The sequence below is a fragment of the Carettochelys insculpta genome, chromosome 3, assembly GCF_033958435.1.
Source record: "Carettochelys insculpta isolate YL-2023 chromosome 3, ASM3395843v1, whole genome shotgun sequence".
Classification (NCBI taxonomy): domain Eukaryota; kingdom Metazoa; phylum Chordata; order Testudines; family Carettochelyidae; genus Carettochelys; species Carettochelys insculpta.
Genome location: NC_134139.1, coordinates 188641702 through 188712396, shown reverse-complemented (window position 1 = coordinate 188712396; position 70695 = coordinate 188641702). Strand labels below are relative to the sequence as shown.

The 70695-nt window shown below is 47.4% G+C and overlaps 3 protein-coding genes across 4 annotated transcripts; all 3 read left to right on the top strand.

The window, feature by feature from the left end:
* The first annotated feature begins 12137 nt into the window (after positions 1 to 12137).
* Positions 12138 to 62883, top strand: LOC142011583 (uncharacterized). Of its 2 annotated transcripts, XM_074991316.1 has the most exons (10): positions 12138 to 13078; positions 21974 to 22033; positions 31756 to 31849; positions 32615 to 32683; positions 37146 to 37382; positions 41141 to 41215; positions 43947 to 44045; positions 51531 to 51637; positions 58910 to 59033; positions 59958 to 62883. In XM_074991316.1, the coding sequence occupies exons 1-10, from the start codon at positions 12737 to 12739 to the stop codon at positions 60011 to 60013; spliced, it is 1263 nt and encodes a 420-aa protein (XP_074847417.1). In that variant the 5' UTR covers positions 12138 to 12736; the 3' UTR covers positions 60014 to 62883. The 2 variants fall into 2 exon arrangements, with proteins under 2 accessions (XP_074847417.1, XP_074847418.1); XM_074991317.1 differs by lacking the exon at positions 21974 to 22033.
* On the top strand, positions 22110 to 24323 carry LOC142010117 (uncharacterized). Its single transcript, XM_074988382.1, has 3 exons — positions 22110 to 22129; positions 22854 to 23218; positions 23559 to 24323. The coding sequence occupies exons 1-3, from the start codon at positions 22110 to 22112 to the stop codon at positions 24128 to 24130; spliced, it is 957 nt and encodes a 318-aa protein (XP_074844483.1). The 3' UTR covers positions 24131 to 24323.
* LOC142011584 (uncharacterized) lies at positions 52204 to 54032 on the top strand. The gene is made up of 2 exons (XM_074991318.1): positions 52204 to 52955; positions 53203 to 54032. Exons 1-2 carry the CDS (start codon positions 52548 to 52550, stop codon positions 53389 to 53391), a joined length of 597 nt encoding a protein of 198 aa, XP_074847419.1. The 5' UTR covers positions 52204 to 52547; the 3' UTR covers positions 53392 to 54032.
* Positions 62884 to 70695: the final 7812 nt, after the last annotated feature.

Below are 70695 nucleotides of genomic sequence, written 5' to 3'. Positions count from 1 at the left end.
AACCTGGCAGTTTGGGATGGTATTGCCTTCCCCTGCCTACCATGGGGACCAGGATTGGGCCCTTTGAGCTGAAGAGCCTTGTGCTAAAGGAGATTATTTTAGGACAGATGGGAGAAAATTGGCTGAGTGGTTTTGGAGTTTAAGTCTTTGTTCTTCTTCACTTGCAAGCCTTTGACATCAGCGTTGTGTCTGTCAGTTCCCATGTAGTTCTTCCTGATTCACACCAGCACTTCTGGAGAGAATCAGGCCCTGTAATTTTAATAGTAGAGTCTGTTCTAAACAGTCTCAGATGTGCTAGTTCTCATTAAAAATGAAAGGAAAGCTTGTTCCTTGTCTTCACTTACATAAGACTTTCACAACAGCTGCGTTGTTAATCAGACCTGCAGTTCTTGTTTCAGCTCTGGTCTCTCTGGGGTATATCCTAGTGTCTGTCAACCACAGAAAGAGATTTAAAATGCTAAGTAATTACCACAAACAAGATTTGTTTGCTGTGTCAGCCTGAAAGCTGCCCAGTTACCTCTCTACCACAAATATCCAGTACCATAAGGTTGTAAAAAACGCCATTGGCTTCCCTAAGTGCCTCGTTGGATCAATAGTTAGTAGGGCTGGGGAAAAAAAATCCAATTTTATTTCTGCAAAAAAAGTTAACCAGAACCACTTTGCTTCACACTTTGTGCTGAAATTTTGGATTTTTTGTGGTGAAATTTTAAAATTAAAATTTCAGTTAGAAACAATTTCAACTTTTTTTATTTTACCAAAACATGAAAATTTCAATTAGAAACATCAAATATTTATTCATGTTGAATATATTCATAAAAATAAAAAACGCTGTCAAAAATCAAACCATTGTATGAAACATTTTTCACTGAAATTTGCATTAAAAACAAAATAGCAAAAAAAAGAAAAACTCACAAAGCTCTAGTAACTGATTCTGAATGCATACACAATAATGTTCAAATACTTCCTGATTGTTGGGTGTGGAATGTTGCTCCATATTTAACTGGGAAAATGATTATATTAAATTTGCAACAAGCCTGAGGTACTATCTATGGATTCTTGACTTTCATCTACAAACTTTTCTGGCAATCAATGAGTTTCTCTTAGACTCTCAGGATACGTAAGATTATACCATAATTCAAAAGGTCGTCTTCCCCACATTAGTCAAAGGTTTCAGATTCCACATATGACATCAATGATAATTTTTGTACTTAATAGGCCACTTCCTGAAGCTGGAACCTCCACTGTTAAATAACTAACAAGTACCGACCAAACTCAGCAATGCAGTTAGATATGTGCTTATTTTTTGTCAATGAGATTATTCACATGCTTACGATGTAACATGTGATTAAGTGTTTTGAGGAACTGGAGCCTAGTTTAGTAAGTTTACAAATTGATAACTTCACTCCTGTTTGCTGGACTTTTATTGCAAGCTTGTCTTTACCCCTCATTCCTCCTCTAAATCATCTTTATTTCATATTTATTTTGCAGGAGTGCCATAAGCCTCAGTAAAAACAACCAGGAGTCCTGTGGCAGCTCATAGACTAAAATTTCGTGGAGCAAAAGTTTTCCTAGGCAAAAACTCACTTCCTCAGATGCATCTCCAAAAAATATTACTATCCAAAAAATCTGTTAGGCTATAAAGTGCCACAGGACTTCTTGTTGTGTTTGCTGATAGAGATTAATGCAGCTACCTCTCTGATACAATCCTCAATGAGGCTCCACAGAAACACACTGCACCAGCAACCGTACAAACACGTATGGCACCATGGTTGCTGCCACAAAGACCTTGCAATAGTGTTCTTTTCCTCCCTTTTTCATTTTTAGGAGGTAGCAGTCCAATTCAGAATAGTACAGCTAAGGGAAGACTTTTTTTTTTTGTTGGTGGGGGGAGGCTGCCGTTCATAGAGTGACTCCATTGGAATGAAAGGGAGTTTTGCCAGGGCCATTTGGACCCTAATCTTGCAAAGAGTGATGCAAACACTTGATTTCACTCACTGGCTACGTCTACACGTGCACCCTACATCGAAGTAGCTTATTTCGATGTTGCGACATCGAAATAGGCTATTTCGATGAATAACGTCTACACGTCCTCCAGGGCCGGCAACGTCGATGTTCAACTTTGACGTTGAGCAGCCCGACATCGAAATAGGTGCAGTGAGGGAACGTCTACACGTCAAAGTAGCACACATCGAAATAGGGATGCCAGGCACAGCTGCAGACAGGGTCAACGGGCGGACTAGCGCTTCCGGGGCAACAGCTAGCCGCTCCCTTAAAGGGCCCCTCCCACATACACTCAGCCTGCACAGCACGCGGTCTGACGAGCCATATAGGCACACAGACCCCGAGCGCCGCAGTCATGGACCCCCAGCAGCAGCAGCAGCAGCAGCAGCAGCAGCAGCAGCTAGAGGTCCACCCAGCCCTCCCGGCAGGAACAGGGCTTGCCCTGGCTTTTGTCATGTTGGGGGCAGCTGAGCACCTTCTTGCCCCAGGGGAGGACATGCCCCCAGGGCAGCAGGGCTCAGCCCCTCCCCCTGCAGCACCCCGCTCCACCCCCCGCCTCACACGCCGGCGGCTGTGGAGCTACCCCACCAGCACCGACTGGTGGGAGCGGCTGGTGCTTGGGGAGTGGGACGACGACCACTGGGTCCGCCACTTCAGGATGACCCGACAGACATTCCTGGAGCTGTGCCAGTGGCTCAGCCCCGCACTCAGGCACCGGGACACTGCCATGCGGCGTGCCCTCCCAGTGGAGAAACGGGTCGGCATCGCTGTCTGGAAGCTGGCCACTCCGGACAGCTACCGATCCATGGGGCAGCAGTTTGGCGTCGGAAAGGCCACCGTCGGGGCTGTCTTCATGGAGGTAAGAGAACCCACAGGGGGAGGCCAGGCCAGGGCAGGGGGGCCAGAGCAGAGCAGGGGGGCCAGGGCAGGGCAGGGCAGGGCAGGGGGGGCCAGGGCAGGGCAGGGAAGGGTAGGGGAGCCAGGGCAGGGCAGGGCAGGGCAGGGCAGAGCAGGGCAGGGGGGCCAGGGCAGGGCAGGGCAGGGTAGGGGAGCCAGGGCAGGGCAGGGCAGGGCAGGGCAGGGCAGGGGGGCCAGGGCAGGGGAGCCAGGGCAGGGGGGCCAGGGCAGGGCAGGCTAGGGGGGCCAGGGCAGAGCAGGGCAGGGGGGCCAGGGCAGGGCAGGGCAGGGCCATGCACACCCTGCTCACCCCTCATTGGGGCTGTCCCATGTGCTTTCTCTGCAGGTCGTGCGTGCCATCAACTCCATGCTCCTGCACAGGCTCGTGAGGCTGGGGGACCCACGTGCCACTGTGGCCGCCTTTGCCACCCTGGGATTCCCCAACTGCTTCGGGGCTCTGGATGGGACTCACATCCCCATCCGCGCCCCGGACCACAGTGGAGGCCGATACCTCAACCGGAAGGGCTACCATTCAGTCATCCTGCAGGCCTTGGTGGACAGCCGGGGACGGTTCCAGGACCTTTACGTGGGCTGGCCTGGCAGCACCCACGATGCCCGGGTGTTCCGCAACTCGGGCCTGTGCCGCCGGCTGGAGGCGGGGACCTACATCCCCCAGCGGGAGATCCCTCTGGGGGACACCACCATGCCCTTCTGCATCATCGCGGATGCGGCCTACCTCCTCCGGCCGTGGCTCATGCGCCCCTACACGGGCCACCTCTCCGCCAGCCAGGAGCGCTTCAACGAGCGCCTGAACCGTGCGCGCCAGGTGGTGGAGCGCTCATTTGGCCGCCTCAAGGGACGATGGCGATGTCTCCTCACCCGCCTGGATGCCAGCCCCAACAACATCCCCCAGATTGTGGGTGCCTGCTGCGCCCTGCACAACCTCGTGGAGAGCAAGGGGGAGAGCTTTCTTCAGGGCTGGGCCGCCGAGGCCGGCAGGGCACACCTCCAGCCACCTGCTGCCCCCAGTCGGCAGGTGGACCCAGAGGGGACCCGGGTCCGGGAGGCCCTGCGGGCCCACTTCGACGACCAGGCCGCGGGGTGAACTGTGCCCAGGCCCCCTACTGCCCGCCCCTTCCTCCCCCCGCACTCCTGCCCCAACGCCCACACCATGGAGCACCCCACCGCCCCCCCCCACTTGTCCAGGAGAAATGACAGCACGAACTTGTCGGTGAATGTAAATGTTTTTTTTGTCCTCACGAATTTTTTTTTTTTTTTAAATAAAAAAATATATATATGTGAGACAGAAACCAAAAAGGAGGGACAAACATTCAACAAAACCAAGATGGGCACAAATAAAACTAGGTACAACAATAAAAATGAAAGCACTGTGCGCCATAAAAAGAAAAACAAAAAGCAGGGAGGAGAACGGGGAGAACTATGTACAGGGGGGGACGGGGCAAACAGGGGAAACACCCACACCACCCACCCAGTCCCCAAAGTCTGTCCAACAAGGGGGGGGGCCACGTCCTGGGCCCGTCGCCCCTACAGCCCAGCAGTGGGCGTGGCCAGCCGGGAGCTCCGCCGGGCCTGCAGTCTGGTGCGCGGCTGGGTGGGAGCGGGCTCCACCGGAAGGTAGCGGCGCCGGCGAGTCTCAGGTGGCTCCAGGGGTCCCTCGGCGCGGTGGCCCTCGCGGGGAGGTGGTGGGGCGACGGCGGACGGCCCGGCGACGGCTGGAGCAGCCGGTGGTGGGGCTGCAGGAGCGGGCATGGCGGGCGGTGGTGCGGCCGGCGCGGCATGGGGGGCCAGGGAATCAATCAGCCGATTGATGGTATCCAGAAAGGCCCCCCATGCCTCTCTGCACCAGGCCAGCACCTGCTCCTGCAGCCAGAGGTGCTGCTCCGAGACCTCCAGCTGCCGGCGGAGGATGGCCAGCAGCTGGGGGTCTGTGGCCGCCGCCGGTAGCAGGCACGGGGTCCGCCGTCTGGCCCTCCGCGGGGCCGGTGGCTCCTCGGCCGAGGGGCTGCCCTGGAGCGAGGGTCCCGGAGGGGTCTCCGGGACGACCGATGCCTCGCCGGCGCTCTCTTCCTGTCCTTCGGATGGTGCAGGTGCAGGTGCAGGACACAGGAGAGGAGGGGGGAAAGAAGAATGGAGACAGGCGTTAGTGTGGGCCCCGAGCCGTGGCCTTTGTCCCCCCAGCCCTGTGCTGCAGGTTCCCCATCCCCGTCCCCGGGAGATGCTGCTGTGATGGATGGGGTTCAGGGGTCCCCCTGCCCTGCAGCCCGTCCCCTGGTGGGAGCGACTCTCACTTCACCCCGCAGGGTCTGAGAGCAGGAGAGGTTTCTTAGGCCACAGATGGCCAGTTTCTGGCAGGAGTGACAGCACCAGCTGTTGGAAGAGACAGTCCTTCCAACCCGTCGTGGGGAGAAGACCCCAAGGGGGGCCCCTCGGGGATGCAGCTTTCCCCCTCCTCTGGCTGGCTGCCTACCAGCTCTCCCTTCCCCTAGCCTCTACCTGTGGCCCCCGCCCTCGCCCCCCAATTCCAAGCCAGCTCGGCTCCTCCCTCCTGTTTGTTCAGGGCAGAGGTGTCACCTGCCAGCTGTAGCGCCAGGATCCTCCTTTGGCCCTGGGAGCTCCTCGGCTCGGGTGGCTCATATGTAGCCTGAGTCTCCCTTTGGCACTCCCCCCACTCCATCGCATGCTGCTGCTGCGGGGTGTCCCACCCCCTCCTCCCAGGGGCCCCTCGAGGTTCCGCTCCCCCCTGGCCCGGGGATGGGGCATGGCACTGTCATGCAGGGTGGCGGGGGGCAGGGGCTGATGGCTGCAGTGCTGTGAGGGCCATGGCCCTCGTGTCCTTGGGGCCATGGCCATGTGAGCGTGTGGGGGGCCCTGGACACATCTCTGTTCCCCCCGCCCCTCAAGCCCCGGGGTGTCCACCAGAGAGGGGTACCTACCTGTGGGTCCGCTCCCACGGTCCAGAGATCCCCGGGGGTTGGAGGCCCTGCTGCTGCTCCGGGATGGCAGGAGGAGGATCTGCAGGCTGGAATCGGTGGAGGAGGAGCCCCCCTCCTCCTCCTCCTCCTCCTCCTGCCGCGATGTCCCGGGGATGGCCTCCGGGGGGGGCCCCCGGGGTGCGGGGCTTACCTCCGGGGCGGAGCCCGGCTGCAGGGCCTGCTGGGGCTCGTCAGCCGAGGTGTCAAGGGTGGCCGGAGGGGAGGAGGTGTGCCGGGAGCCCAGGATGTCCCTGAGCTCCCTGTAAAAGGGGCAAGTGATGGGGGCGGCCCCAGATCGGCTGGCCGCATCCCAGGCCCGGGCGTAACCCTGCCCCAGCTCCTTGTCCTTACTCCGGACATGGTCCGGAGTGCGGGCAGGGTGACCCCGGGCAGCCAGGCCGTCGGCCAGCCGAGCGAACGCATCCGCGTTCCGCTTCTTGCTCCCCATTACCTGGAGCACCTCCTGCTCGCTCCAGAGCCCCAGCAGGTCCCGCATCTCGGCCTCCGTCCAAGAGGGGCCCCGCTGCCGCTTTCCAGACTGCGTGGCCCTCTGGCTGCCCTGGCTGCTGTGGCTCCTCTTGGGGGGGTCCCCTGGGGGCGCTGGGGGGGCTGCCGGGCAGCCATGGCTGCTGTCAGGGGCTGAGGGCTGTGCAGGCTCGCCGCCGCGTGTGCAGGCAGGAGCCTGCACGTTGCCTCAGCCTCCTGCAGTCAGGGCGGGGGAGGGGACCTTTAAGGGGCCGCTCCACGCGGCCACCAGTGAGCTGCGGGGCTGGAGGGAGCGTCTCTCAACCCCCCAGCTGATGGCCGCCATGGAGGACCCGTCAATTTCGACGTTGCGGGACGCGGATCGTCTACACTGTCCCTACTTCGACGTTGAACGTCGAAGTAGGGCGCTATTCCTATCTCCTCATGAGGTTAGCGACTTCGACGTCTCGCCGCCTAACGTCGAAGTTAACTTCGAAATAGCGCCCGACGCGTGTAGACGTGACGGGCGCTATTTCGAAGTTAGTGCCGCTACTTCGAAGTAGCGTGCACGTGTAGACGCAGCTACTGTGTGTAGTGCCACAGGGACCAATGGAACAACTAGAATATGTAAAGCTATGCAATGTGTAATTCTTGGTAGGACAGTAAGAGAGAGATAGCCGTGCTAATCTATATACTATCAAAACAAAAAAGCAGTCCAGCAGCACTTTAAAGACGAACAAAATAATTTATTAGGTGATGAGCTTTCGTAGGACAGACCCACTTCTTCAGACCATAGCCATACCAGAACAGACTCAATATTTAAGGCGCAGAGAACCAAAAGTAGTAATCAAGGTTGACAAATCAGAAAAATATGATTAAGGTGAGCAAATCAGAGAGCAGAGGGGCATAAGGGGAGGGGAGAAAGACAAGACGTGACTTCCCCGCTCCCCTTCTGCCCCTCTGCTCTCTGATCAGCTATAGCTTGGTTCCCCAGACATCTGTGAATAACAGCTTTAGGAGGGGGCACTATTGGTGCAAGTGTTTTCAAAGATCTTTGACTAGACTGGTGCATTCTGCTAACATCCTGAGTTGTGCTGTAGGGACGTGATACAACATATATTATTTCACCCTGTTTTGTGTGGCTAAAGCCTGTGATCCACCCTACTGAAGTCTGATAGACAAAACCTCTCAAACTATGGCTGTGTCTACACTTGCATTACTCTTTTGAAAGAGAAATGCAAATGAGGGAAATAAAAAATGCAAATAAAGCACTGATTTACACATCTTGTGCTTCATTTGCATAATTTCTTTTCAGAAGAGATTCTTTTGAAAGAAAGAAAGCAGTGTAGATGGGGCTCTATTGAAAATAATCCCCATCTTTGAAAGAACCCGTCTTCCTATTTTGTTTCAGGAAGCAGGGTTCTTTTGAAGTTCGGCTTTACTTTCAAAAGAGCCCTGTCTACACGGCTTTTTTTCTTTCGAAACAATCTCTTCTAAAAAGGGATCATGCAACTGAAGCATGAGATATGTAAATCAGTGCCTCATTTGCTTTTTCAATTTCCTTCATTTGCATTCCTCTTCAGAAAGATGAATGCAAGTGTAGGCGCAGCCTGTGAGTGTTTCTCTGTATTTAGTGCCTATTTCTTTCTGTTGTGTTAGTACTGCTTGGCAGTTGCTTCCTTCTTTGCAAGCTATGACACTGTAGGTATGGTGTGGGACAGTCATGGGGGAAGCGTCCTTCAGTGGCCACATTATTTTATAATTCTGTTAGCAGAATATTTGAAAAAAAGTTCTTCATCTCTGAGGTGAATATTAATTGCACCTACAAGCTTTGTAAACGCTTGGATGCTATTGCATTTTATTAACCAAGAACACTGTAATAGAAAAGCAGTCAAGTAGCACTTTAAAGACTAACAAAATAATTTATTTGGTGAGCTTTCGTGGGACAGACCCACTTCTTCAGATCATAGCCATAGCAAAACAGACTCAATATTTAAGGCACAGAGAACCAAAAACAGTAATCAAGGTGGACAAATCAGGAAAAAAAAATGATCACGGTGAGCAAATCAGAGAGTAGAGGGGCAGAAGGGCGGGAGTCTATGGTCTGAAGAAGTGGGTCTGTCCCACGAAAGCTCACCTAATAAATTATTTTGTTAGTCTTTAAAGTGCTACTTGACTGCTTTTTTGTTTTGATAGTATATAGACCAGCACAGCTTTCTCTCTGTTACTATAATAGAAGTAACATAAAATAAAGAGGACAGTGTGGAATGAACCAAAGCAATATGAATCACAAGTGAGAAAATCTGGCTGCTGGCTATAGACATCAGCAGGGTTAAAACTGGGGTACAGGAGTGTGGTGTAGGCCCCAATTCAGGGTTTAGGCCCAGCACTCAAATTTGAGATGGAACATTACTGAGCCATAAACATGTCTGCTCTCAGGTTCAACTTCCTTAATTCCTTCAGACTCAGTCTTTTCAGTTCCCATTTTGTAAGAATGTCATTGCGCCAGTGTGCACCCACCCTGGAAACAACCATGCTGTGTCTACACTTGCATTCCTCTTTCAAAAGAGGTAGGCAAATGAGGGAAATCAAAAATGCAAATGAAGTGTGGATTTGCATACCTGGCACCTCATTTGCATATCCATATTTTGGAATAGCCCTTCCGAAAGAAGAAAACCCGTGTAGACGCTACTCTTTTGAAAGTAAACCCTATCTTCAAAAGAATCTTTCTTCCCTTTTTTCATGGGAAGAAGGATTCTTTCAAAGATGGGGTTTACTTTCAAAAGAGCAGTATCTACACTGCTTTCTTCTTTCAAAAGAAGCTATTTTGAAATGAGGTGCGAAGTATGCAAATCCACACCTCATTTGCATTTTCAATTTCCTCATTTGCATACATCTTTCAAAAGAGGAATGCAGGTGTAGACACAGTCCTGAGATATAACATACTGTTAGGTTCCAAAAACTAGAAGTCTCACCAGGGACCCAGACCTCAGGGGTGTCCAGATCTCCCCCTGCTGGAGTCATGTCCACTACAGCCTCTGATGGGATGAAAACAGGGACTGGGACTTTCTGCAATAGTAGGTTCATAAGCGTACCAAAAGCCTTTTAACTCCTAACTGTGTTGCTCTGCACATGATTTCTAACCTATCATTCTGTAGTAGCAATATCTTAGTGGCATTAATAAAGCATCCCTAGCCGCTAGAGACTGAGTCAAAGCAAATCCAGAACCCTGTAAGTTTACAAGGTTATTCTGTGTTTTGAAGGAGAGACGGTATACTAAGGTACGTCTATACTTACGGGAAGATCGACTCATTCAGGGTTCTTGCAGGGTTCAACTCAATCAACTCGTTCAGGGTTCCAGAGTTCTTCACGCCTTGTGGGATGTGCTAAATCGAACCATTAAGGGCTCTATAGTCAACCCTGGTGTGATGGAGTGGGGGGAGTGCATGTGTGAGACTCAGGCTGGATGTGTGTGAGACAAGCAGAGCAGCTCCCAGCGGCTAAGGATGACCCTGGGGCTATAACCTAGGCTGGCAGGTAACACCTCTGCCCTGAACAAAGAGGAGGGAGGAGCCAAAGAGGGTTTTTGAATCGGACGCAGCAGTTAGAAGCTGGGGGAAGAGGGAGATGGAAGGCAGCCAGCTTGGTGAGGGGGGAAGCTACACCCCAGAGGGCACCCCTCGGGCTCCTCTCCCCAGGACGGGTTGACTGCTGCACTGACTCTTCTGTGAGAAACTGGGCCTCTGTCACCTAATAAACGCCCTGTTCTACCTGCTGGGTGAGTGTGTCTCCTGCCTGCGGACAGGGTGAAGTGCATGGGGACCCCTGAACCCCATCACGCCTGGTACTCCTCATGGTTGTAAATTTCTCATGCCAACCTCCTGCTGTGTTGACAGCCAGAAAAATCGACCTACAATACGTTGATTCCAGCTACGCAGTTGTCAGTTGTTTCCAGGGTGGGTGCATGCTGCCTCAGTCACATTCGTACAAAATGGGAACCGAAAGGATGAGACTGAAGGAATTAAGGAAGTTGAACCTGATGGCAGACTTGTTTTGGCCTACTGTAGACCTGGCCTAAGAATCACATATATCATGCTCTGGCTTGGCTGTAGTAGTCTGGCATTATTATTACTATTACTATTATTTTTATTAAGGCTGCCATGGCAGAAGCATATAGCTTCTTCCCTGCTTCTACTAAGGGTAAGGTGCACACCACAACACTTCATTGTAGACATTACAGTGACTGAAGAGGTTCTCCCATCAGCTGTCATTGTAAATCCACCTTGTCCAGAGGTGGTAGCTACGGGCATGTCTTCGCTACCCATTGACTTGACAGGCAGTGTTTGATATAGACACGATAAATCGACGGCCGAGTGCTCTCCTGGCTACTCTGGTACTCTGCCAGAACGAGAAGAGTAAGGAGAGTCAATGGGAGAGCATCAGCTATTGACATGCCCCAGTGAAGATACCGCAGTAAGTAGACCTACGTATGTCAACTTCAGCTATGTTATTCACCTAGCTGAAGCTGTGTAACTTCGATTGATGTCTCATGGTAGCATAGACTAGGCCTTAGTAGAAGGAACAACTCTTCCATCAACTGAGCATGAGCTACATTAGCACTTTGGTTGGCTTAAGTATGTTGCTCAGGAGCATGGATTTTCTAGTGTAGACTAGCCGCCTGACTAGTTGCTCCAGCGATGGGCAGTGATGGTGAAGAGCTGGTTAATGCACATCATGTTAATCTTCTTTATCTCCACCTGGAAAGTCTCACATTAAAATAGTTTAAAAGGACAGACAGTATTTTTAGGACATTTCTTCTTTTTCTAAATGTAACAACCAGCATACTCTGTAATATGAGCACTTAAGCGACCACCCAGTAGAGATGAGGGGGCCACCCATCTGATTACCAGAGTGCTGATGGCCGCCATCATGGGTTTCTGTTGGTGGTGCACATCAGCACATGCTTCGGTGCATATAACAGCATTTATTCTGCCCTGTTTGAGCTAAAGGAGCAATGTCCTTAGGTATTAGCAGTAATAGGCTGTTAACTTCTCTGCCCTGGAGAGGAACACAACATACATTTTACATGCATAAGCAGTTGTAAATGCCACAGAGACATTATTTAGTTGTGAGTCACAGCAAAAGTGGTCTCTATACAGCTGTGTACGGAGGGGAACGTGGGCATACAAGACCTTCTCTCTATATCATGATGTGGTCTGTACAAAGAGAACATTTGAGAAGTCCCGTTCTAGACAAAATTATATACATATTTGTAAATCACATCACAGTCCCTTTTAATCTAAAATAAACATTTTTAGATCAAATTAATTCTTGGTGCATGTAAATTACAGCTGATCACTTGATGGTTTCATTGATGCCTTTTATCTCTGGTCATAAAAATTATGCCCTGCACACCGAGGACACTATAAACCTATTTTGATTTTCAGTGGATTTATTTAACCAGTGTTCTCCCTCCACATGAATCCACATTCTCAAACACATTAGTCACAATTATTCCAATATATCTTTTCTCTCCCCGTGTGGGCTTCTAAGACACAGAAGTCGCACGATACACAGGGCGTGAACCGCGCAACATCCTTCTCCCTTTGCGTTGGGCCGATCTGCCGCCAAACAAACCAGCATGTCTAACCTAAACTCGCTCCACAAACATTTCTGGTCTCTCATGGCCACCGTAAGGCGTCTGCCATCAGACTCTTGTAATCAGATACGTAACCCCCACCCCGGATCATTCTCGCCCCCATCCGCCCAGCCTGGCACAGATCCCCGTCCCGATTGGTCTGAATCTGTTTATTGCCGCTCCTGGTGCTCCGCCACCAACTTTCCACGCAGCGCGCTCGGGGCAGGAGGAGACGGGCGCCTGGCATCTCGGCTGCATTTGCGGCGCTACATGGCGCTCTAGACCCCGGCTGGCGCTCGCGGGGGTTCTGGAACCCTGCCGAGCGCGTTCCAGATCGGGGGGAAGTGGGTTGTAGGGATTGCTGGAAAACGGCCGGCTCGCAGCCTAGTAGCGCCCGTAGCTCAGCGCCCCCCTCCCCACAGGGGGAGCAGTGCCAGAACCCGGCACGGTCCGATCTAGAAGGCAGCCTCCCCTCCCGCTTCTAGAAGGCGCAGGGAGCTGCAAGCACCCGGCCAGCAGCAACGAGGTGTAAGCCTGAGCTATTCTGGAAGACGCGGCTCCGCGGCAGGTGGAGCAGTCCGGGGGCGCGGGGCCAAGTGCTAGCGATCGGCGCTGAGCCGCTTTCGAGCCCGCGGGGGTCGAGCACTGCGGGGGAAGGGATAGAACCCAGCTAGCGGGGTTCTAGAAGGGGCGGGGATAGAACCCCGGCGGTGGAGACTCCAGGGGGCCACCCGGTACAGCCATGCTGGAGTCGGCCGTACGGCTGGCCCTGGGAGCCGGCGAGCTGGTGGCTCCAGGACCACAGCTTTCAGAGCATCTGGCACTACTGCAGGCACAGGTGCTTACTTCGTTCTGGCCCATGCTGCTGCTTGGAGGGGCCACAGTGCTGCTTGTCATGCTGGGGATGATCAGGTGCTGGGGTTGGATGCGGCAGGGTCCCCAGCTTAGCGCCATGGTGGAGAAGGGAGCTGGGGGTGCTAGTTGCAAGACTGAACATCTGCCAGTGACGGCCCTGAGGACTCACAACGGGACAGCTGGTCATGGGCAGCAGCAGCAAAGGGTGAGGCAGAGCCATGCAACAAAGGTAAGGACCAAGCTTCTTCGACTCCAGCCCAGCCCAATCTCCTGCACAGGGAATCTGCCCTCTCCCACCCAACCCAGTCTCTGACATGGGGTCCCTTCTTCCTAATCCCCACTGCAAGTGGCTTAGCTTTCCCTCAGCGCAGGTATCTTCATTCTGCTTTGCTGGGGACCAGCTCCCTCTCACCTTCCCATCCCATTCCTCTTCACAAGATTATCCAAGGAGTGAACCTCCCTCCCCTCTGCTGGTGGCTCAGAGTAATTTGTTTTCCCACCACATCAGGCTCTGTCCATCTCAGACACAGGACTCCTTAGCAAAGGCATCTGCACAGGAGTGTGGGGTCCTTTCACCCATTCCATTCCCTGCCCTTTCCCTCCATCCAGTCCCATCTTCCAGCTAGGGTATCACTCTCAGTGGCAGGCCAGGTATCAGATCCCACACCTCAAAGTGTGTATTTAGAAAGAACTCACCTATTCCCTTCCCAGTAAAGATACACAATCCAGCCTTGGAGCTGGACCCTGCAAACCCTCATTCATGGGTGACCCCTACTCACAAGATTTAGTGGAACTACTCAATTAGGTATTCTAAGCAGGGCCGAGGCACAGATCTCAAAGGTATTTAGGTGCCTGTTTCTCATGCAACTCAGTAGGGGTTAGGCAAATATACACCTGAGAATTCTGGGCCTAAGATTTTGTCTTGCACACTAATTATATCCCCCAAACAATTTATGGGACAAGAAAGGGTTGCCACCTTTCCTGTCCTTTCTGGGATTGTTCTGCTTTTCTTACTGTTAATGTACTTAAAATTTACTGCTAAATAAAAGCTAAGTCCTGTTTGGTCTGAAGTATGTAGTAAAAGTCCTTTTGACTTCTGTGGTAGTACGATGGTGGATTTAACCACTAAATATTCTATTAATGTTGCATTAAGATTTCACCCTGTAGCATGGTCATGCAATCTTGGTTGCAGTCGTACTGATCATCATGGCTGGGTTTCGATATAATGGAATGGAGTTTTGATGCGGCATTATCTGTTTGTTGTGACACTGCAACTTGCTCCATTAAGCAGCCTGATTTACAGAAAAAGCTGGGTAAAGACTGTACAGTTTGCACCTGTGAAATCCGGTACTCTCTTGTCCAGCAACATCTGTGGTCTGGCATGACCATGGATGTTGCCAGGCAAGAGAGTAGTGGCTGGTGCAGGAATATCTGTACGGCTAGAAGCCGGAGCCCCTGTTGGTCCCACAGCAGTAGGGGGGCTGGGAGCCAAGGGCTCCTGTCTGCCCTGTGGCAGCAAGGACCAGGAGGCTTCCTTGGGGCTGGGAGCCAGAGCCCCTGCTGCAGCTGGAGGGGATGGGGGCAGGGGCTGGTTGGAGCCCCATGGCAGCCTGGGCTGGGGAGGGAGGCTGTGGGCTGGGGCTGCAGGAGCCCTTGATCACAGGGCTTTCTGCCAGTAGAAGCCCCTATACCTTCCCTTATCTGGCAAATTCTCTTGTCCGGGACCAGTCAGGTCCCAAACATGCCAGATAAGGGAAGTGTAACCTGTAGTATGTTAGCAAAATTGTAATCGGTCATGAGAGCACATAAAATAAATGAATAGCTATAGATTTCAATGGTCTGGTTTGTTGGTGTTATCTGTTAGCTGCTTTATTCAGGGAGACAGGAGTTGAAAGGAGTATATTTGCTGAATTTGTCTTCTGGGGCATCTTTTGCTCGAGCTAATAGATAAAAATGTGCCGATATTTTCATCATAACCTTTGTGTCCTGGTATTTATTACTTGGCCATAAAGTTACTTTAGGTTGCATCTTGGTTACATTATTGTATTGTAATTGGTTAATTCATTTTTCAAGCAATTTTTTTTCAAATTAAATCAGAACTCTGGGCTGATGCTATGGACGAATAGATATGCATGCATTTGTAGTGATCACGTCACTGAAGTGGTCATCAAGTGCTTTGCCCTAAGTTGGGAATGAGCAATTGGATGGATCACTTGATGTTTACCTGTTTTGTTCATTCCTTCTGGAGCACCTGGCATTGGGCATCGTAGGAAAAGAGGATATCAGAGTAGATGGACGTTTGGTCTGACCCATTATGTCTGTGTTTATGCCAGTGTGAGAAGAAATTTCAGCAAATACATTAGTTTAACATTTCAAAGAATCATAGAATTCTGGGGCTGGAAGGGACCTCAGGAGGTCTTCTACTCCAGCCCCCTGCCTAAAGCAGGATGAACCCCAACTAAATCATCCCAGCCACGACTATGTCAAGCTGGGTCTTAAAAACCTCCAGGGATGGAGATTCCACCACCTCTCTTGGCAACACATTCCAGTGCTTCACCACCCTCCTGGTGAAACAGTTTTTCCTAATATCCAACCTACACCTCTCCCTCTGTAACTTCAGACCATTGCTCCTTGTTCTGTCATCTGTCACCACTGAGAATAGTCTTTCTCCATCCTCTTCAGAGCCCCCTTTCAGAAAGTTAAAGGCTGCCATCAAATTGCCCCTCAGTCTTCGCTTCTGCAAACTAAATAAGTCGAAATCTCTCAGCCTGCCTTCACAGGTCATGTGCTCCAGACCCCTAATCATTTTCATTGCCTTCTGCTGAACCCTCTCCTTTCTATACTGTGGTGGTCCAGAACTGGACACAGTACTCCATATGTGGCCTCAACAGTGCTGAATAGAGGGGAATAATAACTTCTCTAGATCTGCTGGAAGTGCTTCTCCTAATGTTCCTCAATATGCAATTACTCTAATTTGTAAATATTTTTAGGCTTTGTCTACACTTAAAGTTTAAAGCGTGGCCACAGTAGCACTTCAAACTCTCCATGGCTGGGAAAGAACTCTCTCTATAAATCTGCTCCCTGAGAGGAGTAGCTCCCAGCAATGGGAGCATGGCAGTTGACTCTGTAGCCTTGTTCACACTGGCACTTCACAGCGCTGTAACTTGCTACATGGAAGGAAATAGTGAGAGAGGCATCAGACACCAGTGGGCGCTGAGCCCGTGGTTGTAGATGATGAACTTGCTACACTTGGGGAGGTGTTTTTTTCAGAACCTGGAGTCAAAAAGTTACAGCACCATTAAGTGCCCGTGTAGAGTTAGCAGAGTACAGCTCTAAACAGGTGGATTTTATGCTTTTGTGAGGCATCCTGGCATGCAGTCTGAGTGTTGGCCTTTTTTGTACAAATAGGTTTCATTGTTTTATTATCAGCAGTGCTGAAGAATTTGAAGTGGTTGTAAATAATAGGCAAATACAGTTTTGTCAGAACCATCAATTACTGAGGCTGGAGAGTGGTGGTGGTGGTGGTGAAGATATACATTATTTCCAGGGAGCAGACATATTATTTGAGCAATAGATCTTTGATCAGGAACATTGCCACTTCACATCTTGAATGATGGGGCGTGGGTGGGGAGGGAAGGTAAATTGAAATCCTACATTTGCTCATATGTTGTTACTCAGCTCAGGTTTCCATCTTTAATCTCTTTTTTGGTGTGTTTGGTTCTTGCTTTTACACTGGCTCCTTAAGCATTAGATTCTACCTACCTTGCTCATATTGAATAGCACCTTACTCTATGGGGAGCCCCACTGAAACTGATCTGAGTGTACATGTGGCAATTCATGGACCTAAAGGTTGTTGGTGGTGGGGAAAAAAAAAGAACAGAAAAAATGGAGTAAGAAAAATCCCTCTCATGAATAGTCTGGTGTCCTAGTTCTGAGAGATGACAGGCTAACACAGGCTCCCTGGCCTAAGGTGTGGAAGCTGCCACCCCAGGGTTGACGTGGCAGGGGCAGTCAGGCCCATCAAAATCTGCCAGGCCCTAGCCCAGGGCCTTCACAGTGACAGGGTATTCAGTCACTGGGTCCTCTGGAAATCCAGCTGCAACATGCTGACTGGTCTTCAAGCAGCAACATAGCCATACCACAGTCAGCTGTCTGTAGGCTACCTCTTCTCTTCCCCTTGGGGTATACTGGCATGCACGGGCCATCCTCTATAGCTCCAGTTTGTATCACTGATGGTAGTTATAACAGCTCCTCAGAATCTGGAGTGGTGGGATTCTGTGGAAACTCAGGCAAGTCCTCAGGGCAGCCAAGGTCCTCTCAGCATCCCACTCTGACACTGGGGGAAAAGCATTTGTATCCCTCTGCAGCTCCAAGGTCTGCCTTTTATTCTTCCTGTTTTTGCCATGCCCTTTCTGCTTCCAACAGAGCGAGGATAGCCTTCCTGGTTCCATCCACCAGGAGGGAGGCAGTGTTGTTCATTTATACACCCTCACGATGGTACAGCATATAGATTTTGTACAAATGCAATTCCAGCCTGGTTAGATAACGCTCCTTTCATGATGCTTAAAGCCTTTAGCATAATTACATGAACAAAAATTAAGTATGGTCACATTATGACTCATGCATCACAAGCTTCAGTGTGACTTGGTTGTTGTCACAATTTATAACTTAACACAAGCAGCAACGGAGAGATAAATTTCTTTACCCATGGCTTCTCCCTTTTCCTTATAAACAGTCTTTTAGGAAATAGTAACAAGGTGTGCGAGGGGCCATCAGGGCTCAGCGAGGTTTTGGAGGTTTATGTTTTAAAATTTTCTAGCTCAGTCTTCAAAATGGTCAGTTCAATGAGGTGCTTTTGTTGGGAAGTCTGGTGTTATCCTCGCCCTTGGAGAATTTTTTTTAAATATGTGCAAACTGGTGCATTCCATAAAGCAACTATTTGCTTTTCAGATTTGTCTTTGTAAGCTGGTGATTTAGCAGTACCAGGGGTGGGAATGATCCGCTTCCACTCTAAAAGTGTGGAAACAGCTATCCTTTTAGTTTAAACTCTGTTCTATATGCACATTAAAGATGATTTCTAGTTGTTATTATATCATGTATCTTGGGCGTGCCTGGGAATTACTTGAATCAGTGTCCTGAGAAGTGGTCTGCTTTATCAGCTGCCTCTGTAAAATGATATCTTTATCCTTTGCAGAAGTGCTTTTTGTTAGTTACAATGACATTTCCCAGGCTAGGGTTGAGGTAAACACTTCTGCCTCTTGATCTGTTTTGATGTCAGGTAATCATATCCAGAAGGGCCTAAAAAGGAATCACTCCTTCCCTGAGACATGTTCAGGGGTCAGCAACCAAAATAGAATGAAGAGCCATTTTTTCAAATTTGGTAAAAAAACTCAGTAATTCAAGAACTGCCGTGCATGTGAATATGAGACGGTCATTAATAAATCATGTCAAACCATACTTTTTGTAACCCCTATTTTAAGAACAGCACACACAAAATGATTTGCAATGCAATACACATTTACTGTAGGACATTCACAAATTTTTATTTATTCTGTTTCCTCACTCATTACATATGTGTTTGTAACACTGTCTTCCTGACTTTCACTCTTGAACCCACTTTAACTATGCCAATTTTATTTCACATTTAATTTCAGTTTTCCTTCTTAAAATGTGCGTTTCCCTTCACAATAGGAATGCTGCAAGCTTCCTTTTCAAAATGCAGGCTTTATTAGCGATATGATCAAAACAGAGATACAATATCATAGCCCACAATGTACCGCACATATTAAAGGGGAGTTATCCAGCATTCCGAGATCACATATTGTTTGCTATTTAGATATGAGTTGTTCGTTGTTGGGCTTTCGTTGTTGGGCCATTTCACCGTTTATCAAATAGTCAGTGTTTTTTAACTTCGCATTTATAGCATTGGAAGCCACAAAGAAGTCCTCAAAGAGCTGCATTGAGCTGCAGATTGCAGACCCCTGCTCGTATCTGTATGAATTTGGGAGGGGGGCAAGTGGAAGAGGGTGGGGGACATGTTCTTATTGGTTATCTCCTGGCAAACATGCAGGATTTCCCTTGGGATTCTCTTTAATATTCTGTGCGGACAATGGCAACACTAATTCCCACTGCTGCTCTGCATGGCTCCTGTGTGGGACTAACTGTCCTTGGGGAACACAAGGGGACAGGCTTTGCATATGGATGTCTCCAGATCTGCAGAGTTTACCTGTGTCTCTTGGAACATCCGTGTCATTGGCAGGCCAAATCCACTTCTCAGCCTTCCCTGAAGGATGAGAGAGACGCTCCATGTTTCTCACTCTGCAGTTTCTCAAGCACCTTTTCCTTCCTACTGAAGGATGTAGCATGGGATGATATCGGTGGGGGCACCATTGTAGTTTGTGTACAGGCAGTCCTCGGATTTACAACATGGCATATATGGCATTTGTAGGTAGACCAGGCCCACTGATCGGGGTGGAGGGGGGCAGAGGGGGAAACAGCTTGGGTCTCAGCAATTCACACAGGCCCGGGGCTCCCGGCCACTGCCATTACTGCAGCAGCTGCGGTGGCCAGAGCCCTGGGTGGTGCTGAAGGGCTGTTGGGGGAAAGCTAACCCCAGTTCCCATTTCTGCCTGAATCCCTGTCCCTTCTGGGAGCACAAAGCTGGCCCCCACCTTGGCCAGGGGCCCAGCAATCCTGTTGGCCCCAAGATTCATTTATGATGGTAGGTTTGGAGTTTATACCACTCGCCACGCAATGGGGTAGATTGTGGTTCTGAACTGCAACATTCCGACTTACGGCACACTTCTAAGGAATGAACTGTGTCACAAGTCTGCTTTTCATCTTTGAAAATCCGATTAGCAAATAATTACACTTTCATGTTGTTTTATTTCCCAAAAGACTGTTTGTCACGTAGATTGCAGTGTATGTTGATGCAGCACTATGTGACAGAGCTGCATGAGCACCCTCGAATAGTTACACCGTGATTAAGGCTGTATTTTTGAATTGTCATAGGACAGAATGGCAGATTGCAGAAGGGCAATGTGAAAAATATCAAGAGCTCAATTATAAAGGTTGATATCCCCCAAATGAAGCTAGAAATCTCAGGCTGATGGAGATTCCATAACCTCCCTACGAAATTTATTCCAATGCTTAATCGCCCTGACAGTTAGGAAGCTTTTCTTAATTTCCGACCCTGAAAACTGTGATTGGTTAGTCTTATTTTGGAACTGTGTGTGCAATGTAATTAGAGCCCTGTGGACTCCAGATGACTTGCTTAGAAACCCCAGACTTCTGATGCACCAATATCTCCCTTCCCTTTCCTAGGCTGATGGGTTGGGGACTCCGAATAAAGACAACAAAGTCGGATTCTGAATTACACTTAGAGTAACATCATTTAGTTTTCCACACATATATGGTTAAACTGTGACTCAAGGCCCCTAAGAACAGAAAGTCAAGCCAGGATATGTGTGTGTGTGTGTGAGAGAGAGAGGGAGAGAGAGAGGCTGCCAATATAGTATCAGAGAGGTAGCCGTATTAGTCTGTGCCTTCAAAAACAACAAGTAGTCCTGTGGCACCGTTTAGACTACCAGATATTTTGGAGCAAAAGCTTTTGTGGTCAAAGACCTGCTTCATCAGATGCATCTGACAAAGCGGGTCTTTGCCCACGAAAGCTTATGCTCCAAAATATCTGGTAGTCTGTAAAGTGCCACGGGACTTCTGACGCAGCAGGTCTTTGCCCACAAAAGCTAATCTGTAAGGTGCCACAGGACTTCTTGTTGTTTTTGCCAATATAGTGCATCCCTTTGGCAGCCCCCACTGGTGTGAGTTCTGCAGTGCCCTAAGCAGAAATCAGAGCAGTGGTTCCCAACCCTTTCAGTGACTCGGCACACTTCAATGACACAAACAATTCCATGGCACACCCACTTTTTTCAGCTGAACCGATTACTCATAAATACCACATTTACTGTGGTTACAGTCTTACAAGAGTGGTTTGCAATGTAGTAGTGCATACAACAAGCTGAACAAGGATCAAAGGCATTAATGTTTCAAATTCACCACAGAATACACTCTCTTTGACAGAGAGCACAGGCACATTTTCTAAATCTGGTCAGTGCCATTCTAGGGATGTTGAGTAAATGAGTAACCACTGAAAGCAGGCTCCCTGCCCCGCCTGCCTGTTGGAGCCGGGATGCAGCATTTAAGCCATGTCCCAGCTCCAAGAGGCTCCCACCCTCTCTTCCTTCCTTTTGCCACAGCAGGGAGTGTGGGCAGACTCCCTGCCAACTCGTTCGGGCTGGGAGGCAGCATTTCACCTGCCTCCAGGTGCAAACAGGGTCCTCTGCGAAGAGCCATTGCTGGGAGGAAATTGATGAACCCTGTGCCAAATGGGACTCAGGCAGCCTTGCTGCTTGAGCCCCAGGTGGCACTGGGTCACAGTCCTCTCCCCGCTTCCCTTGGTGGCTCTGGAAAGAGACACAGTGAGGGGAAATTGACAGAATTTCATGGCACACTCGGACCGTTCTCACAGCACATGAAAACCAATGAATTAGAGGTTCCCTTCTGTGACAGAAAAGGGGGAGGGCAGTGTGAAGATATATTTGGCCAATGCTTATAGCCCTCTTGTAGGTCAAATTAATTGATTGCCAGTGAGTTTAAGCTATCCAAAAAGTGCTGATTAGACATTCCACAAAGACTTGTGGTTTACCTTAAGGATATGTCTAGACAGAATGTTGGGTCTGCCTCAACCAGATAACATGCATTAAAATACAACTCACCCTGTCTGTGTTTTAAAATGTGTTGGCTGATGCTTTTTATCTTGCTGTAGACATACTTTAAGGTAAACCTCAGATGTTTCTGCCTTGACACAGATGTTCGTGGAATTTCGTAGATTACCATTAATAAAGATTTTGAACTAACTCAGATCAACCAATTAACTTGAGTCACAACAAGGCCACAAACTCCCTAGTCTAGACATAGCCTGAGATTATTGTTGCTAATTTCTTCATCTTCTTTCAGCCTGAGCACATGTGACTGACTCCCATAGGGCCATTTTTTCAAGAATTGCAGCTTTGTACTCATGAGAAAGTGTTTTCCCCATTATATGACATTTTAAAATATTTTCTAGGTTCCAGTGAATGGTCACCTTCTCAACTCTGTTGGCATGAGAGAAAAAAAGTTACTGAAGGTATCAGTTTTGGTTCTAGAATTTACACAGTATTTCTAAAATGATATTTGTTTTAAGAACGTTCTTGTTTTCTATTATGGCTTTTGTAAGGAAAATGTGCTGTTCTTGCTATCTGAGGCCGCGTCTACACGTGCCGGCTACTTCGAAGTAGCGGTGCCAACTTCGAAATAGCGCCTGTCACGGCTACACGTGTTGGGCACAATTTCGAAGTCAACATCGACGTTAGGCGGCGAGACGTCGAAGTCGCTAACCCCATGAGGGGATGGGAATAGCGCCGTACTTCGACGTTGAACGTCGAAGTAGGGAACGTGTAGTCGTTGCGCGTCCCGCAACATCGAAATAGCGGGGTCCTCCATGGCAGCCATCAGCTGAGGGGTTGAGAGACGCTCTGCCCAGCCCGAGCTCGATGGTGGCTGCGTGCAGCGGCCCCTTAAAGCTCCCCGCCCCCTGCCTTCCTGTGCAGGAAGCTGAGAGAGCGTGCAGGCGGCAGCCCAGCCACGCGGCCAGCCTGCACGCTCTTCTGCAGCCAGAAAAACCCCCCAGCACTGCAATGGCCGCCCCCCAGCCCCCTAAGCGCCACCAGGGCACCCCCCCAAGGGGAGCCAGGGCTCCCAGGCTGGCAGCCAGGCCGGGAAGCGGCAGCGGTGCCCCTCCTGGACGGAGGCCGAGGTTCGGGACCTGCTGGGGCTCTGGAGTGAGGAGGAGGTGCTCCAGGTAATGGGGAGCAAGAGGCGGAACGCGGATGCGTTTGCTCGGCTGGCCGAGGGCCTGGCCGCCCGGGGTCACCCTGCCTGCACTCCGGATCATGTATGCAGTAAAGTGAAGGAGCTGCGGCAGAGTTACGCCCGGGCCCGGGATGCGGCCGGCTGATCTGGGGCCGCCCCCCGTCACTTGCCCCTTTTACAGGGAGCTCAGGGACATCCTGGGCCCCTGGCACACCTCCTCCCCTCTGGCCACGCTTGATACTTCGGCCGACAAGCCCCAGCAGGCCCCGGAGGCGGAGTCCGCCCCCGAGGCAAGCCCTGCACCCCGGGGTCCCCCCCAGGAGCCCACCCGGGGCATTGGAGGAGGAGGAGGGGGAGTCCTCCTCCAGCGACGCCGGCCTGCGGATCGCCATCCCATCGCGGAGCTCCAGCCGGGCGTCCGCCCCCCGGGTGTCCCCCGACCATGGGAGTGGACCATCAGGTATGTACCCCCCCCCGGTGCACACCCCCGGGATTGAGGGGCAGGGGTAATAGAGATGACCATGGCCCCAAGGACAGCAGTGGCATGTCCCTCAGAAGAGTGCATCAGCCCCTGCCCCCCAGCACGACAGTGCCATGCCCCATCCCCGGGGCTGGGGGGAGCGGAACCTCTAGGGTCCCCCAGGGGGAGGGGGTGGGACACCCATCAGCAGCAGCAGCAGCATCTCCCAGGGACGGGGATGGGGAACCAGCAGCAGAGGGGTGGGGGGACAAGGGCCACGGCTCGGGGCCCACACTAACGGCTGTCTCCACTCTTCTTCTCCCGCTCCTGTGTTCCGCAGCTGCACCATCAGAAGGACCGGAGAGCGCCGGTGAGCTGTCAGTGGTCCCGGACAGCCCACTGGGGCCATCACTCCAGGCCAGCCCCTCGGTGGAGAACCGACCAGCCCCACGGTGGGGAAGACAGCGGACCCAGCACCACCACCCGATGGCGACGGACCCCCAGCTGCTGGCCATCCACCATCGGCAGCTGGAGGTCGCCGAGCAGCGCCTGCGGGTGGAGGAGCGCCGCCTCCAGCTGCAGGAGCGTGCGCTGGCCTGGCGCCAGGAGGCATGGGGGGCCTTCATGCGGACCTTCGACTGTATCACCGACTACCTGGCCCCCCATGCCGCGCCGGCTGCCGCTGCGCCCGCCCTGCCTGCTCCACCTTCTGGTCCACTCGCTGCGCCACCCGCTGCGCTGTCCACTGTCGCACAGCCACCCGCCACTGAGGGCCCTTCCGCCGAGGGGGACCTGGGGCCAGCTGACACCCGCCGGCCATATCTACCGGTCCGCCCAGCCCCCAGCCAGCCTCGGCCAGGGCTGAGGCTGAGGCATGGGTCGCGGCCACCCACCCCCAGCACTGGACATTAGGGGGTGTGGGGCCCAGGACGTGCCCTCCCCCACTCCCCCTTTGTATATATTCCCCCCAGTTTAATGTTATTTTGTAAATAGTTTTTATATTAGACCCCTGTTGTTATGCTGATCCTTGCCCCCCCATGTACATAGTTCTCCCCTTCCTTGTCTTCCCCTTTCATCTTATCCTTATTTATAATACATATATGTATAAGTTTGATTTTGCCTGTAAATAGTTAGTCTTGATAATAATAATGAGTGCTACAGATATTTGATTTGACGAACAAATGTCTGCTTTTATTTACAAGAAAAGTGGTGGGGTGTGCTCTTGGGTGCTCTGTGGTGTGGGTGCAGGGGCAGGGAGTGTTGTGGAGGATGGGGGGGTGCAGTGGGGGGCCTGCCAGCGTTCACCCCGCGGCCTCATCGAACTGGGCCCTCAGGGCCTCCCGGACCCGGGTCCCTTCGGGGTCCACCTGGCGACTGGGGGCAGCGGGTGGCTGCACATCGGCCCTGCCGGCCTCCACAGCCCAGCCCTGAAAGAAGGCCTCCCCCTTGCTCTCCACGAGGCTGTGTAGGGCGCTGCACGCGCCCACAATCTGGGGGATGTTGGTGGGGCCCACATCAAGGCGGGTGAGGAGGCACCTCCAGCGCCCTTTGAGGCGCCCAAATGTGCGCTCTACCACCTGGCGCGCATGGTTCAGGTGCAGGTTGAAGAGCTCCTGGCTGGCTGACAGATGGCCCCTGTAAAGGTGCATGAGCCAGGGCCGGAGGGGTATGCCGCATCTGCGATGACGCAGAGGGGCATGGTGGTGTCCCCCACAGGGATCTCCCGCTGGGGGATGTAGGTCCCCGCCTCCAGACGGCGGCACAGGCCCAAGTTCCGAAATACCCGGGCGTTGTGGGTGCTGCCAGGCCAGCCCACATAAATGTCCAGGAAACGGCCCCGGCTGTCCACCAAGGCCTGGAGGACCACTGAGTGGTAGCCCTTCCTGTTTAAGTAGCATCCTCCACTGTGCTCTGGGGTGCGGATGGGGATGTGGGTCCCATCCAGAGCCCCGAAGCAATTGGGGAAGCCCAGGATGGCAAAGCCCGCGATGGCGGCATCTGGGTCCCGAAGCCTCACGAGCCTGTGGAGGAGCAGGGCGTTGATGGCGCGGACGACCTGCAGGGGAAGCACATGGGAGAGCACCAATGAGGGGTGTGCAGGGTGTGTGTGGCCCTCCCCTGCCAGGGCCCCCCTCGCCTCCCCTGCCCTCCCCTGCCAGGGCCCCCCTCCCCTGCCAGGGCTGCCTCCCCTTTCCCTCCGTGGGTCCTCTTACCTCCATGAGGACAGCCCCGACGGTGGCCTTGCCCACGCCAAACTGCTGGCCCATGGATCGGTAGCTGTCTGGAGTGGCCAGCTTCCAGACAGCGATGCTGACATGTTTCTCCACACTGAGGGCACGCCGCATGGCGGTGTCCTGGTGCCTCAGTGCGGGGGTGAGCCACTGGCATAGCTCCAGAAACGTCTGCTGGCTCATGCGAAAGTTCTGGAGCCAGCGGTCGTTGTCCCACTCTCCGAGCACCAGCCGCTCCCACCAGTTGGTGCTGGTGGGGTAGCTCCAGAGCTGGCAGCGTATGAGGCGGGGGGGGGGGGGGCGGGGTGCTGCAGGGTTGGGGGTTGCCTCCTCCTCCCCTGCGGGCAGCTCCTCCTCTGTGGCAAGGATGTGCTCAGCTGCCTCCTGCATGGCATGGAGCAGGGCGAACACTGCTCCTACAGGGGCGGCTGGGTGGACCTCTGACTGCTGCTGCTGCTGCTGGGGGTCCATGACTGCGTTGCTCGAGGTGTGCATGCCTATGGCTCTGCAGACCGCGTGCTGTGCAGGCTGCGTGTGTCTGGGAGGGGCCCTTTAAGGCCGGCTTCTGTTGCCCCGGAAGTGCTAGTCCGCCCTGTGACCCTGTCTGCAGCTGTTCCTGGCACCCTTATTTCGATGTGTGCTACTTTGGCGTGTAGACGTTCCCTTGCAGCGCCTATTTCGATGTGGTGCTGCCCAACGTCGACGTTGAACGTCGACGTTGCCAGCCCTGGAGGATGTGTAGACGTTATTCATCGAAATAGCCTATTTCAATGTCGCTTGCACGTGTAGACGTTGCCTGAAAGACCCAAATGTAGCAGTTAGATACACAGATGTTGTCAGACTGGATGAGATTCAAGGCCCATCTAGTCAAATATTCTTTCTCAAAGAGTGGCCAGCACCAGATGCTTCCAAGGAAGGTGTGAGACCTCCTGAGGCAGTAACAGGATAATCTGCCACCTCGCACGAGTCTTTTAAAGATTGGTTTATTGCTGGAAACAGAAGTTTTACTATCCCTTCCAAAACTAGTCATTAATGATGATAAGTAAGGAGCTTAATCCAAATATGAGACCCAGGCCTGAACTGAACAAATCTGCAACACAGTTTTATTGTTATTATTTCACACAGGACAGTAGGCATGGGCTATAGTTAAGGTTGCTTGATGCTTCCTGTTCACAAATAAGACTGTGACTGGGAAGTGGAGCATATTCAGTATGGGACCAAATATTTGGTGAACTTAGGTGCCTAGCTAACAAATGCAAGCATGCACAAATTGAGATCTCCAGACGTTTATAACTTGGCAAAATTTGGGCAGATTTTAACAGGAAGAGCAAAAGGCAACTCCTCTTTACTGAATTGACTCCCCTACCAAATTTCATATGGCAAAATAATGACTGAAACATTTAAAATTAAACTGAAGAAGGAACAAAAATAATAATTAAAAAACCAGTACAATATGGAAAATTTCAGCCTAAATGAATAAAGTTTAGTAAAATTGCAAGTAACAGAAAACAGAGTATTGTAAAGGGAGGTGTCAAGCAACCTTAATCCTAGGAGGAGGACAAAAGATAGGTTGGATGCACAGGAGCAAAAGGTCTTAAGCATGTCTAAACAAAACGTAGAATTAAACCAGGGGTCCAGAATCTCTATATTCCTCTGCTGATGGCAGTTAGCTGTGAAACCCGCTTGCAGAGTGTTTCGCTTTTCACTCCTAACAGCTGGTCCACATGCAGGAGAACAGCGTCCAACAGCCACCAGGTCCTTCATTAATCCAAGTGCTGTAGATCTGTTGTGTGTCTCTACTGGCGTGAAACCTGATGATTACTTAAAGTCTGGGTTCGAATGGTTCCACGTGAAACGGTTTTTGGGGAGAGGTGTCTTTTATTAAAAAGATTAGAAAATCAATTTTTTAAAACTACAAGAATATTTAGGTTGCAAAGTTCAACACCGAAAAGCTAGGGAATGCCAGAATTAATGCTGCCTGGGTGACTCTAAACTGACCCTATGCCATCTGCATGAGGATGTGATATTTAATTACATGATCAGATAGAGTTTTTTCCCATAGGACCTTCCCTCAGTCAGTGCACAGGGTAGGCTAAGTTCTGTCACTTAGGTCGTGTCTAGACTGCAGGCTTCTGTCAACAGAGTGCACGTCCAGACTGCAGATTTCTCAGAAGAGACCTGCCGGGCAGGAGCATTCTGTTGACATCCCTGTACGCCTCGTTCCACGAGGAAGAAGGCATGTCTTGGCAGAGGGCTTTTTCCTGACATTTGGCTCCGGGTGGATGGGCCAAATATTGGACAAGCCTCTCCTGACAGAACTGTCGGCAAAATATTTTGCCGACAGTTCCTCACAGTCTAAACAGAGCCTTAATGAGGATTGTGTTGTGAATTGTCTGTAGGACTCTCTGTCTTACTGGTAGCAGAGGTTGATAAGGTGAAGCATGAATGAGTCAGGGAGTGGCAGGAAGAGAAAGGATAGTTTCATGGTCAAGGTGATGGACCGCTCCAGAAATGGAGTCTGCCTTTTCTAAGAGATCCTGCATGAAATGGGTGAGTCACTTAAACACAGTGGACCCAGAGCTAAATATGAGTCAACAGTGTAATACCTGTTGCAAAAAAAAGTAAGTCTTTCTGGGATGCATTAGCAGAAGTGCTGTAAGTAAGAAACTCTGCTCTGCAACCAGTTCTGGGTGCCACATTTCAGGAAAGATGTGGACAAATTGGAAAAAGTCCACAGAGAAGAGCAACAAAAAATGAGTAAAGGTTTAGAAAATATGACCTATGAGGGAAGATTGAAAGAATTGGTTTTGTTTGATCTGTAGAAGAGAAGACTGATAGGGGATCTGATAACAGTTTTCAATTACCTAAAATGTTGTTACAAGAATGAGGGAGAAAAATTTTTCTCCTTAATGTCTGGTAATGGGACAAGAAGCAATGGGTTTAAATTGCTGCAAGGAAAGTTAGGTTGGACATTAGGAAAAAAATCTGATCTTCTCCTATAAAGAGAGAAGGGAGGTTGAAGAATCTCCATCATTGGAGCTTTTTAAGAGAAGATTAGACAAAACCTGTCAGAGATGGTCTAGATGGTGCTTGGTCTTGCCTTAAGTGCAGGGTCTGGACTTGGTGACCTCACTGTGATTCCATGAAAACAAAATGTTCACAGCCAACCACTATTTGTGTGTTGCTAATTTTCTGGGTGCCTGACTTGAGATGCAGAAGTGCTGAGCATTCACAGCTGCCATTAAGGTCAGTGGAGGCTGTTATTTGAAATTATATAGTGCTAGAAAATGCTCAGAACTCTGAAAAATCTAAGGAAACAGCTGACAATGTTAGCCTCTGTGTCTCCATTCCCAGACTGTACCCTGGGGATTAAAATAACTTAATCTCATAAAGGCATTAATGTTTGTGACGAGCTCAGATCAGAAAAGACCATGAGGAAATTACCCACTCTGTTCAGCACAGTGTTTGGGGTGACTTGCATGAGGCAGGAGTCCCTTGGCATGAGCATTATGCGAGCATGTAAGTGAGGATTGCATCAGTGTGTACATACAGCGGGGGCTTGAATTAAACCTTAATGTTTGCAATTTCTAGTTTTAGACTGTTTGATTTTTCCTACTTTAATTGTAGTTTGTTTGGATATAATACATATTGAACCTCTCTAGTCTGACACTCTCTTGTCCGGCAACCTCCATAATCCAATGTGATTTTAGGAAGCCAGTAACAGAGAGGGAGCTGTGCGAGTCTGTATACTATCAAAACAAAAATCAGTCAAGTAGCACTTCAAAGACTAGCAAAATAATTTATTAGGTGAGCTTTCGTGGGACAGACCCACTTCTTCAGACCATAGCCAGACCAGAACAGACTCAATATTTAAGGCACAGAGAACCAAAAACAGTAATCAAGGAGGAGAAATCAGAAAAAAAATGATCAAGGTGAGCTATTGAGTCTGTCCTGGTCTGGCTATGGTCTGAAGAAGTGGGTCTGTCCCACGAAAGTTCACCTAATAAATTATTTTGCTAGTCTTTAAAGCGCTACTTGACTGGTCTTAGTAAGCCAGATGACCATTTGTCAGGGATGTGGCCAAGTTTCCCATATAATTTGTGTACAGGCACCTGTCCTGGCTGTTAGTATTCTATATTGTTATTTAGCTGTAATTTACCGATAAATGTCTTCTAAGAGCCCATTAAGCACAGAAAGCTTTGGTAGTGCTGCTAGATAATACTGATCCAGAGAATTCTCTTGTTTGGCACTGGTCAGGCCCCAAAGGTGCTGGACGAAAGAAGTTCAACTTGTAGTATGTGTGCCATGTATGTTAAGCCAAAGAAGGTTCCCGGTCTTCTGTGATCACTATGGAATGCTTATTTTTACATGAACTTTCCAGTAATACCTTTAACTTGGGGTGGTGGTGGGGAACCTCTCACAATGTGGTAGACCTGACTTCAGTTCAAAATTGTCTTAAAGAAGGTTGCCTTGGACGTCTTCTCAATCTGCTTTACAAGCAACAGCACAGAACAGGGTAGGGTGCACGCTTGAGGTAACTGGGTAGTGAGTGAAGGCTTGGGCTGAGGCTACGCTGAACAGCCAAGGAGACAAACTCGTAGTTTATAAAGGAGAAATTGTTCTCCTTCCAGATTAGTAAAGTTTAAAACCTAGCTGAAAGCAGAGTAGAAATGTCTTCATTTTCTCTTGTTTTAAATTGCCAGTTTGTCTCTAGCTGTTGAAAGTATTTTTCAGTATGAACCATAACTGCTTGAATAGTTTTTCACTGTAACAGATGGCACAGTTCAGTAAACACAAGCTCCTGTTTCTTTATTCATTTGCAGTTGATTCTGATGAATATTTTGAGCATATTGTTCCTCTGCTCTTTTTTTATCACAGGTACATGGATTTGTTTGAGTGATGAGTTAGAGAGTCCCTCCTGCTTGGCAGTTGTCCCATCACTGCATGCGTTGAAGTCTTATTTAGCTAGTCAGGTTGCTACTTTGGTTTTACTCATGTTACCACATGGAGTGCATTTTTTATTCAGTTACAGCGTAAGAAGAAGGACATAATCTAGTGATTTGAATACAGAACTTGGAACTAGGAATTCCTGAATTCAAATCCTAGCTCTGATGTTGGAGATTCCTTGACAAGTCGCTTAGGTTTGGTTTTTCATCCTTGGTGTTGTGAACAGGTGTTGGGAGCCATGACAAGTCTGCCTTTCCCATATTTCTAAATGAGAGACAGAACCTGACTAGATAGGAAGCATGTTTGAGGAGTTAGGTGTACTAGCTTGGAAAAGTCGAGTTACTAAGTTAAACCAAAATGTTTAAACTTTGCTGCCTAAAGTTAGTGGTATAAATTCATATTTAGGCTCCTACACAAAAGCGGCCTGCTTCTCACTAATTTTGAGCACCTGCAGCACCCATTAATGTCAGGGGAAACTGTGTGTGCTTGGTGCCTTTAAACATAGGACCATTGTCCGTAGAGCCAAACTCCAAGCATCTATGTGTCTTGGTCTTCTCTGCCTTAGTTTCCCAATGTAAATAGGGTAAATAATGTTTATTTCCTACTTTGTTGTTCTGAGGAATAATTATTGTTTGTCAAGTGCTTAGCAGATAAAAAGAGCTAAATATTAATATACAGCAACTATCTGAACTGGACTGCATAGTCTTTAACTTTGCAGATAAATCTTTTGTGGTACAGAGGGTATAATATTCAACTGTCTGGAATTTCCAGCTGGGTCATTCCCTTGATCCCACAATAAGCTGTACCAGGACAAACCCCTGCATTGGTGTGAAGTCCCATTGACTTCACTGGGACTCAGTTGCTGTGTCTACGTGGCAGAGTTGTTTTGAAATAACTGCTCTTATCAATAACTTCTAAACGATGCACGTGCTATTTCAAAATAAAATTGAAATAGTGGGTGCATTAGTTCGATTCCAGTATATCTCATTCCACACGGAATAATGCCTATTGCTATTTCGAAGTAGGCCCTTTCAAGACACAGAAGAGCGCTTTCTCAAAATAAGTCATAATGGGCTTCAGTGACGCTATTGCAAAATAGCATTATGGACCTGGAAATGCTATTTCAAAATAGCTAGGTGCTCTTTCGAAAGGCATATTGTGTGTGGTTATGTTATTTCAAACTAATATATAGCTATTTTGAAATATCTTACTTCAAAATAGGGCTGCAGTGTAGCTGTAGCCTGTGTGAGCTCAGTGCAGGATGAAGATCTTAGTCACGAAAGCCTTCACTCAGTTTCATCCTCTCTTCTCTCTCATAAGCTTCCAGCTGTGAAATTTATGTATATATGTATACTGTAGGCTAAGAAAAAGAAGAAGGCCCAGTGCTCAGAAAAGGGAGCGTCAAAAGACCACACCTTTGCTGAAAAAGACAAGTTGCTGGAGGAAGAGGAAGGTAACATATTTGTGGATTGCTCACTGGGCAGATTGTCAGCTTGTGCCTGGCCCATTCACTTAACAGGGATTGCATAGCATATCAGTCAAGACAGCATTTTTCTTTGCATGTGGGCAGCAACCCCAAGAGGGATCAACACCTCTGAGTAGATCTAATGAGCTAGTCAGGGAGTACATTAGTAACCAAAGAGAGAATTAGTTTTATTTCCAAATATTAAGTACATAGTTTGACCCTCTGTTTGATGTCTCCATACTATGAGTAAGACTAATTGATAAGAATACCAGAATAGTGCCCTTTTTGTTAGCTAACGTTTTCAATTACATTTATCCAAAGAAGTTATCATACATATAAGGCACCTGGCTCTCCGCTATCACATCTTCCCTGCAAAAGGGGATGTTGTATGATTTGACTTACATGTAGGGAAGTAAACTATACGACAATACATCAGTCATTCTTATAACAGACAGTATTTTGTTGTAGGATTGATATATATGGTAGACTGAATTCCTGAGAGTCCAGGGTGTGATATTCTAATGCTTATAACGCCTGGGATTCTACACGATAGTAATTGCAGTGGTTGTGTTTTGTGTGTTTGGCCATCCAAGATTGCTGCAACATTGATTTTATAGTCATCACCAGATAGCTTGTCTTTGAGAGTTAATTTCTTTTCTTTGTGTTGTAAACAATAGGGATCATACAGGAAAGTACTTTTTCAGTCACAGCAACTATTGGCATGGAGGTGGTGAACTTTATTCTGTGTTGCAGGTGTTTGGCAAACCAAGATGAGTAGCCGGGAAAAGAGACACTTAAGGAAAGAACGGCTGAAACAAAAAGGTGAACCTCTCATACAGTAAACTCCTGATTTGTGCGAGAATTACATTCCTGGGGAACCAGGCATAAGTTGAATTTCGTGCAACTGGAGGTGGGTGTGGGACAGTGAGCTCCACCCCCAGGGAGCCACTGGGGCCAGGGGAATTCCCAGCAGCAATAAGGGCTGGGAGCTCCAGGGAAAGGTATGTGTGTGGGTGGGGTGGGGTGGGGTGGAAGGATGTCCCCACAGGAGGTGCCAGCGGGGCATGAAGGAGGATCCCAGGGACTCAGGCTTGGGTGGAGGGTCCCTGGGGCTCTGCCGGGGAGACCAGGGGACCCATCGGGGAACTCAGGACAGGATCTGGGGAGGGGGCAGGAGCTCAGGAACAGGGGTGGGGTTGGGGGTGGGCAGAGGCTGGGGCACAGAGGATGCCCCAGGCAGCAGAGCCCTGGGCTGAGCTGGTGACAGATGTCCCCCTGACACCCCTCACCGTGTTAGAAAACTTCATCCCTGTGGCAGGTCTAGTGCTGGCCCCTGCCAAGCCGCATCTCCCTACACCTGGAAAGTGCATGCTGCTGTGTCCTCCCTCACTTCCGGGTCATTCGGGATGCGGCCTAGGTCTGGCCCACAGGCAGTCCCTGGCTTGTCGGGGGGAAAAGGCACTGCAGTGCTGGAGAGCAGCAACGTGCATGCACTCGGGATGGTGTGCACCACGCGGGTGGGTTCTGTGTTAAGGGCATGGGGTGGGCGTGCATGCATGTGTGCAGTGCCTCTGCCCAGCTGCTGGAGGGGGATCCGCACCTCTCAGAAAGTGGGGCAGAGAGGGGCAGGAGACAAGGGCAGACCAGGTCTAAGAGCCTCTTCCATCACCGTCCCGCAGCGTGTCCAGCTCCTCCCACCTCCTGAGGAGCTCCCAAGCTGCAACTCGACTTGTGTTAGTATAAAAATGTGTAAGTCGAGTCCATACAACTCGGGGGCCAACTGTATATATTTACATGCATGCATAATATGAATTCTGGCTGGGCCCCTCAGTCCTTTTTCTCTTCTAGAGCCTACTTATGCCTCAGGGGCCTGCCTGTTTCCTTGTCAGTTTGCTATTCCCCAGTAAACATTTTGGGTGTGTCTACACTTGTATTCCTCTTTTGAAAGAGGTACACAAATGAGGTAAATCAAAAATGCAAATGAGGTATAAATTTGCATATTCATCACCACATTTGCATATCTAATTTCAAAAGTGCTTCTTTCGAAAGAGGAATACAAGTGTAGACACAGCCTTCCTGTAACAGACCATCTGCTGTGGAAGAGACAGAATTTTGGAACTTCAGCTTTTACCCTACTCTTTCATAAAAGTCCATAAAGATGTTCTCAGGAAACATTTGAAAACAAATGACGTTTATAGACGAGGTGAATAAGAGATCTGCTGCACTTAGGTCATTATGCAGCCCTATTGCATTTTTATAATTTCACGAAAATATTATATGTAACACTTGATTTATAGACCTACGTAATTGCCTACTTTCAAAATGTTCTGTGACTTAAGATGTATTTATTTATTAAGAAATGTCATTTATTTTGCAGCTATTAAAAGGAAGTTTACCAGTGCTTAGGGCACTACCAAATTTACCACCTTTTTTATTAATTTCAGTGTCATAGGATTTTAAAATGCAGAAATTTCAAGATTTCACCTCTTTGAAACTGAAGAGTTATGGTTGTATTTGTAGGAGTTCTGACCCAAAAAAGGAGCATATGAGGCTGTCACAAAGTTATTGTGGGGAGATTGCAGTACTGCTACTCTTATTTATGTGCTGCTGCTGGTGGTGGTGCTACCTTCTGAGCTGGACAGCAGGAGAGTAGAAGCTGCTGGCTGGGAGCCCAGCTCTTAAGGCAGAGCTACTGCCAGCAGCAGCACAGAAGTAAGGATAGTATGATATGATATTGCACTTTTACTTTTGCACAGCTGCCTGCAGAGCTTGAGCCCTTAGTCAGCAGCTGCCCACTTTCTGGCTGCCCAGCTCTGAAGGCAGCAGAACAAAAGTAAGGTGGCATAGGGAATTGCTGCCCTTACTTCTGCATTCCTACTAGTGGAGAGCTGCCTTTAGAGCTGGGTGTCTTGCCAACAGCTGTGCTTTCGGGCTGCCCAGCTCTGAAGGCAGCACAGAAGTAAGGAAAGCAATACCAGGACACCTTTAAAATAAACTTGTGACCCCGCTGCAACTCCTTTTTGAATCAAGGACCCCAGTTTGAGACACGCTGGTCTTCTCTCTGAAATCTGTATGGTACAGGATAAAAACACACAGAAGACCATATCTCCCAAGGGGAGACCTGATTTCACCGTCTGTGATGTGCTTTTCGTGATCATTAATTTGGTCGGGCCCTAGGAATGCTAATTAATAACACTTTGCTCCCACAGCATCTCTCCTCTGGTGATATCACAGTGCTTTTCATGGACTTGTGTAGGAAGGATCTATGTCCTTACACTACTTATGTTCTTATCACTGTGGTATGTGAAAGCAGGTCATGAAATGTATGTGTTTAAAAAGCCCTTAGCAGTTTAATTCTCTTCCATAAACCTATTAACACAACCAAGAAATCCTCAAATACATCGGAACATCTTGGTGGCTGGATTTGTGACACAAACATTTGTGAGGAAGGAGAGCATTGTTTACAAAAGGACACCCTCTTAAAGTGCACCTGGGTGTTTTTCTAAAAGTGAAGAGCAGGATGAAAATGACAAACTATGATCTGTACAAATATTTAGACGTTTTTGGGACCACCTTCTCTCTGTCAGTGGGGGTCCATCAATCAAGACTGGATGTCCTTATGAAAGGTATGCTCTTGAGGCTGTACGTTGAAGGTGCTGAGCTCTCTGGTTGCAATCCAGCAAAGCCTGAAGGCCATATGCTTACCTTTACTCATATGAGTAGTTCTGTTGACATCATGGTGACATGCATGGTTTAAACTGCGCATGTGCTTAAGTGCTTTGCTGAGTTGTGGCTAGATTGCTAAATCTTAATTCAACCACATGTTGTTGGGCTATTGGAAACCACTGGGAGAAATTTGGTAGCTTTTTGGTCCAGGAGGTTAGATTAGAAGAAGGGTCATCAACCTTTCCAAGGCAGAGTGCTGAAATTTGACCTTTTGACCCCTATGTACAGGCCGAGTGCCGGTGATACTTTTTAAAGTCACTAAGGCTACGTCTACACAGTGAGATTTTTTTCAAAATAATTTATGCAATTTGAACTATCCAAATTGCATAAATTATTTCAAAGTACCTTATTCTAGCCTTGGTACTGTCCAAATGGCAGCACGTTTCAGAAAAAGGGACTACTGTGAACATTCAGTTCCTCCTCGTGTGACAAAGGATACCAGAACTGGAATAGCGGTGCTGTTTCAGGTGCTGTGAAAAGCTGCGACGTTGCTGTTTTGGGATACCTTTGTATCCCGAAATAGTACCCACCATGTAGATGTAGCCTAATAGTCCTACTTATAACAGCTTCATTAATACATAAATTAAGATGCAGAGTTTTACTGTTTAGGTGGTGGTTGTGAGCATTAGCTGGTCTTTTGTTAATCCACAGGTGGCGTGGTGTTGAGCAAGCTCCCGGCTGCATGGGAAGGAGGAGTGTGACTGTGTTCCTGGCTTGTGTGCTAATGAAAATCAGCGTGCATGCCACTCGTGGCACCCATGCTGGGGGTTGCTAACCTCTGAATTAGATGATTATAATGGTCCTTCCTGGTATTAAAAATATCTGAAGCTATGAAATAAGCCCTAACCCTTTTTGGTGCTGTTTGCAGATTTGTACCAGGGACGTAATGGTAGCAGCATCAGCTGTGTGGAGGTGGGGTTAGGATCATTTGTGGCCCCTCTTCCCCATGCAAAGAACTTTGTTGACCCTTAGTGAAGCCTGAAGTGCTATGGAAGTTTTTGGTGAAAGGCACTATGAAATCCTCATTTTTATTTAGTGAATGTCCTTCCAAATGCCCTTCTCTCTGGCAATCTTGAAAGTGCCAATGCTCAATGAATTAGGTTTATTTTTCTTTTCCCACAAACAGTGTTCCAGATGCAGGAAGGAAACCTGAAGTTCCTTTTCCTTCTCTTCCTTTAACATCCTGTGCCCAGATTTCTACCTTCAAGACTTTGATTTATCCTTCCAGACAAGAAAGAATGGATGAGGCTCCTTTGACGTTTTTTCTTAATCCTGTGAAGGGGTTCCTGTTGAGCTGTGTGAGGCTTTCCTTTCCACGTGGGCTGTCTGCGTGCTACCTTCCAAGTGCTGTCAGCTTCTGCCAATCACAGAGCATGGAACTCTGTCTTTTTGCTACTGTGTGTGTAACTTTATTCAGTGGGTTTTGAATAAGGTCCTTAGTGAGGTCAAAGGACGTCTTTCCCTTGACTTTGGATCAGGCCTTACATTTTTGTTTATACTGTCCGAAATCCCTATCTCATTTTTAAAAAATCTATTTTTAAATGTTTTTTTTTTCAAGAAAACTCTAGCAGAGTTTCACCTGGTACCTTGGTTGTTGAAGCGGTCGGTGATGGGGATGGGAAAGGAACCATTTGGCCACATGCTGTGAGTGGGATAGAGAACAACAGTGCCAGAAAGGGAGTTCTTTGTGAGTCAGGGACAAAGACCGACGGTGGTTCTGCTCTAAGGAACTCAGAAGCCACGAGAGAAGACTCTGAGCTGCCACAGTCTGAAGAGGATGTTTTTTCCAATGTTGGTGAGTGTTCCCAGTAAAGCTACCCACTGCTGGAGTGCAGAATCTGGGCAAGGAAGTATTCAGCCAGTTGTGTTAACCTGCCTTTGTGGATTTTTCTTCCAGTATGCTGGCTTACCAGTGTTGATACTAGACTTTTTCCATAGCTTGTAGGTAAAGGACCATAAACAACTAGGGAGGGTTAAAAAAAACCTGTGGAGAGAGTGTCAGCTTGGGGACAGAGCTCTAAGCGTATCCTATTTTAGCAGCTGCGAAATGCCAATGCATTGGTAGTGCAGTTTAGTTTGTACAGTATAAGTCATGTAGAGTACAAAATCCATAGTTGCACCTGCAAATCAGAGAGTTAGACTCATTCCTGACCTAAACTGGCCCAGTCCAGAGATAGCGTGGTCCAGTGTGTAGGGCACTGGCGTGGATCTGGGGTTTATTTCCAGCTGTGCCACTGACATACCGTGTGACATCAGGCAAGTCACTTCTCCTCTCCATGCATTGCTTTTTTTTTTTCTCTCACTGTGGTTTGGCTTCCGATCACGATGTTTGTGCAGTGCCTAGCACCGCAGGGCCTTCATGGTGGTTGTGGCTTGCAGGTACTACCATGATAAAAATAACAGTAGTGCCAGGCTGAAGGCTGGGCCTTTAATATCTTCTGTTTCTCTTCCTAAGTTTTGAGAGGTTTGAAAAATAAAACAAAAAGTAGATTTGCTGCAGGTAATGCCTCTTTTTATGGTTAAGTTTTAAAAGCCTACTTAATTCAAACCAGTATTTGATTTTCATTAAGGTCCCTGCTATTGGATTCAGTTTTACACAAGGCATTAACATGTGGCAAACAGTGGGACCAGCAACCACCGTGGGCCTGGGAGTAAGGTGGGAGGGGAGCTTGGCTTCAGATGTTGCCAAGGGTAGAAGGGGTGGGGCTCAGGGCAGTCAGCCCTCCCCCAGCCCGCCAAGCTGCACACAGAGCAGCAGTACAGTGCTCTGCAGTGTTTCAAAGGGGCCTGGAGCTCTGGCCACTGCCACTGTTACTTCTGCAGTGGCTGTGGCTGGAATTCCAGGCCCCTTTGAAATGCTGGGCCCCTTGGTGATTGTTCCCTTTGTGTGTCCCCCCAGCACCACCCCCCCACCCCGGTCGGTTGGCCTGGTGGCAATGACAGAACAAGCAGCAACGGTCTCAAAAGTTGCAGTGGAGGTGGTCTGTCCTAGGTTGGGTATAAGGAAAAACTATGTCATTAGGAGGGTGCTGAAGCACTGGGATGGGCTGCCTAGGGAGGTGAAGGAATCTCTGTCCCTAGAGGTTTTTAAGGCCAGGCTTAGCAAAGCTCTGGCTGGAACGATTTAGTTGTGGTTGGTCCTGCTTTGAGCACGGGATTGAACTAGACCAGTGGTTCCCAAACTTTTCGGCATGACACCCCCCTTTTGATTTTTGAGAAACCCTTACATCCCCCCGCCTCTTCTTTACCATCATCCAAACCCCCTTTTAACAAAAAATTCATTTTGTAATTTAAAATAAACACAAACTTAATTTTAAATAACATTTTTATATCAAAAACAAGTACAAATTGTTTTTTCTGGACCCCCGCAGGCCACCAGAGCTGACCACAACAGTCACCTGCCTGCCTGCCTGAGACCTCCGCTGCCAAAGCCACCCGCCTGAGCCCTGCACCACCAGGGCCACTACTTACTAGCCACCTGCCCACCCTCTGGCTGCCTGAGTCCCTCCCTGTTGGGATCAGCTGCCCGACCCACCCACCCAAGCCCCACGCTGCCAGGACCAGCCACCACTTTCCATCCTGAGCTGCCTGAGCCGCACACTGCCAGTGCCAGCCACCCAAGCTCCACATTGCTGGGGCCAGCCACTCACCCACCAGCCTGAGCTGCCAAAGCCCCATGCTGTCAGGGCCAGGTGCCCGAGCCCTGCTCTGCTGGGGTCAGCTGCCAGCCCACGCTGCCTGAACCCTGTGATGCCACGGCCATGTGCCTGAGCACTGCGCTGCTGGGGCCAGCCGCCAGCCCGTGCCGCCTGAACCCGGAGATGCCAGGGCCACCTGCCCAAGCACAACAAGTCCCACAAGCTAGATGGCCACCTGAGCCCCGTGAGCTGCCTGCCTGAGCCCCTCCCATCCCACAAAGCCAAGGACCACCAGTCCCCCCTGCTCTTACTCCACCCCCCTCACCTGAGCCAGGCACCCCCAGCCTCTCATCTAATCCCATCCTTCTCCCCTCCCCCCACCCCACACTCACTCATCTTTGCAGCAGGCAGCTAGCTCCACCTGGGTCTTCACCAGCTGCCTGCTTCTTATAGCAGTTGTGCCGGGTCACCCACATAAAATGGCAGGGGCTGAGAGCCAGAAGCAAACACCGTCTCTTTCTTCAGGTGGGGGGAATAATGAGGGGGCTGGGTTGCCTCACGCGCCTCCAGGGGGGCAGGCCATCCATTTGGGAAACCATGGACTAGACGATCTCCTGGAATCTCATCCAACCCTAATCTTTTATGAGTCTGTGATTCTAAGGTGACTTGCCTGCAGTAACCCAGTGGGTCAGAGATGTCAGATGATGTAACTTAAGACTCCTTTATACTCAGACTCCATTAAATTGAGTACTTACAAGATGTGCTGCTATGAAAGGGACGTTGATGTAACCTACGCATTCAGAAGCCACAAGATGGTTTTGCTACTTTAATTTTCACTTTCTTTTAGTGTCAGTCGCTTTCCTTTCTACATTCCTTTCTTTGACTGTGTCTGGAGGAATGTGTGTATATTAAAGCCATTTCCTACTCCCTTATATTGAATGGGCCAAATTCCCAGCTTTGTAGGAAGGACTGCATGCAAATTATGTCAGTGGGTGAGAATTCAAAAGTGAGTGGCTACGTCTACACTACAGTGATTTTTCAAAACCAGTTCTTCCAGAAGACCTCTTCTGAAAAAACATCTTTAGAAAGAGTGCGTCCACACACACCAACGGATCGAAAGACTGACATTCACACAGCCCCTGCTCTTTTAAAAGAATGGGCCAGGGACTGAATAATCCAGCACCTTGAGCACTGCTTTCTGAAGAAAAGGGCCCATGGAGCATCTACACGTGCTTTTTTCCTAAAGAAGCTGTTCTTTGTGATCGGGGAGCAGAAGAGAGCTTCCAGAAGAAGAGCTGCATTCTTTTGATTTCAGATTGAAAGGGCACATTTTGTGTGGACGCTCCATGTGTTCTTTCGAAAAAGGGATGGATTTTCCAAAAGAACTTGCTAGTGTAGATGCAGCCAGTAAGTCTAGAATAAGTATAATTTGGTGCGCTTGGATGATCAGAAGAAGAGGTAAACTTCCTTCAGACTAATGGTATATTTACATACAGCCTCGGGTGTGTCTGCCACAAAGGTGGACACACACTAGTTTGCCCATGCCAGCATGGCTAAAAATAGGAGGGTAGATTTGGGTGGCGCTGGCTTCAGCGTGAACTAGTCCATATCTGCCTGGAATCCCTAGCATGCTTGTAGAGCTCCTGCGGAAGGTCATGCCATCATGTCAACACTGCTATTTTTAGCCAGTCTAGCACAGTTAAGTATGGGGATGTCTAGCAATGCTAGAGTCAGGCTGCAGTGTAGACGTATCCCAAGAGACTAACTTTTTCAGATGTCATTGTCCTCCCAGCAGCAGCAGCATTGTCTGTAGGGTGGGGGAGGAGAGGGACTGAAATATTTGAATGTGCTTGTTTAAAGCCATGTGCACCAATTCCAAATGCCATGTTTGTGTTTGGCTTTGTTTTTAATCTAGGAACATGGGATGTTGCAGAAGTGAAAGCTTATCCTGTGACTTTTGGGACCTTACCAGAGCTGTCCATGGAGCTACGTGAGTGGTCTTTCTGAGAATATTTTTGATTGATTTCCTCATGAGCTTTAGTCATCCACATCCCTGGATATTCAAACCCTTAAAAATTTTCCCTGACATTAGCCGTATTTCAGTGTTTTCTCTCACCCCTTGTTCACATTTGACATCTGATGCTCCAATCTTTTAGTGACTGACTTCAGTGTGTAGAATGGATGGCACCCTTGAGACCTGAGTGGTCCCAAATCAGGAATTTTGCTGGACCAGTGCTTCTGTGGGGACTGCTGGCTTCACTCACGGGCTCTCTTCCAGGCCGCTGGCCTGATCTCAGGCACTTGCCCCCAAGCCTTTGGCTTCCTGGCCCTGGCCGTCGCTCCTGCTCCCCATGTGGCAATGGCATCTCAGCCCTGGCCCTGGCCCCAACTATGGCTCCCACTCACTGACCACTGCCAGCTTCCCAGCCTCAGCTGCAGCTCCCTGGTCGCCACTGGCTTCTCAGCCCCCCTGGCTGTAGCTCCTTGGCTATGGCCAGCAGCTTCCCGGCCTCAGACTTCCCAGCCCCCACCCACGGCTCTCTGATAATGGCAACCCAGGTGCTGACAGCTTCCCGGTTCCTAGCCATTGCAGCATGGCCCTCGTTAGTTTCCAGACTCCTGCTGGCTTCCTGTCCATGGCTGCAAATGTCCGGCCCCAGCTGGGATTCCCATCCACTGGACTCTCAACTGGCACCTGCTCGCAACCTTCGATGCAGTCTTGTCCAGCAATATCTGTGGTCCTGCTGGACCAAGGATATTGCTGAATTAGAGAGTCCTGGATTTCAGCCTGTATTTCCTTGAACACAGTCCTACCCGTCCTGTCATCCTTGTATGTCTTTAAAACTCTTGGTGCACCCTAACCAGTTATTTTAAAAAACATATCTAAATGTCACCAAAATGAGCAATAAGTCACTATACTTTAGATCAGATAACGAAAAAGCACGAATCCCTCTTCAAATATTGCACCACTAGCAAATTCTGTCCTTATAATACCTCATAAAATGTTGGGCCAGTGACATGCTCCTTTTTACATGTAGGGAATGCTAGCTTGACAGCCACTGTTGATTGCAGCTGCAGGGAGGGAAGCAATCTTTCTGGGACTCTCCCCTTCCACTCCAGCTTCATCTGTGTGTTCTCTAATCTCACCTGTAATTATCTCTGTTTTTTCTGTGGCTGTTTGGCCAGCATCACCATAGACAGTATAACACAGACATATCAATGGTCATTGTCAAAGAGCAAAAAGGTAGATGTCTTACATTGGTTTATACACCAGAATTTCCACTGACTTCTGCTGGATAGTAACAGAGAGGGAGCCGTGGTAGTCTATATACTATCAAAACAAAAAACAGTCAAGTAGCACTTTAAAGACAAGCAAAATAATTTATTAGGTGAGCTTTCGTGGAACAGACCCACTTCCTCATACCATAGTCCTACCAGAACAGACTGAGTTTTGGATGTGCAAGAAATGCAGAATCTGGCTGTAAACAATTAGGCTATGTTAAGTGAAAGCATGTATGTATGTACATCCATCATATATGTTGAGCTGTGCAAGTCAATATCATGTAATTCTGTCCCACAGTAAGGTATTGTGGTATATAACTCATTCAAATATATGGAGACACTCATCTCATTGAGCTAGAAGGGACCTTGGAAAGCCATCAAGTCCAGTCCCCTTTGTTTTTTTTAAATCTGTTTGCCCCAGACCCCTAAATGGCCTCCTCAAGGATTAAGCTCATAACACTGGGTTTATCAGGCCAACGCGCAAACCACTAAGCTACCTCTCTGCCCCAGGATCATGTATTGCCCCAGGCCCCTAAAAGATTGAGCTCACAACTCTGGGTTTAGCAGACCAACACTCAAACCACTGAGCTATACCTTCCACTGTATTCAATCAGATATTTTCCAGTCTTGCATCAACAGTGTTCAGAGGCATCTCATAACGGACATGAGAGACAAAAACCAGTGCTTTCATCTGTGTTAGTGCGTGCAAAAAGGCAAGCTGCTACAGGGCAGATCTGCACAATTAGAAAAAATACTCGGGAAGGTTGAAAAAGGGCGACAGAAACTGACAAAAGATCACATTCTTGGCAGGAAGAAGAGTAAACAAGAAAAATATCAAGAGCAGAGCTAATCCGTAATACATGTAGCTTAAAAGTTTGATGTGCTGTAAGGAGTTCCTCTGAACTTGTATGAGTGAATGCCTCTGTTTCAATAATCAAGAAAAGCTTGGCTTCCTTTTTTCTGAGCTTTTTCTCTCTGCTCTACTTTTCATTACATGTAAAAAGAAATAACTGTGGGCCTGATTCAACTTTCTTTCAAGTCAGTAGGAGCCTTTCCATTGACTCAAATAGTGAGTTGGATCAGGCTTTGTATCAGGTGTATATTGAATGAGGTCCTTTTTGTAGTGACTGAAACTCCAATTTTACATTCCCCAAAAGTCATTTGCCAGCCAAACAGCTTACAACTTTGGATAATACATGTTTGGTCACTGCTCAGAGGGACATTCGTGTAGTAATGTAATCATGTACTGTCCTTGTTCGGCCTTTTAATAAGTTCAGTGTTATGAGCAACACATATTAATGTTTGCAGTCTAAATTCTATAATACCGCAGCTGTGCTGATCAGGAAAGGATTAGTTGGCCTTAACAATGTGATTATAGCTAAGAGATTGTTTGGTTTTGGCTTTGTTTTTTATTAAAAGGCATATTTGTTTTTACTCAGGTAATCTGAAGAGTAAATCATCTCAGGACAGCCCCTCCCAATATCATTGGAATGCCAATTTATCCTTCCTCACAGTGGACGATGCCTGGCTTGGACAGGGTACGTTCAGTTTTCTGACTGATTGACTGATTTGTGTAGTAACAGAGAGGTAGCCATGTAAGTCTGTACTCCAACAAAGCAAAGCAGCAGAAATGTAGCACTTTAAAGACTAACAAAATGATTTATTCAGTGATGAGCTTTCGTGGGACAGACCCATTTCTTCAGATCAATATCATTTCCGGTACAGACTGACATATATGAGTGTTTACTGTCTGTGGAGAGATGTATGCAGGTTACTTTCTGCCTTATTTGTTGGAGCATTTAAAAAAAAAAAGACACCAAGTACCTTTTGGCCAGTGGACCTGCTTCTTTGAGGAAGTCCGGCAGGATTCAATGTGCAGGCAGGGTAAAGTTCAGATGGGCCTGATTTTCTGAAGTGCAGAGCACTCCTAACTCCAGCCTGAAATCAATTGGAACAGCAAGCATTTTACACCTCCAAAAATCTGTCTGATATTTAACATGTGGTCAATTATCTTTTCAAAGTTCCTTCATGCTGCTTTTGTAAATAACGCCATTGTTTATTAAAACTAAATGAAGTTTACAAATCGCATTTGTTTTTTAGCATGTATCCTGGTTGTTTATTTTGTGCATGTCTGTCACCTTGAATAAGACTATTCATTTTTACTTTAGTTACAATACATTTCTAATAAATTGCTTTTCCAGGCTCCTTCGTAGTGCTTCAGGATTGCAGACACCTAAAGGAATTGTTCCTCTCTGGCTGTGTCTACACTTGTCCCCTACTTCTAAGGGGGCTTGGTAATCAGGGCCATGGGAGATTACTAATGAAGAGCTGCTGTGAATACTAATTTTCCCCAGTGGCACTTTGAAGTTTGACGCTTCAAAGTTGCCGCGGGGGAAAATTAGCCTAATGAAGTGCTGCGTATTCACTGCAGTGCTTAATTAGTAATCTCCCGTGGCCCTGACTACCATGCCCCCTTCGAAGTTGGGGGCAAGTGTAGACACAGCCTCTACATTTTTAAGTTTCTGGTGGATTTTTTTAATATTCACAAAAATATTTGTATTTCATAAAGACTTGTGTTTTGCAAAACCTAAATTTGGGAGTAAATTGGACTTTACCATATTTCTTTAAAAATTTATTTTAATCAAAATGTCTGTGAATTTTTAGGAGTTTTCACTTTTGTGTGTTCAAACAACAGTTTTAAAGGAACATCATGGATATGATTTCTGTCGTTTAAAACATGCGTTACTGGACAGGTTAAGTTATTGAAATTAAAAACAAGTGAAGGTTAATTTGATTTTTAGTATTTCTTAGATTTCCAAGGTGGAAGGGATCACTTTGATCAGTGTACTTTGTGTATTTTGTTTACTTTTCTCCTTCTTTTTTAAACCTAGGTCAGTGATGAGCAAAAAAAAAAAAGGGATTGGGCCTCATGAGTGGCCCTCCTTCATCATAGGCTGGGTCTACTCTCGTTGTGGAAGATGGAACGCTTTGGTTCAGCTGGTCAGTTTCCCCTGTCTCGCAAGTGGCAGGAAGTTGGGAACCAGGCAGCAACCTGGCTCCTGGCTCCCCTCTGCTTGCAGAGAGGGGAAACTGACCAGGAGTGGAGGGAAGCTGGGAGACAGGCTGCCCCTGGTTCCTGGGTTCCCTCCACTGGCTGGAGCTGGAAAACTGATGAAGGCTGCTACACTGGTCAGTTTCCCCTCTCTCCAATCAAGGGGGAGCCAGGAGCCAGGCTGCTGCTTAGTTCCCAGCTCCCCACTGCTTGTGGGACCTGGGAAACTGACCAGCTGGTCAGTTTCCTGGGTCCTGCAAGTGGCAAGTGGTGGAGAGATGGGAACCAGGCTGCTCCCTGGTTCCCAGCTCCCTACCACTCTGGGAGCCAGGAAACTGACCAGCCCTAGTGGGATGGTCAGTTTCCTGGCTCCTGCAAGCCCAGGGGAGCTGGGACCCAGGTGGCAGCATGAAAATTCGACTTTTATGAAAATTCGAGTTATGTGGGGGTTGCAGAAATGTAACCCCCGCATAACTCGAGGGTTTACTGTATAGACAGGAAGATGAGATTGGCACAAGGGCTACAGTTACACTAGTGAGTTTTGTCAACAAAATGGGCTTTGTTGACAAAACTCACAGAGCATCTACACCCAAAACAAGTTTTGTCAACAGAAACTGTAGACAAAAAAGCTGTGTAGATGCTTTTGTCAATAGAGTGGATCAAAAGATTGGGTCTATACAGAAATGTGAATCAATCTTTTGACAGAAATTTTGTTGGAACCTCTCTTCTGACAGTGACTTTTATTGACAGATTTCTATAGTGTAACCATAGCCAAGTGGTATGGGTATCTTGTAGCTTCTTGTCTTCACCTTTTGGCTAAGATCCAGTGAAGTATCACCCCAACCCAGGACAATGCTGGTTCTGTACCTTATGTATCTTGTGAACCGTGTAATCAGTAATTGTAATTTCTCATAACCTAAGCTTGACCCCAGTTGTTAAGTGTCTTTTCTTTTATAACTTGTGTAATGTCAACTTAATTTCAAACATTAGCTTTCATAATTTTTGTTAACATCTAATTATACTTCTGCTAGTGGGGCACTCTGTCCTGTGTGATCTCTTCCATCACTACATTCTATGTGCACACTTACTAAAGAGAAATCTGGAGTGACTGAATAGAAGAAGCAGATATGAATTTGCTGGCATCTTTCCATTTCTGCCCAGCACTAGTTAAGATTCTAGAACAGACACAACAGCTTGTCTGTCACAGGATTTTATAAATAACATTTTTTATTGAAGAAAAACAAGTGTTCCCAGCCCATTGGACTCTGCTTATTTACCCTGCGGGAGCTGTATAACTTGTGAGCAATAGTCCAGGCTACACATGAGTAAGGAGGACAGCAGGATAAGCAGCTCTTCCGTTGGTACTTCCTTGATTTTATTTGGCATGTGGTTTTATATGGTTTGAGCATTTTGTGTTTGATTCCCAGTTGGAAAGAAAGGCAGAACTCTTGTGCATCCATGGACTAGCATTAAGTTTAACTGACAGCTTGAATATATATCTGTGAACTCAGCAGCTGTCGCTATTCACTGTACATTTTAATTTAAAGAGGAAATGGGATGTTTTCCGCAGACAGTAGAAGCTTTTTCCTAACTCATTATTATTATTACTACTATTACTGCAGAACAGAAGAATGAAGGAGAATGTTACTAACACATATTTCTTCAATTTAGTTGAGATAATGCCTGGCATTAGGGTTTGTGCTGGCATGTTACATTGCTCTTTAAACAAGGCCTGATAACTCTTCGTGATATGAGGATTAAGCATGTCATTTATAACCTGATGAGCACAGAAGATTACTCCTACACATTCAACCCATTTCTTTTCATTTCTCTCACAGTTTTTTGATAGGTGTGCAGAATGGTGATAGCAAGGGATGAGGCATTATGGACCTGGGGCCGCATTCTTAGCTCAGCCTCTGACTCATGGGCCAGTCACCCTCTGTGATCCAGTTTATCCATGATAATAATAATGACCTAGCTCACTGCCAGTGGGGGAGGGTTGAGATGTGTATCCCAGCTGCAGCCAGTGTAACAGCTTATCTGGCAGGATGAGGAAAATGTCTTCAATCTTGAAGTTATTAGTTAATGGCACTACTTTTGTGCAGGTGGCCAAGGATTCTTTTAATGACCACCAGGGATCATGAAGATCTTGTTTTTTACATAATATCCAGAAGACAGCACCTTCAGCAGCACATCATCATCATCATCATTATCATCAACTATGGGTTCAGCGCCTGTTGGTGTCCAATGCTTCCGTCACTATTTCCTTCCATCTTTCCATGTCCAGTACAAAGTGACTTAGTTTCTGTAGACTAGCTCTGCACCAATCTACTATATCATCTCTCCATTCTGTGTGGGGTCCGCCTCTTCTGTTCAAACCATCTATTATGCTGAATACCAGGGTTTTGACTTTTTGTTTGTCGTTCATTCTGCAGATATGCCCAAATAGCCATAACTTCTATTTATAACCTTCTGCAGTAGGTTCTCTTTCGTCTCTATCTTCCTGTATTATTCCTCATTGGTGACCTTCTGCATCTATCCTGTTCCCAGGATCTTTCTGTAACAACTCCTTTCAAACACCAATATCCTTCTTTTCTAATCTTTCCTTATCACCCGTGTTTCACATCTGTACAACATACACATACAACATACAACCGCTGAATACACATGTTGTCAAGACTCTCAACTTGATTTCTAAGCTAATCGCTTTGCTTTTCCAGATCTTATCCATTACCTTCAAACTCGCTCTTGCTTTCACTATTCTAGTCACTATTTCCTTTTTACAGTCTTGAACGTACATCACGTTGGTCCCCAGATATGTGAACTTCTGATGAAGTAAAGAGGGTCCTTGTCAACAGTAGATGGGAACCCACTCTCACGTCTTACTGTTATAAATGGTGGCAGTTTTCCCACTGGATCCACTCCCATCATTCCACACCTTTTCATACTGCGCCTTTGCCTATCCTTTTGGATTACCTATTGCACCTGTGTGAGTCTGGCCTTAGTCTCAGCATGGTCTGAGGACATGCCACAGCCTTGACAGCCTTTCAGCAACCCAAAGAGGGTTTTCCTTCCTGGTGCATCCTACCACCAAACACTTCTTAACAGGCCTTCAAAACACCTTTCTGTCAGTCTGCCCCCTGGTCCCCATCTGTGACCTTAACCATGTACTTCACTGCCTTATGAAGCTGCCCTTTGCGCCCTTGGCAATGTGCTCCTGGCTCCATCTATCGATGAAAGTCTAGTTTCTTGTAGCAATTATGTTGCCCAGGCACGTTGGAGAGCTCGCTGCCCTTATGGCTGAGCCTCCCTATGCTGTTTTTACCAAAGATAGAGTTACCTTGCAACCTCATCCCAAGTTTCTACCCAAGGTTCCCTTGCCGTTTCAGATCAGTAAATTGATTCACTTACGTTCTTTCCGAAGATGCATTCTGACCTAGTGCATGCAGTGTGGCATACGTTGGATGTCTGTCAGGCATTGACCTTCTATATTGACCATATGAAGCCTTAGCACAAGTCTACCTGGCTTTTCTTGTCCTTTGTGGAGTGGTCCAAAGGCCTGCCCATCTCATCTCAGCAACTGTCCAAGTGGGTTTCCTCCTGCATCCACACCGGTTATGCACTTCATCATAAAGAGCTACTGGGTGCAGCCATGGCCCACTCAACCCCAGGCCATGTCTTCCTCTGCCACCTTCCTCAAGAACATACCCCTTACTGACATTTGTAAGGCAGCCATGTGGTCTTCCAGTAATACGTTTGCTTGGCGCTGTGCTCTTCCGTCTACCATCACATCTTCTATCCAAGTGGGCCAAGGTATGTTGTCTACTGTGGTAGTGACTGAGCTCCAAACCCAACTCCATTCTGCAACTACTTTATAGACATCGAGAGTGGATCACTCGCAGGGACATTACTCAAAGAAGAGGAGGAAGTTACTCACCTTGTGAAGTAACAATGGTTCTCCAAGATCTGTGTCACTGTGGGTGCTCCACTTCCCTCCCTCCTTCCCCTGCTTTGAAGCGTCCTGCTCTATTTGTCAGGTAGAGACGGAATGGAGGAGCCCGTGCCACGTGCACACCAGAGAGTACGAGGAGGAATTTCTGCACATGTACGGTGCAGGAAACCACGGCTATGGAAGAATCTCCAAGCTCTGGCGCGAGGACTCACTGACACCCTGAGTGGAGCACAAATGGCAACACACTTCTTGAAGAACCATCATTGCTGCACCAGAAGAGTAACTTCCTCATACCTAAAGTTAAGCAGTGGATAGGTATTTGCAGGATCAGGGCCCTCGTTCATATATTACTATTAAAATGATCATTGATAATACACGCATCTTAGGTGTATTCAGTCTTACTTTTACTTCACAAGACTTCTTCCTGACATTGGTTTTTACTTTCAGTTCAGGAAGTAATATAGTAGGGAAAATTTAAGTCTAGCTATATGGAATGGCTGCCTCATATACACATTTTGTTCACTCATTCCTGTCTCTGTCTAGATAATTTATTTGGCCTTTCCTTCATCTATTCTAGAAGTGTTCATTTATGCAGTGTATATGTACTTGGATTGACTTTTTATAAGATAGTGCATTAGAAAATGCTTCCTTCCTTTTGATTAAGAAAATACATGTGTGAATGTCTAGAGGATGTTTTAAAATGTAAAAATAGTTGAACAAGAAATGTATTATCTTTATAGTATATTAAATTGACCTCAAGTTGTACAAAGCAACCTTTTACTGCTGGTAGCAGAGTTTTGATGCTGGTATCACAGTTTGAAGAAGACTTTTCTGCTAGCTCAGGATTTATTTGTATTTGTTATTCCAGGAGATATGGTAGGTTAAAAGTTTTCTTTTGTGTTTTAAAAATCCTTATCTCTGTTAAGAGCTGCAGTTTTTAGAACTGAGAGATTTTTTAAGGAAAAAATCAAACCAAACACTCACTGTTTTATGTTGCTTGTTTGCCTTTTACCCTTCTGTTTGTTTAGACAAAGAAATTAGACTGCCTTGTTTTGCTTTTCAGTTTTCAGCCATTAGCACAGTGATTCTCAAACTAGCTGGGGAACCCTTCTGTAGGATTCTTTGAACAGTTGACATGTAGGGCCAGATTTTCATAGGTTTAAGGCACCTAAAGTTGCAGATTAGGTTTTGGGAGGTGGTGGGAAGCGGGAGGTGATTTTCAAAGGAGATTAACTCAAAACTCTTACTAGAGTCAGTTGAAATCATTGCAAGGTGGTGCCTTTGAAAATCCTAGTAGGCACCTATTTGCATTGGTAATCTCCTGTATAACACCAAAAATCTGTTTTATCCTGCTGCTACTACTTTTCCTCCTTGTTTGCCACTATGAGAAACAGAACAGATGGAAAAGGGGAGATGAAATCAGGAGTGTGTGGCTGAATTATTTTCAGAAGGGAAAAAGGTGCTTTGTGGACATTTGAAAATACCTGAATCCTTTCCTAATATTACACTTCCCTCTGAGCAATGGCTGAGGAGATGAATGAATGGATGAATGCTGAGGAGAAGGTCCAGGAAACAGTCTCTGTTAAGATGTGGATCACATTGCAATGTCAACCCTTGCACTAACATTATGTTGCAATCTCTGCAAGCACTCGAAGGAATCCCTTAAAAATAGAATGTTCCCAATGAAATTTTTTTTGAAAAATATTGGAAACACTTCTGTTAATCTCAGATTTTGTACAGCCTGTTTACCAAAGGGGAGGGTGAAAGAGCTTTTACAGACTGTCCGCATGTTTTTGTGGCCTCCTTTAATTGTGCTTGGGGCCTGAAGAATTTAATCCCTGGTTGTGCTTTTAACATTCAAGAGATACATATTTTAATACAATCCAAATACAAGAATTCCCTTGCGCAGACAGTGAGACGTTAGCTGTTTTATGTAATGTTTGTTTTGCTAGTAACAGGCTGATGAGGAAGTAATATTATAGATTTGAATGTAATGTATTTGTGCGCTTACATTAACAGATGATCCCGTAGCAGTTGACCTCAATTCCGACTGGAATGCTCCCACAGAGGAGTGGGGAAACTGGTTGGGAGAGGAGGAGATGTGCACAGGAGCAGAGAGAGAGAAGGTGAGGGAATGATATAAGAGAATGAGAGAGAATTACTGTATGCAATGAAAAGCCATTGAGAGCGAGTCGGAGCCGAAGGGTGTGTGAAGAAGCTGCACGGCAGCACATCTTTCACCTGAGCAGGAGACAATGCACCATGAGCTCACCCCTCTCTGACCCTTTTGAGATAGGTAATGTTGCTGTGGGCAGAGGGACTGCGTTCCTGTGTCATCCTAGGACTGGCCCAAGGGTACAGTGGAAGGAAAAGTTTCCTTGTGCCAGTTTTGGGGTAGCTGCAGTCCAGCCTCAGAAGCCTGAAGTCAGCTGATTCCTACACATTTATCATCTGTGTGGCCGTGTTTTCATGTGCACACGTTGTTCAGTCGCTGCACGCTACATTGGCCACGCTCCGGGAGAGAATCGCTTTTACTCAGGCTGACATTAGAGAATGTCAGAGCCTTAACTGATCAAAGTCCACAGCCGACGCAAGTGACCCGTTGTCACACCTTCTCATTTTGGTCTCAGGCACATATTCAGTGAGGCTGCGTCTACATGTGTCACATCTTCTGGAAGAGGATCTTCCGGAAGGTCGCTTCAGGAAGATCATCTTCTGGAAGAGAGCGTCTGCACACAACGCGGCATCCGAAAGAGCTGCCTGGTCTTCCGGAAGGTCATGTCCACACATGTGCAGATGCTCTTCTGGAAGAACAGGACTGGAAACACCTCAGATGGGGGTCGCAAGGCCAGAGGGCCATTCTGGGGCACTGACCATGCAGCCTGTTAAAGGGCCCCTCCCCAACAGCCCCTCCCTGCACTAGCTGCTGAGGCCCATTGTGATGCCCACAGCACAAGTCACCATTTCGCTGCTCCTGCAACAGTGCACCTACCAGCCGTCGACCCCGAGGTCCTTCAGCAGCACAGGCTTGGCTTGATGAGGGAGCTGAGAAGCCTCCTGGCCACTCTCCTCAGACTGCTGCAGGAACCCAGCATGAGCTCCAAGGGCCCTGACCCACCCCTGCCCTTGCCGGGCCCCCGACAGCCCATCTCCCACGTGTGGACCCATGCTGCCAGCAGCGACTGGTGGGACCGAGTGGTGATGGCCCAGTGGGACAACAAACGGTGGCAGCGGAACCTGCACATGCAGAAGGGCACATTCCATGAGATCTGTACCTGGCTGGCCCCCGTGCTTCACTGCCAGGACACGGGGACGCGGCCAGACCTTCTGGTGGAGAAGCGCCTAGTCTTCGCCCTCTGGAAGCTGGCCAACCTGGATAGCTACTGCTTTGTGGGGCAGCAATTCGGGGTGGGCAAGTCCACCTTCGGGACCGTCATACTTGAGGTAAGCCACCTGCTAGGCCCCAGCCCAGCTTGGGGAGCAGGGAGGGGCGTGTCGGGCAACAGGAACTCAGTGGGGGTGTCCCGGATACTGGGGATGCCGTTGCCCCACTCATGCCCAGGCCTGCTCCCGGAGGGGCACCCTACTGGGGGAGGGGCATAGGGAGGGAGGGAGGGAGGGAAGGAACGGGAACCAGCCCAGGGTACCCCTAGGTACACCTACGAGCATGCACGCTCTCTGTCTCCTGCAGGTCGTGAGGGCTATCAACAATGTGCTCGTGCAGCGGCTTGTGTACCTCAGGGACCTTGGTGCGGCCATGGCAAGCTTCACGGAGCTCAGGTTCCCCCAGTGCTTTGGGGCAGTGGATGGCACCCATATCCCCTCAGGGCCCCGGCCTGCTGTGCCGGCCAATACATCAACCGCAAGGGATACCGCTTGATTGTGCTTCAGGCAGTGGTAGATGTTTGGGGCCGGTTCACTGATGTCTATGTCGGCTGGCCCAGCTGGGCACATGATGGCCACATCTTTAGGATCTCCTCTCTGTGCCACTGGATGGAGGCAGGCAAATACATCGCCAAACGGGAACTCGTCATCAGTGACGCTGCCGTCCTGCTGTGCCTGGTAGCCGACCTGGCGGACTCCCTGCTGCCATGGCTGCTAGACTCCTACATTGGGCACCTGACCCCATCCCAGGAGCTCTTCAGTGACCGGCTAGGACACTCTCATAACACCGTGGGGTGTGCCTTTGGGCGGCTGAAGGCGACGTTCCTGGTGGGGGAGGTTCCTCACGTGCCTTGATGTGGAGGTGGAGAACGTCCCGCAGCTTGTGGCCACCTGCTGTGCGCTCCACAACCTCACTGAGGCGCGTGAGGAGACACAGCACCAGGGCTGGCTGGCTCCGTTGCTGCAGGGGTATGAACAGCCACCCGCAGCCCCCAACCAGCAGCTCCACCGGGATGGGGTCTGCATCCATGAGGCTCTCTGGGAGGCCTTAACCCATGGGGACCTCTAAGCTGGGCCCACAGCACAACCCCTCCTCCACCCCCCCTCCCAATGAATAGGGACACAGGGGGGTGCCAGCTAAACCTGTACATATGTGAATAATGAACAACAGATAATGTCGTCTATCAACAATAAAACTTGGTTTGCTATAAAACAAGAGATTGGGATCAACTATTTACAAGGGGGCATCTGGGCAGCCGGTGCATAACAACCTGGGCGGGGAAGGCGATGGGAGGGGAGGGCCCTTACTCGAGGGATGGGGTGGAGAGTCGTGAGTCCTGGCGCCCGTGGCTGCCTCTCCCGCCCCAGGTGCACAGTCCCTGTTGGGGCCCTGATGGGGCTGGGAGGACGGGGAGGTAGTGGTGGGCAGCCTATGGCACATCGTTGGTGGGGGAGGGCAGAGGGAAAGGTTCCTGGAGCAGGTGGCCTGCTGTGGCCAGGAGCCAGGCCCCCAGGTCTTGCAGGGTTGCTATGGGAAGCCCCTGGGGAAGGAGGGCAGCTAGGTTCTCAGGGGTGGGGATGGCTTGGGCCTCAGGGGCAGAAGTGGGGGCGGTGGGGGGGTGGCAGGTGCAGTAGGGGCGGCAGGAGGAGGGGGCAGGAAGCAGCAGGAGGAGGGGCGGCTGGGGGGGCAGCAGGTGGGCAGGGGGAGCACCATGGGGGCCCTGTGCACCTGGCGGAGCATCCCCCCCGTGTCCCAGCACCACCGAAGGTCCTCTACCTCCAGGGCCAGGTGCCTTTCTGCCACATTGTTTTGGTGGCAGAGGGCAGCCGCATACGCTGCTGTCTCCTCTGTCAGGCTCTGCCGACGGACCCTCTGTGCTTGCTGGGCTGCAGCCACTCGCGAGGGTTGTAGCCCCTTCCTGCTCCTGCGTCCTGGACACTGTCAGCAGGCCCTGGCCTCCTCCAGCACCTCTCCCATCCCCGTGATGGAGCTGCTGTAAGACAAGGGGAGGGGAAGGGGGGATTAGGGCCCTAGCCAAGCCCTGTGTGGCAGTCTCCTGTCCCCCCCGGGCACCTCCTCCCATGCTGAACCCAAGGGATGCCCTTGTAGCACAGGTCCGGTGACGCCCGGCTGGAGGTCTCCTGGCTGCTCAGTTTGGAGGCCATCGCCTGAGGCTTCCTGGGGCTGGCTGGTGAGCTTGACCTCCTCTCCAGCCTCTTTGGAGGAGCCCCTGACCTCCCCCTCTGGCTGCTGTCCCTGGCCCGCACATATCCCTGGCCCAGTTCCTTTTTCTTGCACTGAACCTGGTCTGTGGTCTGGGCAAGATGGCCATAGGCGGCAGGGCTGTGGACAGGCAGGTGCAGGTAGGGGCATTTCTCTGGTGCCCCAATATGTCCTTCAGCACATCTTCCTCACACCAGAATGTGAGCAGGTCCTGCAGCTCTGGCTCCTTCCAGGCTGGGGCCCTCCTTTTCCATGGCCTCTCCTCTTCCAAGCTGCTGTCATCTGCGGCCGCAGGGTTGTCCTGTGGAGCTCGGGGGGCTGGCTGCTGGCCATTGGTTCTGGGGTGGCAGTAGGCTGGGTGCTGCAGCCTAGCACATTCTGCCAGCCGGTACAGCCCCTGCTTTCTGCTGCGGGGTTTCTAGGTCCTCACAGCTTTAACTGATGCTGGAACCAGGCACCATAGAGCCCCCAGGGCCTTGATAGACTGTCTCCAGGCTCTGGGAGGGAGCCGCCCTGGCACACCCCTTCTTCTGGAAGAATATTCCAGAAGAAGGCGCTATTCCTCTCACGGAATCGGCATTAGGGATCTGGAAGAAGTGGTGCGTTCTTCCAGATTCCTTCCAGAAGAGTGCCTGGCATGTGTGGACGCTCCCCAGAGCTTCCAGAAGAAGCCAGTGTTCTTCTGGAAGATCTGACACGTGTAGACGCAGCCTGAGAGACATGAGTGAAACTGACTTGTTCGCAACTGGGACAGACAAGCCAAGGCACAAAACTTGCTGACTAAGCTACTGGAAATCCAGGCAGAGGCTGCCAAATTTACTGATTAGTCCAGGTAGGACTCTCAAACGGTTGATGGAGAAGAGCTTTCGGAGCTCTTTGCAGGCAGCTCTCTCAGACCAGTCTATAGGATTCCACTTGGACTGCTTGCACATGAGTAAGAGGCTCTAATGATAGAGTTTCCATAGAAAAATGACCGGCAGATTTGTTACATCACCACGTAGTCCTCGGGAAAACTGTCCCCAGGCTCCTCTAGCAAAGGGTATCACTGGGTCATCATTGCTGCTTAGGACTTGTCAGAAGGCGGAGAGGAAATTGTTCCTGTCTCTCTGAATAGAACAAGGAAGACAGTAAAAAACTTTTCCAGGAAAACTTAGTGACACCTTTGAGTTTAATTGCTAAAAGGAATGCAAAAGGCCTTCTCTTCTGTGGGGGTCTGAGCTTCCCTTAATCCCCCACCAAAAGGTTGCACATATAGGCTACGTCTACACTAGCGAAAAACTTCGAAATGGCCATGCAAATGGTCATTTCGAAGTTTAATAATGAAGCTCTGAAATACATATTCAGCGCCTCATTAGAATGTGGGCAGCAGCGGCACTTTGAAATTGATGCGGCTCTCCGCTGTGCGGCTCGTTCAGGTGGGGCTCCTTTTCAAAAGGACCCCAGCTACTTCGAAGTCTCCTTATTCTTATCTGCTCATAGGAATAAGGGGACTTTGAAGTAGCCGGGGTCCTTTAGAAAAGGAGCCCCGTCTGGACGAGCCACACGGCGGTGAGCTGTGTCAATTTCGAAGTGCCGCGGCTACTGGCATTTTAATGAGGCGCTGAATATGTATTTCAGTGCTTCATTAGAAAACTTTGAAATGGCCATTTGCATGGCCATTTCGAAGTTTTGGCTAGTGTAGACACGGCCATAATGTCAAGGGGACCCTGTCACAACATGATATTCTCCTAACATGATTACAAAATAGTTCAGTGTTACAGTGCAGATAGGAGCAGGCTGCGTTAACTGTGGAAAATCATGTTTCTGGGACATATTTAATACACACTACAGCCGTGTCTGCACCCCAACCCTGAGCTGGGTTTTAACTGCAGTGTTATAACCAGGTCACTGGGCAGAACTTCCAATAGTACAGAGGAGACCCTTGGTACCAATTAAGGTTAAACAGGAACAGGTTTATACCATTTAGATTGAAGTTTATAGAGAGACAGTTCCCCTAGAGAGCCCTGTGGGATAAAGGAAATGTAATCTCAACACACTTCGTGGGGTAGGTATTACAACTGCAACTATGAAATTAGGATATTGCTTGGCCCACCTGTCTGAAGAGTTCTTGCCACTCTGCAGAAAGGCATGTGAAGAAAACCAACCAAAATATATTGAGTTTTAATGTCTGGGTTTAATAAATTAACTTTGAACGTTTACAGCAGTGTACTATCCTTGTCCTTCCCCATGCCCTGTAAGAAGCCATCTCTAGGATTATACATTCAGGGGCTTTTTTGCTTTCCCAGCTGCTGGGTTGCAGTGTCTGATATTTCCCCTAGCTTAAATTTGGAGCACTCTCAGGTTTTCTCTGCTTATGTCATCTATTATTGGCCCTCAGTGGGTTATAATAACAGGCAAGAATCTCTGGAGTACCTCCCCCTGTGTCCCCTTAATATAGCTCCTGCATTGGCAGTTGGAGGTAACTTAAGGGCTGCCTCTATACTAGCAAGTTCTTTTGAAATATTTTTTGAAAGAAGGAGGCCCTTTTGCAATATCCAGCAGAGCGTCTACACACAAAAAATGTTGTTTTCAAATTAAGTCACAAGAACGTAGTGCTCCTTTTGAAAATGCTTTTCCACTCCCATTTCAGGAAGAGCACCTCCTTTCAAAGGAACGTGGGCGTAGATGCTCTGTGGGCCTTTTTTTCCAAAAGAGCAGTCCTCATGGCACCTGATTTTCCAATGCCTGGCCCATTCTTTCAGAAGAGTGGGGGTTGTGTGGATGCTCTCTTTGAAAAGAGCAGATCGTTCTTTGGATCCGGTTTTTCTGGCATGGATATGCTCTTTCGAAAGAAGTTCTTTTGGAAGAGATCTTCTGGAAGGACTTCTTTTGAAAGATCGCTGTAGTGTACATGTACCCAAGGTAAGTCTGCCTTAGAACTAGAAGGTGTAATTTCCAGCCCAAGTGGACATACACATGCTAGCCTGCTAAAAATACAAGCGTAGCTGCAGAGGGCTAGCTGCCCTGAACATTAACCTGTTTGAGACCCTAGATACCCACAGATTCAGTTATGATAACTCACAACCTCTTGAGGCTTCCCTTAGGCAACAGGCATCCTCCGCTCTCCATTTATACCAGCTTTAAAGGATTTCTGTGTTGCTGCAGAGATAGCTTTGCCAACAAACCAATGTACCAGGATTCCTAGTTTACGAAGGAACAAGCAGCTGGACTCCACTTTTGTAGCAGGAGGTGTTGAAGCTTAAGAACTGAAAGATCTGTCATCCACACACACAGGTGTCAGTTTAGTTCCGGAAGTTTGGCTTGTATCTCCAAGAACTGTCTTCAAAAACTACTCCAGAATCCTTACACCTGTCCTGTGTATAATGGTGTTATCCTGGAGTTGGTTATGCTTGTGAGGCAAAAACTTTTTTTCAAGCTAATCAAAAGTTGGTGCTGGCTGCTCTGCAAGTTATCCAGATGGAAGCAGATGTACTGTAAACATACAAGTCAGAAATCCAGAGGTAACTGCTCATCACAATTTCTGTGCCTTGCCAGTTTTGTGGACTATTGCCAGTTAGCAATGTGCACAATTGTGCAATAAAATTGAACTACTCTACACCCCTCCCTGAAAGCTTTGAGAAAAAGGTATAATACTTAAATCCTGTCTAAAACAAAGACACAGTAGTTGGATAGATGACACTCTGTTAGGTCTAATCCTTTTAAAATTCAATTTGCTCTATGATTGTTTTAAATACTCTCTCTTATTGCTTATAGTATTTGCATTTTTTCATATTTATTCTTAAATCCTCAGCAAGGTTTGGAAATAAGAACAGGGGAAGGTCCAAGCGAGGTGCTGTCTATGAAACACAGCAGTCATGCTATCTGTACCTTTTTCAAAGTACCCCTGGATCCTGCTAACAATTTACCCCATAATGGTGAGTGATTATTTTTGCACTTTGGAGAACTGTGATTTCAGAAACTTGATAATCTGTGGTGTGTTCATCCATGCATTTGTTTTCACTAAAATGTTGATGGCCTTTTTCTTTAGGGCTATGTCTACACAAGAAGCCTCTGTCAACAGAAATCACGGTTGGAAGGGATTTCCAGCAAAACTTCCATCAACAGATTGCGTCTTCACATAAAAGCAGATCGAAAGAGCAATCTGCTCTGTCAACGGAGAGCAGCCAGACTTCCTGGCCCTCTCTTAACAGAATGGCTGATTGGAAGTTCTGCAAACAGGGCAGCCAGGCAAACCGGAAGCCCTGTCTATAGACAAAAGAGGGCCCCAGAGTGTCTACACGGCTGTTTTGTTGACAGAACACTGTCAAGAGAGATGTTATACCTGAACGGGCAGATGTGCTGGGGTTTGTCAGCAAATTGGCAACAAAGCACATTTTGCATGTAGACACTCTGCAGTTTTTTCCCCCTACAAAAGCCCAGTTTTGCTGGGAAAAGCCTCTTGTGTGGACGTAGCCTAGAAGTACACGTTCATTTTAACAGAGAAGCACAATAACATTATTCAGATGTTCTTTGACAAGGCCTATACCTGCTTCTATTAAAGTTAATGACAGAATTCCCATTTACTTCAATGCAAATAGGATCAGGACCCATGAAGGATTTTTTCAACATGAAACAGGGTGACAGTGATAGACATACACCTGATCCAAAGCACACAGAAGTTATGGAAAGTCCTTTCATTGATTTTAGTGGACATTGGATCAGGCCTGGTAAATAGGTGTCCCTTGTGAAATACATAGACATAACATGAAAGGTAATACTTAAATGGTTTGAGTTTTGTCCAGCAATATGACTTTTGTCATGGGAAGTTTTTATTACCTGTGCTGCGGTTTGTATTGCAGGTGTACCTGTTAAAAAGGAGAGGCGGAAGAGGAAGAAAATGAGGAAAGAGACTTGATGGAGCTATGTAGCTGACAGCGTGAAAACCAAATAGCATGTGTGCTGATTAGCTGCAAGAGTTCTGCTTTCTGTGGTGATGGTCTGAGCCCAAAGCAACGAGAGGATCTAGAAGAATCTCAATAAACGGGACGAGATGAGAACAGGAATAGTGAGCTGCAGGAAGAGAGGGAGAGTGTGTGCATGCGAGTGAGAGAGAATGAGCCATGACAATGTGTGCAGAAGCTGGTTTTGAAACAGAATTGCTGTTAAAAACAACCCACTGCCCTTGATCGCTTAAGAAAACACTGAAGGATTTTAATTCATTTGCATTAAACCCTTTAGTGTCCTTTTACTTATTAACTTGTGACTTTGTGTGACATCATAGTCAAAATCCATAAATGATCACAAATGTAATTAGATTCCATGGAGGATCCATCTTTTATTCCAGGCTCTATTTGCACTTTACAACGTGACATATGAAGTTGTGCTCCTTGACAGGTTAGTAATGTACAAAAGGTGGGTGCTACATGCTAACGTGGATGTAAATGAAAAGAAAGCAATTGTTTGACCGAAACAAAGAATAGCACTGCTCACCCACAAATCTTCTCTTGGACATGTTTAACTAATTACAGCTTTTGAAGTGACATTTTGATTTATTTCAGCTCACACTCAGACCAGCTGGCTCCAAAGGTGAACATTTCTAAAGGAGATTTTTATTTATTTAGAAAACTTGTGTAACTTTTCCAGGTTTTGTGGTGAGCTGGTATTTATTAGCCTTTATGTTCAAAGCATGATCCTTTTCTGTAACTTTACTTTAGTTTGACAGAGCCTGTTGAGGACTTTTTTTTCAGCCTGCAGTTTGGCAGTTTTTACCATTTTATTACTTCTAATATTATAAGACAAGTATCTAGATGAAAGTAAAAAAAAAAATCTGACTTTTTTATGGTGATGGGTATATAATTCTCATCTTCAAATGGCTGTTTAAAGTAGAAGATATCCAATAATGAAGTGTTCTACTTTAAATGCCAAGAGAATGTGAAAGTTGCAAGATTGATGCCACTGAAACTCTTTATTGACAGAACATCTACAGCACAGGCAGTAACTATAAGTGCTGCTCAGAAAATGTGCCTCAGCCCTGATTGAACTTGGGAAGGCCACCTCAAGGGGTAAGATGATAGTTATTCTGTCTCTGTGCCCATTCAGCTGTGTGCCTCTGATGAAACTGGGTTCCAGTTATGGTTGTGTGTAAAACGGGCATTTGTTCCCAGTTGGACCAACATCCTAAAACTTCTTTAATGTAGGCCAGCATCAAATATTAGAAATCTGGAATCATTACCAGCAACACACATACTGGAACCACTGAGCTGGGGTAAAAAGCTCCATACCTCAGTAACCTGAACCATACAATCCCTGTTGCTAATGTGTTTGTGTAAGTGTAATCTTATCTAAAACCCTGGATGCATACATGTTGGCTTCCCTCCCCCCCGCCCCCCTGACCACTGGGTAGGATTTAAAGCATTACTATTCCTTAAAGAAACTACTACACAGAAATACTATATTGATATATGTAAAAGAGCAATTATCATGTGGTCTTAAGCACCTTTGACACAAATTAAAGGTTAATCCAATTAATACCAGCAGCTAACCTGTTACCATAAAACATCCCTCCTTCCACAGATAATTGCCTCCTTTAGCCCTTTCCTCATACAGAACGGAGCTAATAAATGAGCATTGCAGTGTGCCCTAAAGGTAAACAAAACAATTCAGGTAGCTCTGGGCTTTTTTTCCCATCACATGGGAGATTTTTAATGAGAAAGTTCAAAAATGTGCTTTAGAATTTGCATGTCTTGGATGCTTAGATATCAGTTAAAGGAAAACATATGCAATTTATGAATGGGACTAATAAAGCAAACTGTTTTCCCTGAAAAGCAGCTTGGTAATACCATTACACATAAAACTATCAAGAAAATACTTGCTCTTATTGGGAAAGCAAATCCAGAAAGAATTAGGACTTAGTGAATGGATTAATGAAATATGCAAATAACAGGTAACATTCTAGCTGCTTTGAAATTAATGCCAAGGTTCTCATTAATTCCACTATGGCCAAGATTTTACCTGAAATCGTTTTTTAGCAGCAGAAGATAATTTCCACTGATGAATAAAAAGAGAAAATATCTTCATGTGAGATGTAAGAAATTAATACAGTTGGTAGACTGAATTCACCTACCTTTTTCTGCACTTGTTTACATGTTTTGCAATGTTTGTGTAATGCTGTTTTGTTTCCAAAGTGAAATATTTAATTGTTTCTTTTCTAATAAAAAAATAAATAAAATCACTCTGAACAGCTGAGTAACTTTTGACCAACTTTCCAGTAGCAAGCATGTGTTAGAGAGAAAGAGAGCTGCAGGAAAAAGCTTTCTGGTGAGGAAATGTTTAATTTTCAGGCTTCCATGGTGATATTGTGAAAGGTTGTTTCAAGAATTGGCAAATGTTTTTCTAAGGAAAACATACTAAAGTTTTTCTTTTGTTAGAATTAAAGAACACATGAGGTGAGCCAGTGACATTCAATTGTACAGCTGAGAGTCTGACAAGCAACAAGAAACAGTTTACATATGGCCTAGTTCTACATGGTTATTAATACAACTCCCAACGATGTCAGCTGGAGCTTGGCCACATTAACAAACTGTTAACTGTATCTTACCCATTAGTGTAGCTTTCCCAGTGGCAGTAAGTGGCCACTCTAATACAGACAGGGCTCAGATGTTCATACCATTGTATGTATCTAATCTTGTGTCGTATTAGTGTGGAAATAAATAGTTGTACACAGCAGCACTAAGAGACATCATGGGCTCCAGGACCAGGTAGGAAGGGGGCCCAGCTCCATGCCCATGAAGGGGCAGGGCCAAGAGCAGTTAGCTCTCAGCACCACTTGGACCGTGGTGCTAGACCCCATAGCCTTACTCCCTCGCAGCCACGTAGTGCTGGAACCGGGCTCCTGCAGCACATCAAAGGACCTGGAGCTCCGGCTGCTGCCACTGAAATGACAGGCCTGGGAGCAACTGCCCCCTTTGCCCCTCCTGCCTCCACAGGCCTTGTTATACAAAAAGCCACAGTGAGGAAAATGTATCTCTGTGACTACAATATTAAAAGAGCACGTCCTCCTATGTGCATGCACAATTTCAAGGCTGCTTGGAGACCAGCCTCGTTTGGCTATCACCTCCAAAGATGTCAGAGTTACTGTATGAGGGATGGCAGGGCTAGCCTAGCTAAGGGTCAGGTTACACAGTGGTAAAACTGCCTGAACTCTGTCTTAATTAAATCTGTCTTTAGAGAGGTGCACAGCCTAACCAAGATTTTCAAAACTCTGCATGGATTGTACCTGAAGTTAAGCTACTAAATAAATGATCTGAATTTTCACTATGCAGCTCTCATAAATACCTATATGGCTTAATTTACTTTTTCAGTCTTTATGGGCTGAACATCCATAACTCGCTGAAATTAATACATCAGGTGGGTGTCCCTCACCTCTGAAAATCAGGCCCTTAACTGCCTTCATGAAATTGTCCTTTTCATCTCTGGAACCTTACACCATTTTTAGCTCATTCCTTATGTGGTCTGAAAGTACTGCATTGCTTTCTGTCACCCTTCTATGCCATAGGAATTGGTAGGCTAGATTAGACTTGAAGCCCATCAAATCAGTATCTTGTCTTTGACAGAGCCCAGCGCCAGACATTTCAGAGGAAGGAGTAAGAAGAACTCTGCAAAGGCAGATAGGGGACTGTCTGCTCACCTGCTTCCAATAGGACTGATGCTGATCCATAAAAAAGCCTGGTTTAAGCCGTGAAGAATGTGGCTTTGTTATTGTGATAACTCTGACTATTGTTTATTGTTCATCAAACCTGTCCTTTCACAGTGGATAGTAGCTTCTGATAGGCTGCATCTGCTACATAGATCTGCCTTTCTCTGATTCTTTAAGATTTTCAATTTCATCTCAAACCCAATTCCCCCCCCCGCCCCCGATATGACTCCTAGCTCTCAAATAAGATGATTGATTTGTTATTTTTCCTTATAGGAAGTCTTCCGGGAGCAAAAGAGAGGGGAGGCATGTAATTATGAATAGGGTGAGAGATGCAGCCGTGAGGTAATCCCTTTCTTAATATGTGGGTTCCTCACTATGAAATTGATTGGGAAACTCTGACCTACAGAACTGATCTATACGTGATATAGTGGCATAGAGATTATGTATATGCAAGATACGAAGCTTTGCTTTACAGCCTGGACTCTTAATTGGGCTCAGTGGGCCAAACTGATTCCTGGCATAACTTCATTGATGGCTAATGGAGGAACACCACAGACGAATTTGGCCCCTGCTTACTACCTGTTTATATAATGGCAAACTTCCATCCAAACTATATACAACTATTACAGCTGGCAAGCAAGTTTGAGCTGAATGTTGTGCAGTGTTTTATTGCTCAACTAAAGCTACTTTATATTTACTATCAGAGGGGTAGCCGTGTTAGTCTGGATCTGTAGCAGCAACGAAGGGTCCTGTGGCACCTCATAGACTAACAGAAAAGTTTAGAGCGTGAGCTTTCGTGAGTTAACTCACTCACGAGCATCTGAAGAAGTGAGTTAACTCACGAAAGCTCACGCTCTAAACTTTTCTGTTAGTCTATAAGGTGCCACAGGACCCTTTGTTGCTGCTTTATATTTACTGTATCATGTCATCAGAAATGACCTAATTCATAATAATGCAAGGAAATGGTAGGTTTGTTTTGTTTTGATTTCTTTGTTAAGTATGGTATGAAAAGGTCAAGAATTCATCCTGTAATTATCATGAATCCAAGTGACTCAGCCCCCAGGGCCTCTTCAAGGCAAACTGAAGTTTTTAGTATCTGCAAGCACAGACATTTTACCAAATAGCTATTCTTATCTGCAGGAGAGTCTGACTATGTAAGAGTCCTCATTCTCAGAACTGATCTTCACTGTGACTGATCAGGCAAAAGCTGCCATGCTTAGGACTGTAATGAAATTGAGTTGTTGTCTAGTTCTGTTCATCCAAAGACTTGGTAAACTGTTTTTGTATCTTACTTTTTTATATAATGAACGTACTTTGTCTCTCACAGTAAACACATTCATGGATGTGATACTTATGTAATAATTACCGTACTATGTGTTAAATTCATTTATCATGCTATTTTGACTCTCCTCTGCCAATAATCCATCTCTATTAGTATTACTTCCAACTTTTCAAATCACAGGAGAAAAAAAAATCAAATTGTCACAGAAACAGCTTTTCCTACTTCTTCTAAAAGTGGAATTCTAACCTTCCCCACCAGCTATGTTACCATGCTCTGAGACCCTGGACAGACCAGATTAAGATCACTGACCTGGTTTCAATAAACAAAGATGTCATGACTGCACATCTGCTATCTGATGACCTCATAGGCCTGGAAAAAGGAATCTTACCATTAAGGAGCATTTCCCATTTTTCAAGGGAGTCTGACTTCTAGCCATGCAGGAGATGAGATCAGAGTTTATATTTCTAACATCTTATGTACCGAAAATTATAGGTAATTTTTGCAGCCTTTATGGTTCTCCTCAGCCTTTTACAGTTTGATGCATGGTAACTAAAGCTTTAGAGGCAAAGCGTTGTGAAAAATATAGTCTAGATAACATTTTTAGAAATTATAAAACAATTGCAAGACAATTTTTCTGTCATGTGTCACATCCAAAAATCCTGAGGGTATGATGAGTAATGCAGGCATCCAACCTCATTCTAATAAAAGCTTTACATGAGTCTCTGTCACATGTTTCTTGTGCCTATAACTCCCATATTCACCTGCCTACTCACCCTCACTCTCAAGTCCAGCTGTTACAAATAGCTTGGAGGTGAGTTAAATTGCTTCTCACCAGTGTAGTATATGGAAATGGAATATCACACTGAAGAGCTCAAAACTATGACAGTGTAAGACCAGTAAACAAATAATAATAATATTATAATAAATAATAATAATAAATTGGAGGGTGATTCATTTATTTGGGCAAGCTTTAAAAAAAAGGCTAGTTTTCCAGAATCTGTCTGTTCATTTGACGTGAGCAAGTGATTTTTATGAGGGAATTGAAGCAATATATACTTGAACTCAGCCGGACATAATTTTTCCTCTCTCTTTCCTAAAGCATCCATCTCAGTGGAAAGGTTCATTTTCTAACAAACTATTGGTAACATCCTGGTCATATTAAGGTTAATGGGATGAGTGGTGAAAATAAGCTGCTCTAGCTGTGTACTGCTCTAGCAAGAAGGACATGGTAGGTTGGGCACTTGGTTGCAGCAGGAGGCAGCGTGCGCCTCTGCCAGCTCCCAGAGCTTCCTGCAGGCTGTCGCATTAAGTAGCGGGCAGTCAGGAAGGTGAAAGGGGCTGGCTGGGGACATGCTCCCATCACCAGTCTGGGACAGCCCCAAGCATTTTAGGGAGGATGGAAGGCTGAACTCCCTGTGCCTCAGATTTGTTCAGGATGCCACTTTGCTCTTCTTCCTGTAAAGGAGCAAGGAGAAAGTGCACAGTTTGCTGCATTCCCCTCCCTCTGGCTGCAGAGGGCAGAAAAGCGGTGCACTTTCCCCTTGCTCCTTGGCAGGGACAGAAAGAAGACAACCAAAGGAGCCCTGGTTCAAATCTCGGTGTGGGGGTGGCCTCAGCCCTTTCTTCCCCACACCCCAACCCCTAGCTGACTTCTGCACCCCCACATGCTCCTGACCCCACAACCCTGACTCCTGGACTCCTACATGGAGCTCCTCCTCACCCCCACTTGACTCCTGCATGCCTCACACTCCCAGCCCTGAGCTCTCAGATCTCTAGCCTGAGCCCTTCACATCCAACCGACTCCTACATTTCCCTATCCACCAAACCCTGCCCTGAGCCCCCACATCCTCATCCCCATGGCCTGTCTGTATCCCTATCACAAACCCTGCCTTACTCCTACACCCCCCACATCTCCACTCCCAGTCCTCAGCCCCGCCCCCCCCCCCCCCCAAAATATCAGCACTACCCAACCCCCTCCCTTGAGCCCTTCAAACTCCAGCCCATACTTACATTTCTTACAGGTACTGCCGTATCACCCACACCCTCCAACCTCCTGCCTTGGGATGGCAATACAACAGCACCCATAAGAAATTTAAGTTACTTTCACCCCTGAGTAGAACTTTTGATACTGATGGCAATAGGCCTAGGATTTTACAGTAAACTCTTCCATATCCAGCATTCTGTTATCTGGGAGTCTCAAGTAACTGGCATTGTAACCATAAGTAAGTTTTAGTTATGTTTTCTGTAAATACAGTATACTGAAAGTAAATACAAATAAATACAGTATAAATTTACAAAACAAAAAAGCAGTCCAGTAGCACTTTAAAGACTAACAAAATAATTTATTAGGTAATGAGCTTTCGTGGGAAAGACCCACTTCTACTGATCATAGCCATACCAGAACAGACTCAATATTTAGGGCACAGAGAACCAAAAATAATAATCAAAGTTGACAAATCAGAAAAATATTATCAAGGTGAGCAAATCAGAGAGCAGAGGGGCAGAAGCGGGTGGGGGAGTCAAGAATTAGATAAAGCCAAATATGCAAAAGAGCCCCTATAATGAGCTAGAAAATCCCCATCCTGGTTCAAACCACATGTTAATGTGTCCAATTTGAATATGAAAGAGTTCAGCAGCCTTTCTTTCCAAACTGTTGTGAAAATTCTTCTTCAGTAAAACAGCTGTGATTGTTGGTGAGAATCCTCATAAGGTTGGGAGGTTGTCTGTAGGAGGAACATGCCTGTCACCTAGGGCCTTCTGGAGTGTGGCATCCTGAGTCTCAAAAATAACCCAGACATTATAATCAAACCAGCTGACAAAGTTCGTGCTGTTGCCATCATGAATAAGTCAGACTAGGAACAGGAGGCAGCCAGACAACTCTCCAACACCAAATTTTACAGACCTCTCTCCACTGATCCCACTTTGGAATTCCAAAAGAAATCACAACTACTACTTAAGGAACTCCCTGCTGCTACTTGGGACCTTATTCACTCAGACACACCATCTGAGCCCCAGCCTCGATTATTCTATTTACTTCCCAAAATCCACAAACCTGGAAACCCCGGACACCCTATCATTTCAGGTACTGGCACCCATACCACCGGACTATCCAGTTACATAGACTCCCTCCTCAAACCCTATGCTACCAACAATCCCAGCTATCTCCGAGATACCACTGACTTCCTGAGGAGACTACAAAACATTGGAAAAATTCCTGACAACACCATCCTTGCCACCATGGATGTAGAAGCTCTGTACACTAATATTCCACACGAAGATGGATTACAAGTGATCAGGAATACCATCCCTGATGTCACCACAGCCAATCTGGTGTCTGACCTCTGTAACTTTGTTGTCACCCAGAATTATTTCCGATTTGGGAACAATTTATACCTCCAGATTAGTGGAACTGCTATGGGCACCCGCATGGCCTCACAATATGCTAATATATTTATGGCTGACCTGGAACAACAATTCCTCAGCTCTTGTCCCCTATACCCCTCCTCTACTAATGATACATGGATGACATCGTTATAATTTGGACCCACAGTATAGAAACTCTACAAGAATTCCACAGCGACTTTAACAATCCGCATCCCACCATCAACTTATGCCTCAACTACTCCACATGAGAGATACTTTTCCCAGACACTACAGTCCAAATCAAGGATGGCCTGATCAGTACCACACCCTACCGGAAACCCACTGATTGCTGTACTTACCTACATGCTTCTAGCTTCCATCCTGCACACACTACTAGATCCATTGTTTACAGTCAAGCCCTTAGGTACAATCGCATTTGCTCTGACTCTACAGACAAGAGACCAAAAACTACAAGATCTCTACCAAATATTCATAAACCTGATTTACCCACCAGGAGAAATAAAAAAAACAAAGTGACAAGGCCAGACGAATACCCAGAGACCAGCTACTCCAAGATAGGCCCAAAAAAGCCAAGAACAGAACACCACTGGTCATTACCTACAGTACCCAACTCAAACCACTGCAATGCATTATTAAAGACTTACAACCTATCCTTAATCAGGATGCCACACTGCAGAAGGCCCTAGGTGACAGGCCTGTTCTCTCCTACAGACAACCTTCCAACCTTAAGAGGATTCTCACCAACAACCTGGAACAACGATTCCTCAGCTCTCGTCCCCTATTACTACTCCTCTACTTAAGATACATTGATGACATCTTCATGATTTGGACCCATGGTACAGAGTCTCTAGAGGAATTCCACAGATACTTTAACAATCTACACCCCACCATCAACTTATGCCTTGATTACAACATGCAAGAGATACATTTCCTGGACACTACAGTACTAATCAAGGATGGCCTGATCAGAACCACACTGTACCGAAAACCTACTGATCGCTATACTTATCTACACCCTTCTAGTTTCCATCCTGCACACATGACTAGATCCATTGTTTACAGTCAAGCTCTTAGGTACAATCGCATTTGCTCTGATCCAACTGACAGAGACCAAAAAGTACAAGAACTTTACCAAATATTCATAAACCTGAATTACCCACCAGGATAAGTAAAAAAAACAAATCGACAGGGCCAGACGAATACCCAGAGACCAGCTACTCCAAGATCGGCCCCAAAAATCCAAGAACAGAACACCACTGGTCATCACCTACAGCCCCCAAATCAGACCACTGCAACGAATTATTAAAGACCTATAACCTATCCTTAATCAGGATGCCACACTCCAGAAGGCCCTGGGTGAGATGCCTGTTCTCTCCTACAGACAACCTCCCAACCTCATGAGGATCCTCACTAACAGCCACAGTCTATACCGCAGGTACACCAATCCTGGAATTTTTCCTTGCAACAAAGCTTGCTGCCAACTTCGTCCACATATCTATTCTGGAGATACCATCACTTGACCTAATCAGGTTAGTCACAGAATCATGGGCACATTCTCATGTTCCTCAACTAACATAATATTACCATCATGTGCCAACAATGCCCAGATGCCTTATATAGTGGACAGACTTCAAACTCTCTTAGACAAAGAATTAATGGGCATAAAACAGACATAAAAACACTCCTGATTCACAAACCTGTCCGCCAGCACTTTAATGGAGTGGGTCATTCTGTTAATGACCTGAAAGTCTGTGTTTTCCTGAAGAGGAATTTTCACAACAGTTTGGAAAGAGAGGCTGCTGAACTCTCTTTTGTATTCAAATTCAACACGTTAACACATGGTTTGAACCAGGATGGGGATTTTCTAGCTCATTATAGGGGCTCTTTTGCATACTTTGCTTTATTTAATTCTTGATTCCCCCACCCTCTTCTGCTCTCTGATTTGCTCACCTTGATATTTTTCTGATTTGTCAACCTTGATTATTATTTTTGGTTCTTTAAAGTGCTACTGGACTGTTTTTTTGTTTTGATAGTATATAGACTAGCATCTCTCTCTCTGTTACTATACATTTACAGTGCACAATACTAATGTTGTTGGTAAATTAAGTATTCTGCACACGCTTAGTTTGTTTCTTAATAACTAATCTTGTTTTTCTTTACTGTTATGCATTGTTAAGTATACCTTGGTATTATCTAGAATATTTGAATATCCAGGAACCTCCTGGTCTCAGGGTTG

What these genes read in the sequence shown, in the direction of transcription:
- LOC142010117 (XM_074988382.1), top strand. Translation starts at nt 22,110, where the DNA reads ATGGCTTTTGTAAGGAAAAT. An exon ending in ATGGCTTTTGTAAGGAAAAT is followed by an intron (nt 22,130 to 22,853) that starts GTGCTGTTCTTG and finishes TATGCAGTAAAG; the next exon opens with TGAAGGAGCTGCGGCAGAGT. An exon ending in CCATGGGAGTGGACCATCAG is followed by an intron (nt 23,219 to 23,558) that starts GTATGTACCCCC and finishes TGTGTTCCGCAG; the next exon opens with CTGCACCATCAGAAGGACCG.
- LOC142011583 (XM_074991316.1), top strand. Translation starts at nt 12,737, where the DNA reads ATGCTGGAGTCGGCCGTACGGCTGGCCCTGGGAGCCGGCGAGCTGGTG. An exon ending in GAGAAAAAAAGTTACTGAAG is followed by an intron (nt 22,034 to 31,755) that starts GTATCAGTTTTG and finishes TGTATACTGTAG; the next exon opens with GCTAAGAAAAAGAAGAAGGC. An exon ending in AGAACGGCTGAAACAAAAAG is followed by an intron (nt 32,684 to 37,145) that starts GTGAACCTCTCA and finishes TTTTTTTTCAAG; the next exon opens with AAAACTCTAGCAGAGTTTCA.
- LOC142011584 (XM_074991318.1), top strand. Translation starts at nt 52,548, where the DNA reads ATGAGGGAGCTGAGAAGCCTCCTGGCCACTCTCCTCAGACTGCTGCAG. An exon ending in TCGGGACCGTCATACTTGAG is followed by an intron (nt 52,956 to 53,202) that starts GTAAGCCACCTG and finishes TGTCTCCTGCAG; the next exon opens with GTCGTGAGGGCTATCAACAA.